Raw genomic sequence first — 72,089 nt, forward strand, 5'->3', positions numbered from 1 at the left:
AGTTTGAAGACCAACAATTACAAGCAATGGATGAAGATGCATGTCAAACTCAAAAACCATTTGCAGAAAGATTAAACGTTGCTCAGCAAACAATTTCCAATCGTTTACAAGCTATGGGAAAGATTTTCAAAGGAAGGAAAATGGGTGCCACATCAACTGAACGAAAGTCAAATGGAAAACCAAAGTCATCAGTGAAATGTTGCTTCAATGGCACAAAAGAAAGTCTTCTTGGCATCAAATTGTGACTGGTAATGGTTATTTTGAGAATCCCAAGCGCACAGTCATGGGTTGATCCAGGTCAACCATCAACATCGACTGCAAGGCCAAATCGCTTCAGAAAGAAGACAATGCTCTGCGTTTGGTGGGATCAGGAAGGTGTAGTGTATTATGAGCTTCTAAAACCAGGTGAAACTGTTAATACTGATCGCTACCAACAACAAATAATCCATTTGAACCAAGCTTTGACCGTAAAACGACCAGAATGGGCCAGAAGACACGGCAAAGTAATTTTGCTTCACGATGACGCACCATCACACACTTCAAAACCAGTAAAGACACGTTAAAAAATCTTGCCTGGGAAATATTAACCCACCCGCTGTATTCACCAGACCTTGCTCCTTCATATTACTTGTTCCCATCGATGGCACACGCATTTTCTGAGCAGCACTTCAAAACATACAGAGTGGAAAATTGGATCTCTGAATGGGTTGCCTCAAAACAAGTTCTATTGGGACGGTATCCACAAATTACCTGAAAGATGGGGGAAATGTGTGGCTAGCGATGGAAATTACTTTGAATAAAGCACTTTTGATGTTTCTCTTTAAATTATGTTTTCTTTGATTGCAAAATTCACATTATTAACTGGTACACCTAGAACTCAAAAATCTCCCTAACATGAACCGCAGTGTGGCTCAGTTAAATGTTCTTTCCTTTCTGCCACACTTCGAGATTTAAAATAAATCTTTAGGCTTTATTTTTCAAATAGGTAAATAAAACAACAGAATAGAAACAGACTCATAGAGAACATTCTGATGTTTGCTAGATGGGAGGGAGTGAAAAAGGTGAAGGGATTAAGCACAAATTGGTAGTTACAGAATAGTCATGGGGGTATAAAGTATTGCATAGGGAATATAGTCAATAATATTCTAATAACTATTTTATGGTGTCAGATGGATACGAGATATATTGGGATAATCAATACATTATATAATGTCTAATCACTGGGGTATATACCTAAAACTAAGATAACATTGTATGTCAACTGTAATTAAAAAACATGCAACGATTAAAAACAAAAACTATTTCAGGCTTCTGAAATGCAGAAAATATTTCCATCCATCTTGTATAAAATACCATTTTCTACAAAAATCACAATGCAGCTGATTAAAACCTCAAAAGAATAGTGAATGCAAGGGAAAATATTCTAAACTAGAGGCCTGATGCACGAAATTCATGCACAGGTAGGGTCCCTAGGCCTGGCTTGCGATCAGGCCCGATTGGAGCCTTCTGGCTGCTGGCAGGGGCCTTCCTTCGTTCCACACTGCCCCCTGGTGGTCAGCACATGTCATAGTGAGTGATCAAACTCCCAAGGGGACACTTTGCATATTAGCCTTTTATATATATAAAAGATTACAGTAAGAACATAAAAGCAAACTTTTAAATATCCTTCAAGAGTGAAGTTCCTGGGTTCCCCTGTTCGGACCAATAAGTACAGATGATCAAATTGAGCATAATTATAATACTATAAAAACAGGGGGGAAAAAAGTGGTCAAATACTTAAATATGCCAAGTGTTCAAATATTCAACCCAAGAAAGCCCAAAATTTCAGGTATAACCCAAGAAACTGAAATGCAAAAAAATCTTTCTTAAACTGTTTTATGTGGTTGTTTTTATATGGCTTGCTTCTATTGGGAGGAATTAATGGTTAACTTAAAATGTGTAAATATTAAGAGGGTTACATTTTAAAAGTACAAAAACATCCATAAATTAGCTCTCTTAAACAAATATTAAGAAAGAAAACCTGAAATAAGCAATCATGTGATCAGAGTAGATCCTAAAATGTTATCTATATCAACACTAATAAAAGAGAAAAATGGTAATTGGCGTACGAGCTACCCTTTTCATTGGCTAATCAGGGCTATATGCAAATTAACTGCCAACTAAGATTGACAGTTAACTGCCAACAAGATGGCAGTTAATTTGCATATGTAGGCACAATGCAGGGAGGCGAAAGGGAAAGCAGGAAGAAGCCCCCTGCCACTGACAGTGATCGGAAATCCAGGGGGAAGCTAAGAGCTGGGGGGCAGGGCAAAGGCGGCCTTGGGGCCGCCTTTGCCCTGCCCCCCAGCCATGATCGGAGAATCAGGCGCCTTTTCCGCCCTGGCCAGTGATAGCAGGAAGTAGGGGTGGAGCCAGCGATGGGAGCTGGGCTCGGTCGAAGCTGGCAGTCCTGGGAGCTAGGGGTCCCTTGCCTGGGCCTAAAGCGAAGCCCACGATCGTGGGGCCGCTGCAGCTGAGGGTCCCCGCTGCCCGGGCCGGACGCCTCAGCAAGGGGCCAATCCTGCGATTGGAGGGTGATGGGGGTCAACGCCTGAGGGCTCCCAGTATGTGAGAGGGGGCAGGCTGGGCTGAGGGACACTCCCCCCCACACACACACCCAGTGCACGAATTTCGTGCACCGGGCCCCTAGTATATATATATATAAAAAGCCAGCGACCCTAACGCTGTAATGACCATAAAGAACAGTCGCGAGGAACCAAGATGGCGGCGATATAGGCAGACGTGTCCCAGGTCGTGTCCCGGAGCAAATGGAGCGAGCAGCTGAAGCTAGTAACACTCACACCGAATTGGCGAAATTGCTCAGCTGGTGAGAGGCTTTGCAGCCGGGAAGAGCAGAACTCCCCTGGAAAGGTAAAAAAAACCAGGGATTTGGGCAGGAAAGTTTGCCAGACCTCTGAGCCCAGAGAGTCGGAGGGAGACCGCGTGGCAGACAGCCGCGTCCCCTGGGACAGGCACAGCCCCTGACGGGGGGAAAGGAGAACCGCGGGATTCCTGGCGCCGCCAGGGAAATTGAGAGCTGGGTTCTGTGATCACGGAGGACTGAGCCTAAAGGGGGCAGCCTGAAGAGCTGACCTGACCATGCAGTCCCGGTAAGAGAAGAAGCTTACAGAAACCAAGCCTTCCCCGTTTCCGCGGCCGGCATTTGTTTGTTTGTTTTCACTGAATCCTGTTCATGGGACATTTCGGATACAGACACTCACCTGTGCTGAAGAGAGGGAGAGTGTGCTGAGGAGTGGAATCTGGGGAGAGACTGGGGAGAGAGGGGGAGCCGGGAGAGGTGGTAGTGAATTGAGTGCTGAGACACCCGAGCCCAGGACTGGGGCAGCCACCCGCCCCTGAGAGTGAGTCTCCTCCCCCCAGCCCCCAGGCAAGGAGCACAGCCACACCCAGATTCCACCCTGTACGAGATCAAGGATTAAGATAACCTGATCAGTCCCTGGGAGTTAACAGGGTCTGGCCTATAGGGGGATTTTCAATCCCAGCAACAACACAGCGCCGGTAACTAACTATTACACAGTCAGCTCTGGGCAGTGAACTTCCACTGGACAGAGAGGCCCTATAGCCTCAGAGGCCAACCCCAGAACACTGCCACCCAGAGGCTGACCCACAAACTGACTCTTTGCTAAACACAAAATAAGGCAGTCTGGGAAATAAATGCGGCATGCTTTAAAATAAGGACTGTGGTTTACAACACAGAGGAACAGTATATCGCAGGGAAACTCAACACTCTCCTGAATACCTGGAAGGTCTAAGGCGAGCCACACTGAAGAATAGAAGAAACGAAGGACCTCCACTACTGCAATTTTTTTTCTTTTTTCACTTTTTAACTAAGAAACCAATTTTTTTTCATTCTTTTTTTTCTTTTTTTTTTTTTCTTTTCTTCTTTTTCCATCACCTGATTTTACCCTTTTGATTACTACCTTCTTATTTTTAACCAGTATTATTACTGCTACCATTTTATCATTTTTTAAAGTGCCATTTTATTTTTTCTTTATTTTATTTTGGGATTAGTGTTCACCATTCTATTTTCATCGTTATATTATTGGTTGTTTCTAGTTTGCATTCATATCCAGGGAGCTGTTGCTGGAATTTGTTGGGATTAATGGCTGTTCTATAGGAGTATTCTCCTCATATAAAAAGTCTCTTCCCTCTTCCACTTCATTCTCTCTTTTTGCTTTTTTTTCCTTCTTTTCTTTTCTCGCTTTTATTTTCCCCCTTCCTTTTTCCCAATTTCATTTTTGCACTCCCTTTTTTTGGTCCCTACTTTTCTTTTCCTTTTTCTCTTTTATCTTTTTCTCTTCCTTCTTCCTTATCCCCTAATTCTCTTAATTCAGGTGGTCACCTTTAATTGGGGTTATTAATATCGTGAATATATTTGTGTATAGTGCCTGGTACGTGGTGCCTTGTTGTGTTGTATTTTGTGCCTTTAAATCAACGCAGCAGATCCAAGCAACAGCAACCTCCTGAGCACCTCATCCTCTGCTGAGGAACAGCAGCTGTACGTGAAACCTCGCCCCGCCAGCCGGAAGAGCCACCACAGCTGTGAACAGCACCCACCAGAGGAGCTGCTGACAACTGAAGAGCAGCTGCTACCGCAACCGCCCGAAGAGCAACCACAGACCAAGGAGTCACTGCCACCAAGGGAGCAACCACTGAACAACTCAACGTCTAGATATGTGAGATCAAACATGGGTAGACAAAGAAACCCCCAAAGGAAAGAGAAGGAGGACTCTCCAGAAAAGCAGCTAAGTAATACAGAGGCATGCAACATGACAGATAAAGAATTCAGGATAAGGATCCTAGAGTGCATAAACCGGATGGAGGAAAAAATCGACAACCTCTGCAAGAAGCAAGAAGAAACAGATGAAAAAATAGATAACATATGGAAGAAGCTAGAAGAAACAGATGAAAAAATCAACAACCTAAGTAAGACCCAAGAAGAAATGAAGAGTGATATAGCTGCAATGAAAAACTCCATTGAAAGTATCAACAGTAGACTAGGAGAAGCGGAGGACCGAATAAGTGAATTAGAAGACAAGGAAGCAAAACACACCCAAAATGTACTGCAATTGGAGAAAAAAATTAAAAGACAGGAGGAGAGCCTAAGGGAGCTTTGGGACAACATGAAACGAAACAACATACGAATAATAGGAGTACCAGAACAACAGAAGTATGAACAAGGATTAGAAAACCTACTCGAAGAAATAATATCAGAAAACTTTCCTGAGGTGGGGAAGAAAAAAGTCACACATGCCCAGAGAGTCCCAAACAAGGTGAACCCGAAAAGACCCACACCAAGACACATCATAATCACCATGGCAAATGTTCAGGACAAAGAGAGAATCTTACAGGCTGCAAGAGAGAGACGGAAAGTTACATACAAGGGATCTCCCATTAGATTGTCAAATGACTTCTCAACAGAAACACATCAGGCCAGAAAAGAATGGACTGAAATTTACAAAGTGATGCAAAGCAAAGGACTGAATCCAAGAATACTCTATCCAGCAAGGCTATCATTCAAACTTGAAGGGGAAATAAGAAGCTTCACAGACAAAAAAAGGCTAAGGGAGTTTGTCACCACCAAGCCAGCATTGCAAGGAATGCTAAAGGGACTGGTATAAAAATAAGAAATAAAAAGCTCAGAAAGAAAACAGCCACACAAAAAAAGAAATGGCTACAAACAAGTACCTTTCAATAATAACTTTAAACGTAAACGGACTAAATGCTCCAACCAAAAGACATCGAGTGGCTGAATGGATAAAAAAACATGACCCATACATCTGCTGTCTACAAGAAACCCACCTCATTAGAAGGGACTTCACAGACTGAAAGTAAAAGGATGGAAAAATATCTTTCAGGCAAATGGAAAGGAAAAGAAAGCTGGGGTAGCAATACTTATATCGGACAAAATAGACCTCAAAGTGAAGGCCTTAACAAGAGATAAGGAAGGCCACTTCATAATACTAAAGGGATCAATACAACAAGAAGATATAACCCTGGTAAACATATATGCACCCAATGTAGGAGCACCCAAATTCATAAAAAAACTCCTGGAAGATATCAAAGGAGAGATCGACAACAATACAATCATAGTAGGGGACTTTAATACACCATTGACAGCACTGGATAAGTCCTATAGACAAACAACCAGCAAAGATACAGCAATCCTAAATGACTCACTAGATCAGATGGACTTAATAGACATCTTCAGAACACTTCACCCCAAAGCCAGAGAATATACGTTCTTCTCAGGTGCTCATGGGACATATTCAAAAATAGACCACATATTGGGTCACAAGCAAAGTATCCCCAAATTCAAGAAGATTGAAATCATAAAAAGCGTCTTCGCAGACCACGATGGCATAATATTAGAAATAAACTACAATAAAAACAACCCAAAATACTCAAACACCTGGAAGCTGAATAGCATGCTATTAAATATTGATTGGGTTACCAATGAGATCAAAGAAGAAATTAAAAACATCCTGGAAACTAATGACAATGAAAACACAACAATCCAAAACCTATGGGACACATTGAAAGCAGTCCTGAGAGGGAAGTTTATAGCTCTACAGGCCTATCTCAAAAAACAAGAAAAAATGGTAGTAAATCATCTAACTCTACAACTCAAAGAATTAGAAAGAGAGCAACAAGAAAACCCCAGAGTGAGCAGAAGGAAGGAGATAATAAAGATTAGAGCAGAAATAAATGACATAGAGACCAAAAAAACAATACAGAAAATCAATGAAACCAAGAGCTGGTTCTTTGAAAGGATAAACAAGATTGATAAACCTCTAGCCAGACTCACCAAGAAGCAGAGAGAGAGGACCCAAATAAATAAAATCAGAAACGATAGAGGCGAAATAACAACAGACCCCACAGAAATACAAATGATTGTTAAAAAATACTATGGACAGCTTTACTCCAACAAACTAGACAACCTGGAGGAAATGGACAAATTCCTAGAAAAATACAGCATTCCAAAACTCAATCAGGAAGAATCTAAAAATCTCAACAGGCCAATAACTATGGAAGAAATTGAAGCAGTCATCAAAAAGCTTCCATCAAACAAAAGCCCAGGACCAGACGGCTTCACAGGGGAGTTTTACCAAACATTCAAGGAAGAACTAAAACCTATCCTCCTCAGACTACTACAAAAAATTCAAGAGGAAGGAACACTTCCAAGCTCATTCTATGAAGCCAGCATCACCCTAATACCAAAACCAGGTAAAGACAACACAATGAAAGAGAATTACAGGCCAATATCCCTCATGAACATAGATGCCAAAATCCTCAACAAAATCTTAGCAAATCGGATCCAGCAGTACATCAGAAAGATCATACACCATGACCAAGTAGGATTTATCCCAGGGATGCAAGGATGGTACAATATCCCCAAATCAATAAACGTGATACATCACATAAACAAATTGAAAGAAAAAAACCACATGGTCATATCAATTGATGCAGAAAAAGCATTTGACAAAATTCAACACCCATTTTTGATAAAAACTCTCAGCAAGGTGGGAGTAGAAGGATCATACCTCAACATAATAAAAGCCATATATGACAGGCCCACAGCCAACATCATACTCAACGGACAAAAACTAACACCATTTCCCCTAAGAACAGGAACAAGACAGGGATGCCCCCTCTCACCACTCCTGTTCAACATAGTACTGGAAGTGTTAGCCATTGCAATTCGGCAAGAAGAAGAAATAAAAGGCATCCAAATTGGAAAAGAGGAAGTAAAACTGTCTTTATTTGCAGACGACATGATATTATACATACAAAACCCTAGAGATTCCATCAAAAAGCTATTAGACTTAATACATGAATTTGGCAATGTAGCAGGATACAAAATTAACCCCAAGAAATCTGAGGCATTTCTATACACCAATAGTGAACTTTCAAAAAGAGAGATTATAAAAACAATCCCGTTTACCATTGCACCGAAAAAACTAAGCTACCTAGGAATAAACTTAACTAAAGAGGTAAAAGACCTCTACTCAGAAAACTACAGGACGTTGAAAAAAGACATAGAGGAAGACATAAACAGATGGAAGAACATACCGTGTTCATGGATTGGTAGAATCAACATCATTAAAATGTCCATACTACCCAAAGCAATCTATAAATTCAACGCACTTCCCATTAAAGTACCAACAGCATACTTCAGAGATCTAGAACGAACTTTCCAAAAATTCATCTGGAATAAAAAAAGACCCCGAATAGCTGCAGCAATCCTGAAAAAGAACAAAGTAGGTGGGATCTCAATACCAGATATCAAGTTGTATTACAAAACCACTGTTCTCAAAACTGCCTGGTACTGGCACAAGAATAGGCATATAGATCAATGGAATAGAATAGAGACCCCAGAAATCGGCCCGAACCAATATGCTCAATTAATATTTGACAAAGGAGGCAAGAACATACAATGGAGCCAAGATAGTCTCTTCAATAAATGGTGTTGGGAAAATTGGACAGATATATGCAAGAAAATGAAACTAGACCACCAACTTACACCATACACAAAAATAAACTCAAAATGGATAAAGGACTTAAATGTACGACAGGATACCATAAAAATTCTAGAAGAATCCAAAGGCAAGAAAATCTCAGACATATGCCGAAGCAATTTCTTCACTGATACAGCTCCTAGGGCACTTGAAACTAAAGAAAAAATGAACAAATGGGACTACATCAAAATAAAAAGCTTCTGCACAGCAAAAGAAACCATCAACAAAACAATGAGAAAACCCACTGTGTGGGAAAACATATTTGCCAATGACATATCTGATAAGGGCCTAATCTCCAAAATTTATAGGGAACTCATACAACTTAACAAAAGGAAGATAAACAATCCAATCAAAAAATGGGCAAAGGACCTAAATAGACACCTTTCAAAAGAGGACATTCAGAAAGCCAAGAGACATATGAAAACATGCTCAAAGTCACTAATCATCCGAGAGATGCAAATCAAAACAGCAATGAGGTACCATCTCACACCTGTCAGACTGGCTATCATCAACAAATCAACAAACGACAAGTGCTGGAGAGGATGTGGAGAAAAAGGAACACTTGTGCACTGCTGGTGGGAATGCAGACTGGTGCAGCCACTATGGAAGACAGTATGGAGTTTCCTTAAAAAACTGAAAATGGAACTCCCATTTGACCCTGTGATCCCACTTCTAGGAATATATCCCAAGAAACCAGAAACACCAATCAGAAAGGATATATGCACCCCTATGTTCATAGCAGCACAATTCACCATAGCTAAGATCTGGAAACAGCCTAAGTGCCCATCAGTAGATGAATGGATTAGAAAACTGTGGTACATCTACACGATGGAATACTATGCTGCTGTAAAAAGGAAGGAACTCTTAACATTTGCAACGTCATGGATGGAACTGGAGAGCATTATGCTAAGTGAAATAAGCCAGTCAATAAAGGAAAAGTACCACATGATCTCACTCATTCGTGGACAATAGAGACCATTATAAACTTTTGAACAATAATAGATACAGAGGCAGAGCTGCCTCAAACAGATTGTCGAGCTGCAGTGGGAAGGCCGGGGAGGGTTGGGGGGCAGGAGGTAGGGGGGTAAGAGATCAACGAAAGGACTTGTATGCATGCATATAAGCATAACCAATGGACATAAGACACTGGGTGATAGGGGAGGCTAGGGGACTGTCTAGGGCGGGGGGATAAAATGGATACATATGTAATACCCTTTGTAATACTTTAAGCAATAAAAAAAAAAAAAAAAAAAAAGATTAAAAAAAAAAAAAGATTTAAAAAAAAAAAATAAAAAGAACAGTCGCTATGATGCCCACTGTGGCCAGCAAACTGGCCGAATCAGGGGGTGGGGACAGCCAGCCAACCTTGCGGCCCTCTCCCCCTGCAGCCCGCCCCTGATCCAACTCTCTCACCCCAATCATGGGCAGGCCAGCCTGCCAAATGCCTTCCCTCCTGCCAGGCCTGCCCCAAATCAGCCCACCCCAGCATGATAGGCCCACAGCCCCCCAGCCAGCCCCACCCCAATAGGGGGTGGGGCCAGCTGGCCAACCACCTGCAGCTGGCCCCACCCCTGATGGGTTCACACCACCCTGATCAGCCCACAGCCCCTTCCCCCAACCTGCCCTATCCCTGATCGCTCCCTCACCCCAATAAGGGGCCGGGCCCGCCAACCTCCTGCAGCCCCTCCCCCTGCCTGGCCCCACCCCAGATCAGCCCCTCTCCCCAATCAGGGGCAGGGCCAGCCGGCCAACCACCCATGGCCCCTCCCCATGGCTGACCCCACTCCCAATTGGTCCCCCAACACCAATTGAGGGCAGGGCCTGCTGGACACTCGCCCGCAGCCCCTTCCCCAAGCTGGCCCAGATCTGATCGGGCTCCAATTGGGGCGGGCTGGCCGGCCAACCTCCCACCATCTCCTCCCGACAGGCCCAGCCCCGATCTGCCGGCCGGCCGGACCTCACCCATGCATAAATTTGTGCACTGGGCCTCTAGTCAGATAAATGCTTAAACAAAACATCAACATAATTCCACTGTGTATCATTAGTTCTTACACTAGAAATAGAAGTAAACTTTTAATGTAATTTGCTCAGGTCAATCATTTCTGGCAAAATATGCAAAAACAGGCAAACAACTTCCTACAATTACTAAACACAAAACATTATTTTATGTCTACCAATGCATAAGAAAACAAACTTTCATCAAGACAAGAAAGAAATACAACAGGTAATTGTCAATCTTTACCAATTTATTTTATACAAAACAGTAGCAATGTAGAATGTGGGAATTATCTTCTGCTGCCACACAAGCAAGTTGTGAACATTCCAAGCCAATGTTTAGTTTGGAGGGGAAGGCTAAACAATAGCATCAACCATGCTACTGAACATAGGAATTTTTTTATTGAAAAAGATTAAAAATTAGATCGAAATGTCTTCATAATATTGCTCTCATCATTGAAGACTGAAGAAAAATAAAAAGTCACTTAAGATTTAAAAAAGGAGGGGAAGGGAGAAACCAAGAGGCTGCTACAACACTGCCATACAGTCAAACCATCATACTTCAATAATTGCATACTTGATAGCAGCATTTTTACTGAACCGTGTGCAACTACATGTAGAAACACATCAAAGCAAAATATCATGGCAGTCATCAAAATCCAAAGGAAAGAAAGCAAACAAAAAAATAACGCTAGGATGAACACAGTATAAGTAGATGAACATTTATGGAGAATAAATCAGTATCTACATTTGTGGACTGTTCCATTTTGCCCCCAATAAAAGTGTCAACTCAAATTGTCAACTGTGCATTTTTTGGAGGATTTGAGTTTTTCCAGTTCTTATTATACTGCATGCTTGGAACAAATAGAGTCATAATAAATCCTTCTACACAATGAACTTTAAGTAGACAGCTGAAAATAAATTTACTACTTGTAAACACACACAAAAAAAAATACAAGATTTTTTTTATCTTTAAACAATCAGTGCTTCCAAAAGCTCATTATCTTCTGTATCGACCTCTCTCCCCTCGGTCTCTGTCCCGATCACATAATCGTTCTCTTTCTCTTTCTCTATCACGTCCTCTATCTCGCTCTCTGTCTCTTCTATTATCTCTGGGGCGGTCTCGCTCTCGTTCCCGATCTCTTTCACGGGGTCTACTTCTCCGGCCACTGACAACAGCTTGTGTGCGACGAAGGAAATCATCCACCCTCATATCATAATCATGCTAGAAAAGGTAAAAGAAATTGCTTAGGTATGTCAAAAATTGAATGGAATATCTGAGTCACTATTTTGTAATTATCGTCTTGTAGAAAGAATCTAGAGAAATGCACTAATGCATTAATTCACAGAATGTAATTCACAGAATGTAATTCCGACATTTAAAAACAGGACTCTGAGGTTTTAACTAATTAGATACCTACAACAGAGGTTTATACCTATCTCATTAAAAATCATTTCATGCAGTTTCCAAATGTAACTTTAATGTCTTTTCCATCCAATCCTTTTAAATGAGATTTAGGCAAAAGTAATCACCTACTAATGACCATCAACCACATCATGCATACATGCTGACAATAATGCTAAATGTCATCAATGTTTTCCTGTAACAGGTAAACCCTACTGATAATTTCCTCCTCTGATTCTATTCTACAAGCTAACTTGAACCAAACTCTAACCTCTTAAAGTGAAATTAGGAATTCTCACAATCCAGATTTCCAACTAAACCACTGTTGATGACAATTTATGAAATTTGATAGAATTTTAAGAAAATATGTACTTCAGATAAGATTCTGGAATCTATTCCACACAAAGCTAGTTAATATACGAAAGGCTGAGGAGGACAAGATTAACAACCATCTAAGTGAGATGCAAGTGGTCACTGTTAGTAATTCTAAGCTTGACCCCTGCTCTAGCTTTCTACTCTTACTTCTCACCTTTACTTAGTGACTTTTCCAAAGTCAGCATAAATATCCAGCAAATTAAAAAACACATTTCCACCTTACTTTTCATATATGTGAGTATTATATAAACATTAGTCAGCTAGGATTCTTAAACTTATTATTAAAGATCCTAATAAGAAGTGATTTATAACTGGTATGCCTTAAAACTTGCAATACCTGACTATTTAGTCAGGGGTAATGACCTCTTCTCCCTTAGACTGTCAAATAAAAAAAATGTCAACAACAGCCATCCAGCATAAGTGCCCTGTCTTGAACCATAAAAATATAGGTCATATAATAGACTTGCATCTTGCCCAGTGGTTGTGCCTCAGTTTGATTCCCAGTCAGGGCACATGCCTAGGTTTCAGGCTTGATCCCCAGTGGGGCCATGCAGGAGGTAGCCCATCAATGTTTCTCCCTCCTTGATGTTTCTATCCCTCTATCCCTCTCCCTTCCTATCTCCTAAAATCAATAAAAACACATTTTTAAAAAATATATAAAGTTGCATCTTATTGGTCACATAATAAGGTTTTATCTGATGGGTTAATTCTTGGTACCAGAAATCCTTATACACAAGTATAGGCACCTCATTTTTTAAAAAGTCACCTTGGAACAAAAAGGTAATTATTATTATTATTACTACTATTTTTTTTTTGTAAAGCAATAAAAATTATACCTACTAATATTTTTTTGTCAGGTCAGCAAAAAATATATTTTTCGTTATGCCGCATAATTTTAGTTTATGTGTGCCATGAGATAAAAAAGGTTGAAAAATCTATGGGATAAGGAAATAAATGACAACAGCTGAAAGCATCTCAAAGCCAGGGTAGGGTGGAAACAACTGGGCATATTGACCCTCTCAAATATACATACTCTTCACCCAAGTGGGAAGAAAAAGGATATTTATTTGGGGAGGTAGGTATTGGTGGGTGAAATTTCAAACTGTATATCCTATTTTAACAAAACACCCTTATAAGGCTACCAAACTTACATACAGAGAAATTGTGTTAACAAGTGCCAGGAAACAACTTCACTTTTAAAAATAAAAGTGCTATTAGGGAAAAAATTGAATACCATTCAATAAACAAAATCAGTCTGATTATGATTAGTATACTAAAAACCCAATAAACTCAAACTAGAGATTGTTTTTCACTTATCCCTTTTTGAAGTGATAAAAAAAGCTTTCATATCAATCATATGAAATTATTAGAACCAGTAACTACTAAAGTACAATTTACTCCTTCTGTTGCATTTATTAATATGTTTGTTATTTGCTAGCATCAGTCTAAGAATCAAAGATAGAAATGAAACAATTCACTTGGTACTAGTTTTAACAAAATTTGATAGGAACAAATGACTAAATGAGATTGGAGATTTATCTATTAACTAAATATACACCATCTGTCCTATGAAAATTAATTTAGTCAGAATATACGAAAATCTTAGAAATGTCTATTTGCGCCCTAGCTGGTTTGGCTCAGTGGATAAAGCGTTGGCCTGCGAACTGAAGGGTCCCAGGTTCTATTCTGGTCAAGGGTACATGCTCAGTTTGCGGACTCCATCCCCAGGAGGGGGCATGCAGGAAGCAACCAATCGATGATTCTCTCTCATCATTGATGTTTCTCTCTTCATCTCCCTTCCTCTTTGAAATCAATAATATATTTTTTAAAAATGTCTTATTTGCAATAATATTAATTACACATCTATAATTAAAGGCAGTGGTATAGGAAGAAAATATCCTGGTATACTATATACCCCTAGGAAATTACCTAAGAGTTGTATGTATGTAGGAGTTGCCTTAACTTAAGGAATTTGTGTTTGATCAGAAGAAATAGTCTATTTAAATAATCCAAAGGGCTTGGCCACTTTAAAAACAAGTTGTGAATTACTCTAAAACAGTCTGCAGTAAGAATATGAAACACCACTCAACATAATATCGTAGCCTCCATATTTAAATTATTTACAGAATTCTAAGTAGTTCCTTCACTTTTGCTTTCTCATGCACTTACTACTCGTTTATCTCTGTATCTTGCTTCATGTGGTACTGGATGATGTCCTGAGTAAGGGGGATGAGCCTGAGGAGGTGGAGCATGATGCTGATAGTAAGGATGATGTGGAGGTTGTTCCATTCCAGGATAAGGAGCCTAAAAAAAAAAAAGCCCACTTCCATAAGCATGTACCAAATATCCTTATAAAAAAACCACCCACCCCAAACAAATAATTTGATCTACTTTGATGGCATAAAGGTTCTTCAAAATACGCTTTATTTGCTTGTTGAAATTATGTCCGTAATAAACTCTAAAATCTAGTTACACCTTTTAAGATTTAATGTTTATACTTTTATACAATATCCTTTAAATACTAATAAAAATAGTGATCCCTTACATACTATGAGTTGGCACTATCCTAAGCACTTTACACGTCTCATTTAATTCTCATAGCAACCCTATGGGATAGGTACTATTATTCCTATTTTACAAAAGAGGACACTGAGGTACCAACTAATTAGGTAACTTGATTTAGATCACACTGCTAAGGGTGAAGCTGGGGCACAACATGAGGCATTCTGGCTCTAGAATCAGTCATCGTAACCACAATGTAAAAATCTAGTCTTAAAAACAAACAGACAAAAAAAACAACCTTCAGGAGGTAATGAACTTTTAATAAATTAAGGGCAAATCAAAGGTCACTTTCGTTGTTAGTGCCAAGATGTTATTAAATATTTTTATTTTTTAAAATTTTCATAGAATCTAAAAGAAAGAACCTCGTAATTCATCTGTATGTAGTATCGTTAAATGTTAATTTTTTTTCTTTTAAAAGGTAAGAAATAAAAAATACTTAAACTTTCAAATTTTTTATATCTTGGGAATTAATACTTCAGCTATCCTCAATACCTTAAAATATACTCTAAGAATAATATTCAGCTTTCTTTAAGGAAAAAAATTAAAAATTAGAAACAGGGTTTAATTAATCTTATTTTGTATGAAAAGCTTACTGAACATGTATTCTGTAAGTTTAGCTTCTCCACAATCCTATGAAACTGACAGTACTCCATTAAATTTTAAGCCATACAAGGATAGTTATAATGTCCATTTCATTCACCAATGTATACCCAGAGCAAGCACAATGCCTTACAGAGAGGGGGTAATAAATATTAGTTTGATGAGCCAAAGAATGAAGGAATATCTGAGTTTTACACTCAAGAAAAACTAAAAAATAAATAAAACTTGCCCAAGGTCAGAATTTAGAATTTAAGATATATGAACCCAGGGAGAGTTTACACCATTAGCCACTACAATAACAAACCATAATCCTTATCAATTAAGTCTGCTATTAACACAAATCAAATCATTTGTTAGTCTTTAGTTTTAAAAACAGCATGCAATTACTTACTACCAAAGATATATATTTTAAGTCTCTTAATTGGTAACTGTTAACAATCATATTCCACATAAGCACTCAAAATATATGAAACTGCAAATAAAGTTAAATAACTTGCAAAAATAGAATACAAACCATTCCTTGCCAGGGAGGTGGTGGTCCCATGTTATGAAATTCCCTCACATAATCATTGTAGGACTAAAATAAAAGATGATAATGTCAATAACAAATAGAAATCAAACCCAGAACTACAAAATAAATCAGATCCTGATTTTATGTACATTTAATACATGAAGTGAAATGCTTACCCCATTTAAAAACACATCTCGGCGAACTCCTGAAAATCGTCTGTTGGGAATAAGATTTGTGAAACTAAATTCAGGTAATTCATAAACTAGTTCCAAGAATGTAATTCAAAACTAAGCAAGAGTGAACCCAACTTACCTGTCTACTTCCTGGTATCGTGGGTCCTTTAAATACCCTGTTCAAACATCAAGCATTTTAGTAAATCAAATTTATATTTATTATGGCATCATAATTAAACCTTCCTTACCACTCATCTCAATTCTTCCCATGAATACAGTGATGCTACTAAGTGATACTATAATTATATTATTCCATTTTTTGGATTTTCTTCTTAGATTGCATGATAATCTAGGAAGTAATAATTTACTGATACCATAGAATTATAAACTGCTAGAAATGTTTTCATTTGGATCTTCTAAATCCACACCCCAATTTCACTAGATAGAAAATTTCTTCATTCTGCACCATAAGAAAGGGCAGAGAAAGTATCTTGAGAACACTGTAATAGAATTTCTTTAAAACAAATGTTTACCTTCTACCTGAGTATACAGCGTCTTGCTAGAGCAACCACAGGATACTTTTAAAAAATGTAAACTTAAAGGGAAGAATAACAAAATTGCAAAAATAAAGATGTATACATTTTAAATGAAAGAACCATGGTGATAATATTCTTTCCCATCTTCTTTTTGTATGGACTCAGCAAATTAAAACACAAACATTTTGCGTGGCCATGTTAATGGAGAAAAATTAATTTCACTCTCTGTAATATCCCATTTTGGAGAATAAGGTTTATCAAAAGCCACTAATAATGCTCACTAACAGCAATTCCCAAACTGCTAATCTTTATAAATGTAACACTGTTTAAGATAATATCTTCTCATAAATACAGTTTTTACTTGTTTAAATTCCATTAAGGAAAAGACTAACTTAAAAGCTGGCTTTCAGATTATAAATAAAATATTTCCCATTCCTCTCTAATTACATGAAGTTAAAGATTTTTACTTAGAAAAATGAAGCATAATTTCAGTTTCTAATCAAAGCTATGTCACATGAAATACTAAATATCACAGGGACTAAAAAGCATAAGGAGTATAAGATTGTTTTCCCTAACTACACCTAATCTTGTGCAATAATTATAAATTAACAATTTCAGGTAATTAACAGATTTATGATCATGAGTCACACTAGAATAGCTTATTCAACCTTAATAAAGGAGAGGATGTTTTACTAGGTAAGGACTATTATTAATTTCCTAAAGTTTAAGTAGTCATGTCCTAGTTTTCTCACTTTTAAAACTACACATTACATCAGAAGTTTTTGTGGTGGTGGTGGTGGTGGTGGTTAGAAATTTAAGTCAAGTATCTGCAGGATTATAAAATATTAACCTGGTCTCTGGTGAAACTCAGGGGCATAGTCAATCCTTGGTTTCTTTCTGCTGTTATGAATATCATAATCTTCTGGTCGACGCCTACACAAATTAGACATATTAGAAATTAAACCAAAAACTGCTGGGAGAAGAAATAGCAAAGTAAGAGTTTCTGACAGAAGTACAGAGGATTGCCCATTTTTTACTTTAAAATAACACCCAAATTTGTGATAAACAAATAATTTTAAAATGTCTAAATTTTAATTCCTCATATTACTATAAATCAATCTTTAAATGTATTGCTGAAAGCAGATATTCTCTGCAATCCTCACGCTATGATGAGGCAGTTGGAAAGAGTACCCTGCTCAAAATACATAAATCACATTTTAGTACTCTAAACAAAAGTGAATAAACCAACCTCAAACTAAAATAAATATCCAGTTTAACAATCCATACACTTTCCCAAATAAAGTCTCCATTCAGGTGAAAAAGGGGGGGAAAAAAAAAAAAAAACCTCTATCATCATTACACAATTGGTAACTTTAAAATCTATATATTTAAACTTACTAACGTCATTTTAGGATAAATCTCAACAAAATTAAGAATTTCTTAAATATTTTTCTTCTGCTTTGCACAAAATTATACTTTTTACATCATCATACAGAAAATTTGATACTTATAAAAAGTGACTTTACAGGAAATCTTTGATAATCTTAATTCTATAAAAAAAAGTCTGTATTTAATAACATTTTAAAATTAAAGGAATTTCTTCCAGAGACAATGTCTTAAAATAGAACTGGCAAGTAATGGGGCCGAGTTTTAACAGAGTTCATAAAAGAAGTTCAAAGTGTATGCTTTAGAAGGGGAAATTTTACTCTGCAGTGTTGCTCTTTACTAAGTCTTTCATAAATCTAAATGGTTAATGTAATACACTTCAACACTTTGTTTTACTTAGCATTTACAAAAGAGCTACACAAAATTTTTAAAAATCCAAGTTTTTTAGGTAATAAATATCTTTTTATCCTTAATGTCTAATAAACTCTATCAAAAACTGTCAAATAACCTGGCATCACTAGTTTTCCAGCTATTTCTGCTTTCATTAACTTTTGCAACATAAGTTCACGTAAACTGTAATTGCAATAACCCCAAGCCCCACCCCCAACAGAATAACACAGTTGTATCTACAATAAATAAGACTAAGAAAATTAAAAGCTGGTTTAAAAAATAAACATACCGCTTTCTTGTAGTTTGGGAAGTGCATTTACGACCGGTATAAAACATGATAGTAACAGTTCATATAGTAGTCCAACTACTGACTTTAAGTTGTAAGCCACATACATATATGGAGGCCCTGGCAGGCTTGAGAGAAGGTGTAGTGGTGTAATAAGTATAGTTTGCAGTCCATTGCAAAACTGAGGTAAAAACTTCAGTTGTATGTACTGTATTGCACTGGAAACCTCTTAGTTTAAAACTTCAAAAGACATCTTGGTGTTCAGTCCTTTTAGGCCAAAAATAAGGGGGCTCTGCCAGGTTTCCTCCTACCTACTTGACAGTGTCCTTTTTAAGCTCAAAGAAATGGGGACTCTTGTTGGATTATCTGTACCTACCACAGGATGTTTCCATCAAAAGGAAACTTAACCAAAGATTTCATCTCATCAACCATACATCCAACAGTCTTTAGCAGAATATTTTAGATTAGCTGTATGCAAATCTATACAGGGGAAGGTGTTGGGTGGAAGGGCTTAAATCAGTCCTTTGCAAAGACTTCTCCAATTCTGTAACAAGTTAAACCCCCTTTTCCTGGAAAATGATGTTTAGTTCATAAAGTAGTGATCAATAACCATGGCGATCCTCTAAAAAACACTTTAAGTCCACAGGTACTGCCAGCATCTGGAAAAGTTGTAAACAGACACAGCAACAGCCCTTCTTTTTGGTTTGTTGCCGGGTCTCCCAGGGCCACTTGATCCCCTTTGGAAAGGACCTATTGTTTTCAGAAGCTCAGCAAGATGTATGAATTCACTGGGTACATGTTAGAGAATATTTGGCAATGGGGATAACACATCACGGTGATAAAATTTGAGACAGTCCCAGTAATGCTCCTCTTGAATATCAAAATAACTTAAAATATTTTATCCTCTAAAATGAGGCGTCATCTTCTGAAAAAATATTAGTGATCCTTTATAAAAGTCCCATATCTCATAAGGCTTATCCAGAGACACACCTGCAAGAAAAGGCTTTTTACAAAATATTAACATTTTTTGCAAATAAAGACTTCCTCCTTTCTAGCCTGTTCTGAGCAACAAAGGCCTACCTCATTTCAATTTTATACATTGTATTATCAGAATGGTAACTAATCTAAACTGGTCATTACTCTTTAGCAAATAATTTTTTCTGTATAAGGAAAGATCCCCATTTTCCTCTTGAAAAATGACTGAGACCAAGGTGACCATGTGAAATCCTCAATGAAGCCACAAACTAGTCCATGCAGCTTGATTTGAGGATTTTCTCTTTCTTCTTTATCGCAGGACAAACTTGACGAATCACATTCCTCCATCATGTTATTCTGACACATGTGCCTACTATCAGTCCAAAGAACGTTTCTAACCTTCCCACATCCCGGACTGGTTCTCGACGGGATGGACGTCCTCTTGATCGGGGCTGAGAATGCATTCTTCTCTTGTGACGCATTTTATGAATGACCTGATACAAGTCAATACTTTCATCGGGGGGAAATAGAAGACAAAGCTGGGTTCCACATTCGAGTTCAATTTCCTAGAATAGGAAAGTAGTAAGTTACAAGATGAAAATAAAAGAAACTTCAATAAATTTGTATTTTAATGATGTACAAGAACAAAAACAGACTGTTTTGGAGGTTTCCTTCCCAAAGTTGATGATCACATGGGATTCCAATAAACTTGAGAGGTTTAAATCTTTCAACAGTGTTTCATGTATTTAATAAAGGTAGAAGAAAAAGTGTAACATACCAAGTTAAACATACAAATGCAGTTGTGTAAAACTTTGAGACACTAGACTTCTGCAAATCATTTCTTTGTATTAATACAGAAATATTAGGACAAACCCAACCATACAACTCAATACAGTGGAGGAAAAACATGTATGTTAGTGTGTGCTAACAACTTTGATAGTTATAAAGTACTAAGTGCCCTTAAATGTATTAGATTAACTATGAAGGCATACTAACCAATGGGCTTTTAAAAGTTAAGTTTTATTTTCCAATGATCAACATTTTCACTTATAAGCAATGAAAACTACTTTTGATTCAAAATTACCTACAGAAACTATGAGGGTCGAAGGTTTGGGTTTATTTTAAATAACAGTACTTTTAATTTCATTAGCAGATTTGAAAATCTCAGTACATGTACTGATCTTTTTATAAAGCTTCCTTCCATTCACAGAACATAAGCAAAGATGTTAACTGGTATTTCTAAAATGTATACTAGTACAAAGTTCAGAATATCAATAATAACATAATGATAAGCCATTTAAAATCAGGCTAATTCTCTCCAAAAACATTTCCTTGAATTGTATTATGAAAGTACCAAATAAGGCTTCTAACGTTATGGAGGTCTTATTAACAAGTCATAACCATAATAATCATAAACCCAAATAATAACATTATCTCTTAATCCTGCTCCCAAATTGTTACAGAAATGGCTTAGAATGTCCTTCAATCTCAAAGAGGGTTGATTAAATGTATTTTTTAAAGAATCAATTCAAACAAACCTGTCCATCACGTCCAATCTTTACTGGTTTATGTTCATTCCAAGGATTGGTGAGATGAGCTGACTTAGTGAAGGGTAATTCACGCCTAAATACAAAGTAATAGTAATTATATTCTTTTGCAGAATCCTTTAAAGACCTTACACTACGTTCAGTAGTATATGTTACTCATGACTTAAATGTACTAAAAATTAGAGTCACTGCGACTGGCAGAGCTGATTTCCCCAGCAGGAAGAGTCCCTATTTAGAGATGCACTCTCTCCACTTTGAGTGTACTCAAAAACAGCTAAAAAATACTCTTCCAGGGAGAGGTCAATGGGGGGGAAATGGAGACATATGTAATGCTTTAAACAATAAAGAAATTAAAAAAAAAAAAGAATATAGTGCTTAAGAACATGGGCTTGGAAACCAAGACAATTTGGTGTTTGCGTTCCAGCTCTCTCAACTTCTCTAAGCCCAGGTTTTATCATCTTATAAAGAATAATATTACCATCTACTTCATATTTAAGTAGTTTGCAAATGAAAGCACATATAAAATGTTTAGTATATTTCTTGATTCTGTGTCCTCAAAAAAACGGTATTTTTTATTAAATGATTAACAAAGAGCTGAATCTTAATCAGGTAGTTAATACAGAATCAAAATATGCCCTATCCTTGGTTCAGGGCTGCTTTCCCAGATTCAAGTAACCTCCCCCTTTAAATATGGCGATTATTACCCATCATCCATAGAATGACTCTTCATATAAATAAATGTTTACTTACAAATCTATAATTTGCATATATTAATTATGCCACTTATACTATAGTGCAGTATTCTATATAATTTTAAATTCTAACTCTTCTCTGAGTCATAGGGCAAAATGGTCTCACTAACTTAAAAAAGGTATGCTTTATTTTTGTAGTTCTTTATCAATATAGCACGTTGCTGAAAGCAAATACAATATCTAATGAATGCCTGTTAGTTGTCAAGGAGTAATAAAAAAAATTAATAGCATTTGATACGGTTTTATTTATTCGTGCATAAAATAAGTAATTAAGTAAGTGCTTTAATTAAAAAACTAGTATATCTACAATGCAAATGAAACTGCTCAGCCAAAGAATATACATAGATAAATAAGGTCAAGAGCTGTTTTCATTCTTACTCTTTTTTGCAATCGCTATCAAAGAATAAATAAATAAGCACACACCATTATTCTATAAAAAAGCTGGTACAATAAATAGAATACAAAAGTTTTATTTTGTTTTTAATGTGATGGTCATATCTCTTCTGGAGAGAAAAATAATCAGAAAACTTCCAGGAAAAAGTAGCACAGGTATAAGCCTAAAAGGCAAATAAGTCAGAAAATGCCTTATGTAGAATGGTAAGGCAGGAAGGATTACGACATTTAAAGCAATGAAAAGGGCTTGGAGCAAAAACAAAATGGAGAAGAAAAAGCATAAACAAATAAGCTGGTTCACTGGACAAGCTATATAACCATTTATTTTAATCTTACATGAATATTCTTAAAGATAAATATTGAATGCTCAAATTTTATATACATTTTGAAACCTTAGAAAAAAACTAACATTTACAGGGAAATAGAAGTATATATAAAGTTATAGTGGCAAGGTAGCTTGCTCTGTGGTGTGGTGATGTGAATGTATAAGGGAAGTGGGTGGTGAGGGATGAATATGCTCACTAGGTAGCACTAACAGATTAGGATTCTTAGCCTAATATACATCTTACATTACACATCAAGAGTGGTACAACTCATAGAAGTCAGCCTTGGACAATATTACACAAATAAATTTCAGAACCTGGAAGAAATAGATTATGTTCTAGAAAAATCAAGTTTACTAAACTTGATCTCAGTAAAAATACAATAATTAAACAGACCAATATTCTTACACAGAAAAATAAAAATTACCCAAGAAGTACCTAACACCCCACCCCCCGCAAAAGTGGTACAAGAGTGCACAAAATCTTAGTAAGTGGAATAATTTGGGTTTGTACCTCTTCTTTTGCTAAATACATTTCAAACAAGTTGGTAAAATAGCCAATAAGTCAATGAAGAGGAATATGAAAATGAGGAATATGAGAATAATCTACAAATAAATTAAGCCTACTTTCTAAAATTTAGAAACAAATTTGTTTATCAATAATCTGAAAATAAGGTCAACAGAACAAGTCACATTCAAAACAAAATTTGTTGAAGCCAATCTAAAACTGGAAGATTATTTTGCTCCTACTCCTTAAGAAAGCATCATCTCCAACTATTTCCAGTAACACCACTAATGTTTCTAATAATAAAAACATAGATTAAAAAGCTTGTCTTTAGGCTTTTACAATTTTGTCCATCCAAAAAATAACTGTCTATCTCTGTAAGAAATAACTGGAACCTTGTTTTCCCTAGAAACTTTTTTTAAATATTTTATTGATTATAATTATAACTTAATTTCACTTTAATTCTAAAAATTATGAATTTATATTTAAAAACCCTGAATTTATATCATCTACACTCTTACCACCATGACATTATGGTCCAACATTATTTTTTTTTTCATGTGTTGTATTCTTTTCCATTTTGTATCATGGATAATTATCTCTGCATATTACATTTAAGTAACAAATCGTAATTTACTTAACCAATTTCCTATATGGGAGAATTTAGATTGCCTCTAATTTTTGCCTCTAGAAAGTAATGAAGAGTAAAGATGATATATTTTTATGCATACAGCTTTTTGCTACTCTATTAACAATCAACCTAATACACTATTTTCACTATATAATTGCCCTTGTATCTTCAAAGTTCCTCACTGTCCCACAGTAAAGGTTTAAATCCTTAAGCTGGCCACTTTACTCTTTATCTTTGCCTTTTGTTCTCTTTACTATCTGCTTCATAAAAAAGGCAGCTCTCAATCCCACCCACATACCCTCCCACCCCCACAGTTTCTGTTTTCATGTTCTTCCTTTTCTTCTTATTCTTATCCAATTCCACCATCCGCATCAAAATCCGTCACCTAAGGCAACATATAACTTATAAAAACATTAGCAGGGTCTTTTTCAGGTAACTTTTATTTAACTAAAATTAATTTTATAGATAATAGAGTTCACTTAAATAATTAGCTCTATATGTGTTTAAATAACTTTCTAGGTCCAACATGGAGGTGCCACATCACAAACTGAAACTTAGATTCACTTAGACAGTGTTTCTTGGTCCAAACAAGGCTGATCGTGTAGAAACAGCCAACCAGGTATTTCCTATTTGTCTCTTCCTTGTTCTTTATTCTTTATTCTATAAAATATTTCTGCCTTCTCCATTTTGCAGTTCTCCAAAGGAGACTGTCCATTTCATGTAGTGTTAAAGTTTTGTTTGTACTAACTAAATTTACTTCTTTAACCATTTTTTAAACAATGTATGATCATTAAGTAAGGATATAATAGTGGCAATAACTCAGTGTTCAAAATAAATATTTTTGTTATAAACATATTTAGATCTTAATTATTCCAGTTTCCAAAAGATCACAACGCCAACTTAGCATGGTTTGCTAAATTCCTTAAAAAACACAATCTATTTACAACTAAATTAGCCACCTCTAAAACATCAGCAAAGTCAAGGTGAATTTTCCCATTCCACAGTAAATAAATAACATGTTAAATTAACATTACATAGATATATGCCAGATAACATCCCAACCAATTGTCTAATTCATGATAAATTTACTGCTATATCACTAATAGAGAACAAAGTACATAAAACTCGACTAAACAAACCTTTGCACTTTGCATCCTATAATAGGTTATAAAGGTAGTAAACAAGACAAGCTAATCATAGTGATGTTGTTCAATTTTATGATCCAAATCAATCTAGAAATAAGACCTCCCCCAAACAAAAAACAAGAGAGAAAAATAAATTAAAACTAAACAACCATGGAGTTTAACATTCCCAACTGGTAACCCATTCATTCAAAACAAAGGCAACTCTAATTACTACTTACCTGCAAATCCAGTCAATTTTAAAGACACCTCCCAACATCTTAGCATTCATTCCTGCTGGAAGCACCCAATGTATAGGAGATCCTCCATGATGTGATTCTGAAGAAAGTCTTGCAAATCCTAAGGGAATTAAATCACAACATAATATGAAAATGCTAATACAGGATAATCGATGTTTTTGTATGTCCAAATTATTTTTATTCTTTACCTTGAAATTTTCCACTCTCTCTGACAGAAAATATTAAAATAACACTCCTTGAAGATCTGAATGCAGCATTTAATTTCTTCTCATTTACTGGCAGCGTGGACCATACACCCTATATGAATGATGTAACAAAATCATATAGATTGTAATTAATGTAAATCTTTCATACTTCCAGTTATATTTATAAAAAATGAAACTACTAATATTATTGTACTTTAATTCATGTAAGCTATAATGAAGAAAGGTCTTATTTATCAGTTGTCAAAATAATGTAATATTTTTTTAATTCAGGAAAAATACAGAGAAAATTACCAACCTTTGCAAAATCATTAAAACAATTAGAGAAACACATGTGGGAGGGGGTATTCAAATCTTATGGACTAGAATTCTATGTAATAAAAATAATTCCCTACAAATATTTTAATATAGCCATTTACTATAGTAAAAACATGTTGTTTAAAGGTGAATCACAACACATACATTTTTTTGTCTTGAAAAACTGACAAAATAATTAAAAATTATTGTGAATCCGTAAGTGAAGAATTTCTGTCAAGTTTCTAGCATTTATAAGTTTTTCTACCTAAGTTCAAAGTTTTATGCATCAATAGTTTTACTGAAGAGGCCTGTGTTCTTTACATAGAGCCAGAACATAATTAATTTTCAAAGCATTTGCAGCAATTCTGTTATGAATGATTAAAAGAGAGAGAATGATAAGGTCAGGCAACAGCTCTAATTCAGTTTAATCTGCTCAGACAAACTAAAACTCATTCACACTAAATGCTTAATTCTGCCTAAATTCCACTCCTCCACTCCTTGGGTGGATCTTTAAACTAATTCTTCCCTTTTCTTCTAAATCCAGTGACCTTACTTCAAAAAACAAAAGAAGCTCTTCATATAGAAATGAATTTTTTTAAAGATCTTAAGATTTAAAACAAGCATCAATATAAATCAAAAACTAGTTAATTAAAGAAACCTTTAAAAAAGTGTTAGTACAAATAAATTAGCAATTGACTATAGAAACACAAAAATCAACAGAAACACATCTTTTACAGTATAAAGTATAATACATATACATACATATTGTTTAATATGAATATCTGGCTTCTAAAATCCTAAGATTTATTTTAAGTCTAAAAGATTAAAAGGAAACTCAGATTATTATTATTCTGCCTAACCAAGTACAAAGCAGACCCTAAGTGGCATTGCTCTGGACCTTTAAAGCTTTTATGAAAAATGACAGTATCTTATGCTAATAATTGGACCTTCCCATTTAAAATTTTCAAGATTAGGATAATTTCAACAGAACTGACGCTAATACCTTAGCTTTGGCAAGAGATACATTCTCATGGTTGTTACTCTTTATGAGAAAAAATCTTGCATCTTGTAGGACATATTTGAGTTTACTTGTTTGATCTAGGGGGAAAAAAAAAGAAATCCAAATTGATTAATGAGAGGTCATTATCACACAAAGGGGTGTAACTAACTGAAATTAGCCCCCCACAACCCAGATAAAATTTAAAAATTCATAGTCACCCATTCAGCCTATAAAGCTAAGCCACAAGGCATAATAAAGCAAAGCTAAGAAAAGAACCAGCATTTGGCAAAAAGGTAAACCTAATCCAGTGATGTTCCGATATATCAGATCCATATTTAAGTATGATAATGGCTACAAATTTTATAGATTTCTTTCATCAGATTATTCTTTTAAAGATTAGTAGTAGACTATTATGCTATTAAAAAATATATACCATCCATTGTGCCCCCAAAACTGTAACATATCCTAATATGTTTACTATTGTTCTAAAAGACATAGAGTAAATGAACATGGAGCTCTATGTAAGACATTATTTTTTCATTAATATATCAGAACATTACTACATTAAAACCAACTATCAATGAAGAACCAATAAGGCAAAATAATGGCTTTATGCAGCATGCAATGAAAACAATTTCAAATTTAAATGATACCTTTTCGGACAGCACGAACGGAAGATGATAATTTCTCATGCTTCTTTTCTGAACCTGTATTTAGCCAAAGTACATTTGTTCAGATTGAGCTTTAATAGAGATAAGACAAAATTTCTACAGTCTTGTCACATAAAGTTCCCATTTAAGACAAATTATTCTTTCTGGAGCACCCACATACACACAAAAAAATACTTCTCAATGTGTACGAGTGTTTTGCTTTTTTGGGTTGTTTCGATTTTTTAAAAAATATGTATATTTGAACAGTTTCCCACTCAGAAAACTAGTCACTGAATCATCATCTTCCAAGAAAAAAAAAAAGTGAAATTCCACTTAAGCAGTAACAGAACAGGATTAAAATAATAAAAGCTTAGTTTTCTCTAGAATTATTACATTGAACATGCCACCAACAAGTTCACACTGAACTACAGCCTCCACACACTTTCTACAGCAGATTACATTAGAATCAATCAGATATGATTGCAAAAAAGGGTAAAATGAGAATACCTGCATATGACTCTGATGCAGAGCTTCCACTTCTATCAAAAACAATTGGAGAGATACCTCGAGCTCTCTTTCTTTCTTTCTTTTTCTCATCTAAAAAGAATTCAAACAAGACTTTTTAAAACATTACAACACAGGGATTGGTAGTATCATTGTGTTTTTGTGTAATGCCTAAATATTAATCATTGCTAATCTCTCTCCTGACAACCCTATTACCTCAGAATGAGGCGTTTCATTTCAAAGACACTATTCAAAAACTAAGGACACTTTGTTGTTTCTCCCACCAATTCCAATTTAAAAAAAATCCTATATAATAAAAGCCTAATATGCAAATCAACCAAAAGGTGGAATGACCAGTGGAATGATCAGTCACTATGATGCCCACTGACCACCAGGGGGCAGACGTTCAATGCAGAAGCTTCCCCCAGCCCACAGACCTTAGGCCAGCTAAGGAAAGTGCCAAAGGGGGCCCCGGGTTATCCCACCAGTCGCCCTGCAGAGGGAGGCAACCAGTGGTGGTGGCTGGGGGTGGGGACTGCAGTGAGCAGGTGGCGGGGGAGGGGTGGGGCCAGCTGGCAAGTAGGCCAGCGCCACCCCCGATCACCCCGCCAGTCGCCTCCTGCAGAGGGAGGCAACTGGCGGTGGCAGCAGCGACAGTGAGGTGACTGGGAGGCAGGGCCGGTGAGCAGGCAGTGCCATGCTGCCCAAGGTGGGTTCCAGCAGGGGCCCCCCGATCGCCCTACTGGTGGCCCCACAGATCAGCCCTGATCACCAGCCAGGCCTAGGGACCCTACCCGTGCATTAATTTCATGCACTGGGCCTCTAGTATGCCCATAATTGTGAACCACTTAGCCTATATATAAAGGTAGTCTCAAAGTTTTTCAACAAGGGGTGGAAAATCTGCAAAGCAAACCCAACTTTTCTTTCAATAAAATTTACTGTGTTCTGTTCTATGTATCAAGTTCCACTGTTCTAGGTCCTCTTTTTTTAAAGTATACTATCAGGCTTCATCACAATTCCAACTCATTCTATCTTAGATGACTAACGAACTCCAGACCCAAAGCGATAAAACAAAACAAATACAATCATCAGTGATCTTGTATACAATCTCCTATTATATGACTATTTGGGGCCCAGATTCATGCACTGGGAGTGGGTCCCTCAGCCTGGCCTGCACCCTCTCCAATCTGGGAGTTTCTGTCTTTGCAATCATGTGAGCAAAGTGTCTGAGACTCCCAACCCAGTTTGGTTTGTTGCTTACAGAATAATAGAGGCATTTTTTTTTTCCTTTGCTTCACTGATGGGGATTTCCTGGAAGTTTTAGGATATCTTCCCTTTAGTTTTTCCTAGACACTCTGATTTTACTTATGTCTCTCACCTTTGCTTTCCCTCCATCCCCCAAAGCAACAGTAACTTGATCCAGGCTCATTTTGCTCTAGTGTCTAGGACAGTGGTTGTCAAACTGTGGCTCACGAGCCACATGCGGCTCTTTGGCCCCTTGAGTGTGGCTCTTCCACAAAATACCATGTGCGGGCGCACATGTACAGTGCAACTGAAACTTCATGGCCCATGCATAGCAGTATTTTGTGGAAGAGCCACACTCAAGGGGCCAAAGAGCCGCATATGGCTTGCGAGCCACAGTTTGCCGACCACTGGTCTAGGAGATCCGTCTGCCGCCAGAACTACGATTCCCAGCATTCCTGGTGCTCCCCGCACTCTAAGCTTCCACTTCAGGTCCTGGGACTGCCACCTGAACTACTATTCCCAGAATTCCTGGTGCCCCCCGCACTCTTGGTTTTCCCTTCCTACTCTGTCTCCATCCCACAGCCTCCCACTCTGCCAAGTCCTCCAAGCCGCCAGCTCTCCCTCTCTGCTCTCCGTCCGGCGCTTGGGGAAGTGACCAAGGGAGACACATCCCCCCAAGCTGCTGGCTCTCCTGCTCTGCTCTCTGCCTGGCGCCTGTGTATGCAAATTAACCCACCATGTTTGTTGGGTTAATTTGAATACTTACTCCTGATTGGCTGGTGAGCGTAACGGAAGGACGGTCAATTTACATGTTTCTCTTTTATTATATAGAGTATTTTAAAGCTTTAAATAAATTACCTCCCTTAATCCTCCCAACAAGCTCCTGCAATACACAATGCCATTATTCTCATTAACAGAAAAGGAAACTTCAATTTAGAGGGGTGGTTAAGATAACCTGGCCAGTGTCCCACAGTTACTGGGCGGTAGAAACTAGTTTCAAATGTATGTCCTGTAACTTAGAAGTACAAACCCTAAACTCTATTCTTATTGAGCCAATTTTCAATTTTTCGGAAAGAAATTTTACTACTATTTTTTAAAGGGGATTCTAGGTTTAGTATGGAAAACTACCAAGACATCCTAAGTTCCTTTTAGTTTAAGCATCTTTCCCTTTGTAATTTACTAATAACTACTTCTCCAAATAGATGTAACAAGAAGCTTGAAAATGACACTGATTTTCCTAATTTAGAGCTGAAAGGGAGAGCAAAGCAGCACATAATCGAACAATTACAAAGCCAAGCCAAGACTATTTATAGCTAGCAAGCATGGGGACAAAATGATTATTGCAAATTAACAAGCTATAGAGAAATGAATTTATTTCCAGGCTTGCTGGCTTTGAATAATACCTAACTTTGTGAATAGATTGAATCTTTTAGTATACAATGACCGAGAATGTGTGTGCACATGCAAAATTATCTTTCTAAAGCATTTGTTTCATTACCGACTACACATTCCTATATAGTGCCTTGCATATAGTAGGCAACTATTCACTGAATGAATAAATAAGACACCCACATGAAACTAAAAAACTAAAACCTCCTTAAAATATTTTTACATCATTTCTTTCAAAAATCCTAGCATGTTTCTTTTCATTTTTCCTGAGTAGTATTGTAGGCATCTAACCATTATGAACTGCTCACTAAGGATGATATATATGGTTATTTAAAAGCAATATTTTATAGAGGTCAAATATACGGTGATGGAAGGGGACTTAGTCTTCGGGTGGTGAATATACTGATGCTGTATTATAAAGTTGTACACCTGAAATGTCTACAATGTAATTAACGTTACCCCGTAAATTTAACTAAAAAACTCTTTATGGTTCAAAGTACTAAAAGAATCTCTCACAAAGATAATGCAGAAAAAAAAAAAATAGGAGCACAAATAAAATCCTGTCCAACTGTTTTTATGTAATGTTAAATCTACCATTACCATGAGAAATCTCTAAGCGTTCTTCATCATTTTTTGTATAAATAACTCCACTGCTCTTTTAAGTTTATGATCTCCTCTCCCATCTATTATTCTCAGGTCATAAGAACAATAAGTCATCTAAAAAACAAAACAACAACTTTTAGCCCTAGCCGGTTTGGCTAAGTGGATAAACCATCAATCAGCCTGTGGACTTAAGGGTCCCGGGTTTGATTCCAGTCAAGGGCACATGCCTGGGTTGCAGACTTGATCCCTAGTAGGGGGCATGCAGGAGGCAGCCGATCAATGATTTTCATCATTGATGTTTCTCTCTTTCTCTCTCTCTCTCCCCCTTCCTTTCTGAAATCAATATAAAAAAAAACCAAAAAACTTTTAGCGCCCTAGCAGGTTTGGCTCACTCAATAGAGCGTCAGCCTGCGACTGAAGGGTGCCAGGTTCCAATTCTGGTCAAGGGCACATGCCCAGGGTGCAGGCTCAATCCCCAGTAGGGTGTGTGCAGAAGGCAGCTGATCAAATGATTCTCTCTCATCACTGATTCTCTCTCTCCCCCCCTTCCTCTCTGAAATAAAAAAAATATTTTAAAAAAACTTTTAACAACTATCAAAGTGTGTCAGTTTTACAAAAAAGTTACAAAAAATAAGGTAAAATAAATTGAAATCTAAAAGCTCATGGAACAAAAACAAACAAAAAACCTCATGGCACAGAAACTAAACTGCAATCCCTTGTATTTAAAAAATGACATCTTCTAATCAAAAAGCCCTAATCATTAATCCTTTCGCACATTATAAAGAGAAACTACTCCATGATAAATACTAAATATATTCTAAATACAGTCCTTAAAACATGTTCCACATAAGGGATCTTTGAAGGAAAATTTGCAAATTTTCCTTCAATAGTGAAAGTAAATAGTTCCAGGTATCTCTCATATATAGATAGACAGAAAAATATATCTTCTAGTAAGTTTGAAATCAAGGTTTTATAAAACTACTGGATATCATTCTATTTGAAATACCTTCTCTACAAAAATATAAAGTATTATTAAGTACCTTGCTACAGTATCAGCATCATTTAGAATAGTGGTTCTCAACCTGGGGGTCGAACGACCCTTTCACAGGGGTCACCCAAGACCATCGGAAAACACATATATAATTACATATTGTTTTTGTGATTAATTGTTGGAGACCGGGTGTAAGCTGACATGGTCCTTGCACCTGAAGGGGCTAGCAAGGCTGGAACCCGTACCCAGTTTTCACAGACTTGTTTGGATGGCGGTTATCAGTAGAATGAGAGCAACCTTTGTAGAATGAGAACAGCCTTTCATGGCTTACCAAGAAGTCTGTAACTATTTACTGAGATTTGCTGTACCGAGAATTTGTCCTTCTGCTCTGTCCCTCCCTTAGAGATTAAAAGGAACAAAGAATACATTCCTCTTAACAGACCTATTCAGTGTCTTGTGTATAAAAAGCATTGTGTGGTTAATAAACTTGCTGCAGTTCCTCGATTGAGCTGCAGTCCTCCCGATCCTGCTCTCCTGTCTTTCTTTCTTTTCTCAATTCCCATCTCCCTACCTCAGCCCAGCTCAACCTGTCAGGCTGGCCCTGACAATTAATCACTATGCTTTAATTATGTTCAATTTGATACAATGAAAATTCATCCTGCATATCAGATATTTACATTACGATTCATAACCGTAGCAAAATTACAGTTATGAAGTAGCAACAAAAATAATTTTATGGTTGGGGGTCACAACATGAGGAACTGTATTAAAGGGTCACGGCATTAGGAAGGTTGAGAACCACTGCCCCAAGGGCTCCCGGACTGTGAGAGGACGCAGGCCAGGCTGAGGGATCCTCAATTCCCCGTCCCCCCACCCACCCCCCATGCACAAATTTCATGCACCAGGCCTCTAGTAAATTATAAAAGGTATATTGCATCAGTTTTCAAAAACTTTTTTATATCAAACCTACCTACTCATCTATTCAATTTAACTAACTCCTTTCAAAAACCTATTTAAACTCACAAACTTAAAACTCTACTGAGCAAAAGGTTGAAAGCACTGGAATAGGTGGATACAGGGTGGAAGGAGTCAATGGGGAGAAAAAAAAGGTTGAAAGTACTTCAGTTTTCAATCACTGGAAAGTAGCTGGCCATTTGCTCTATCACCTATTCTAACAAAAATATGATTTACTAACAATATACCACTAAGGTAGTAGAATTCTGTAACAATAAATATGTAACTGTCCTATATATCAAAAGAATAAAATTATTCTTGTATTTCAATGTTTAGTACATTTTGTTTATGTAGCAGTGCTGGCAGCATCTTTAAATAAGACAGATGTGAAAGTATAATCTTCGTATAGTGGCCAAAGCTCTTTAAGTACCATGACCTCTCTTTGCTGAACTCTCTGAATATCTCCCCCAAAGCACTTAACACTGTTACATTTACATTGCATGGATCAAATAAGGATACAGTAGTAGGACTTGCAGTAATAAAGGAATGACCCAAGATGGCTCTTACCCAATCTCTCCACAAGAATTTTACACCCAGCCCTTTGGAGATCTTGCACCAGTCAGCCAACACAGATACAGAATTGAAAGAAAAGCTTGTGCTCCCAAAAGAAAGAGAATTGTTTCCATTTCTATTGCCACATGATGAAAATCTAAAGGCATTTAACATGGAAACATTATAATACCTAGTGCACAGGTGCCATATGAAAACACTCAAGTACATCAATGTTTAAATAAGCTGTTGGTAATATGAAAATCTAAGAATTTATAACATTAAGACCTAAAATACATTTCTGAGAAACAATCACACTTATGATCATCATTTATAATATAATACAATCAAGCTGGGAAATGCCTTTACAAAGGTATGTACAACTTATGCAAATGTATTTATAATACTCAAAAAGTTTATAATTAACTATAAAAAAATCACAAGATAGTCTTGTTAACATCCTCCATCTCCTCAAATATTATACAGTTCAACTGAAACATGTTCAAGAATAAAACCAATCAGGTCAAAATTTTTTTTTTTTTTATAAAAAGGAGGACAAGCCCTGACCAGTTTGGCTCAGTGGATAGAGCATCGGCCTGCAGACTGAAGGGTCCCAGGTTAGATTCCGATCAAGGGCATGTGCCTTGGTTGCAGGCACATCCCCCAGTAGGAGGTGTGCAGGAGGCAGCTGATTGATGTTTCTCTCTCATCGATGTTTCTAACTCTCTATCCCTCTCCCTTCCTCTCTGTAAAAAATCAATAAAATATATTTTTTTAAAAAAAGGGACAAACTTTTGTATACAAATAGTACCTGATCCATCTGTGCCTGAACCAGATCTGACAGACCCATCTGTGAAGGAAACGGATTCAGAATCAGAGTCGCTAGCTTCACTTCGAGTGTCATAATCATTTCCCTCTTCCTTCTGATCTCTCTCATCCTGTTCATATTCTTCTTCCTCTTCCTCCTCCTCTTCTTCTTCTTCTTCCTCCTCCTCCTCCTCTCCATCTTCATCCACCTCTTCATCTTCCTCTGCATCTTCTTCTACCTCTTCATCCTCCTCCACATCTTCCACTCCTTCCTCCTCATTCTCAGTGTTGTTGCCTTGCTCATCAGAAGAACCACTGCTGCCAGTCTCATGATCAGAGCCATATTCTTCAGAGTTCACCTCTTCCTTAGAAGACTGGCTGGATCTGCTTGCACGCCTATCCACTTCAAGCCCAATTCTCTGATGTTTAAAGAAAAAGGAAATCAGCAGTCATATCACAGACAAGGTCAGAATGAATAAATAGTTCTAAAGCCTCAAAAAGAATTTGTTTTATATCTAAAATAATATTTACTACCTCAGAACCATCTGGTGTAGGGGACTTGGTCCTCCTTTCAGGATCCCTTTTCCGGAGACCAGGTTTTTCTGGTTGACTCTTATAAGGTTCTCTGGAGGCACTGCTTGATAAACGAATCTTCCGATCAGCTTCTAGACGTTTGTTTCTTTCAGACCTTTGATATTCCTCATTTTTATAATCCGTAACTGACTTTCCCTTTGTACTAACTATTCTTTTGTTATTGCTAACTGATGAGCTCAGTGGCTTAGAAATCAATTGTCTTGAATGAACAGAGGGCTTTTGTCGTTTTACGTCAGTAGATTCCATTCTGTCACTTTTTCTTTTTGATCCTTAAAAACACAATTTAAAAGGATATACAGAGAAGTGTTTAAGTATTCCATTTATTTCACCAAAGATTAGCAAATACTAAATATCAGAGAGGAAAAAAGCCTCACTTAAAACTTCTTTTGAAATAATTTCATTCCAAAGTTAATCATAAAGAAAATACAGCTTTCAAACCTTGGAATAAATTCATTTATTTGGGATATTTCACACATTTGAAGGGGAGAAAAACACATTACTCCTATTCATGTGGAATTAGGTACCTCAGTTTATGATTTTGCTTTAGGTATTAATGCCTCAAATAAGTACAAAAGCAAAGTCACTTTCTTAAGAAATTAAATCTCTATATACACTTATTTTAACAAAAATAATAGAAATCTTACCCTTTTTCTCGTTTTTATCTTGTTCACTCTCTGGATTATACAGTTCATCATCCTGTTCTGGTACTTCTGTCAAAATATCATCTAAAACATTAAGTTCTCCATCTGAAAACAAGAAAATCAAAATAAGGAAAATCATTATCACTAAAGCATTTATTTTCAAGTACTTACTATGTTGAGGCTACGGAAGTATAGGAACATAACCTCAAGAACTTATTTCAGGATGAAGACATAAGAATAATTCCTATAAAATCATACGAAGTAAAAGATATGACAGAACCTTATTCTACAAAGCCAGGAGTATATACTCCATAAAGTATAAAACAGCCATGGGCAAACTACGGCCCGCGGGCCGGATCCGGCCTGTTTGAAATGAACTAAAAAAAAAAAAAAAAAAAAGACCGTACCCTTTTATGTAATGATGTTTACTTTGAATTTATATTAGTTCACACAAACACTGCATCCATGCTTTTGTTCCGGCCCTCCGGTCCAGTTTAAGAACCCATTGTGGCCCTCGAGTCAAAAAGTTTGCCCACCCCTGGTATAAAAGCATACACTGGAGTATAAAAAACAAATGTCAGAACTTTTATATTTGTATTTCATCCTTTAATTTATAAATTGTGTAACTGCTTAAAATGCGCACAAATTAGCATGGAAATACATGTGTATAACTTATAAACATGCATTTATCAAGGATTGGGTACTCCCCGCTAGGTACTTATTGACTACCAAGAGAAAAGCTGGCCAAGTCCAGCATAATCAAGTAATCAAAATTAGTATCATCAATAATGGGTGGTCAAAGCAACATCATAGACCTCCTGGTATGGGGCACTGAGAATAGAACAATTCTGTGACAGTCCTATGAAAAATGCAAAATTTAAACCCATGCATGAGGAAACATCAAACAAACCCAAATTAAGAGACATCCAAAAAATGTTAATGTCATGAAAACAAAGTACTCCAGATTAGAGGAGACTGAAGTGACAATACAGCACTTGATTTAAAACGTAAGTGGGAAAACTAATAAATTCTAAATAAGGTCTGTAAATTATAGCATCAATGTTAATTTCCTGATTTTGACAGTACACATCCTACAGTTCAGTAAAAGTCCTAATTTTTAGGAAATACATACTTAAGATTTTAGGGACAAAGCAGCATCACATTTTCAATTGACAATTTAGAAAAAAGGTGTGTCTGTATAGAAAGAGAATGTGTAAGAGCAAGAGGGAATATGAATTAGAAAGGTAAATGTGGTAAAATGTTAGCATTTGTGGAATATGGCTGAAAAGTACAAGAAAATTATCTGTACTATTCTTATAGCTATTGTTTATCTGAAATAATGTTAAAGTTGCAAGAACAAAATTACTGATGTGCTACACAATCAAAAACGTTTGAGGCTACTGGTATAGACTATAAAAAGTGTAGCTCAGACCAAGTGGCATGGCTCAGTGGTTGAGCACTGACCTATGAACCAAGAGATCATGGTCCGATTCCTGGTCAGGGCACACATATTTGGGATACAGGTTCGATCCCCTGTAGGGGGGCTTGCAGTAGGCAACAATTCAAAGATTCTCTCTCATCACTGATGTTTCTGTCTCCCTCTCCCTTCCTCTCTGAAATCAATAAAAATATATATATTTTTAAAGTGTACCTTGTTCAGAAAAGGAAACTGCTGCTATAACTGACATACTATTCAGTGATCATGAAAACATATAATTTGGTTTTGTCACCCCATTCCCACACTCACTCTGTCCAGTAGGACAAAGTAAATCTTAGAAATACATGCTAATATTTACTGCTTTAAACTAATTTTTTATAATGGACTTATTCCAGTATCAAAAATACTTTTCAGATTTAAGATCTCGCAAAGAGAAGTAAAAAGTCATGCAAACTAATGAGATAGAACGATGATATTTGTGGCTACAGTCAAAAAGCGAAGTCCCTCATATAGCAAGGGTTAACTTGATTGAGGCTATAAGCAGGTTAGATAGGATTCAAATTTCCCCAAAGGGTGACAGAAATGAGTGACTGAAGAGAAATAAAACAGTAATGTAAACGTGAAAAAGGAAAAAAGCAAGGCTAGGTAGGATACAGAATAACACTGGAGTTAGACTTAGTTCCTATTTAAAAACATCTGAAAATTACATATGCCTGAAATGGTACAGCAACTGTTTTTTTTGGTGATAAAATGTTTATCTGTACTTTATCATTTTTCTAAAATGAATATATACTACATGGATTTTTAAATGTTTAACTTATCCTTTTAAATCAAAATATGCTAACCAAAAAGGTTCCTCTCACTTTCTGGATTCATTGTTTTCACTAGAAGAAAATTAATTCCCTCAAGACCTAAATGGTAGCAAACATAACTTTAGACTTTATACTATAAATAAAAAACATGTAATTTGATAGAAAAAGTCCACGTTTGGCAGATATTTAATAATTCTTGGGTAAAAACTCTCTAGTCAGTATAACAATAAAAAGGTGGGTCCCAACAAATCTTGACATAATATATTTGTAGAAACAAATTTAAAACTACCACAACAAAATAAGCAAGTAAATAGTTCTACTTCTTTTCATGAAATCACTAGTTCTTAATTAGAAATATCAACCCAAAAGCTTGAACCTTCAAATAAAATCATACACTTTATATATGTCAAATCTAGTATAATGAAAAAACTATGTAGTTTCATTTAAATCAACTTAAATTTCAGACATGACTAACTCATGGCTTCTGTATTATCAAAGTGAATTTTTTTTAAAAAAAGATATAACAAATAACAAGTAAAATTCTGAGATTAGTTTCAGTTTTAGAAAGCACCTACACATTCTTAAGACAACAAATATTAACCAATCCTTGCTTTTTTTAACACTTTATAACCTTCATGTATTATATTTACATATCATATGAAACACATAAGGTATGTTTTTTATCTTCTATTCTTTTGCAGATAAATAGAAGTTCAAGTTGACCAAATTTAGTTGTCTAGAAAAGAATTCTGAGATTAGTTTCAGTTTTAGAAAGCACCTACACATTCTTAAGACAACAAATATTAACCAATCCTTGCTTTTTTTAACACTTTATAACCTTCATGTATTTATTTACATATCATATGAAACACATAGGGTATGTTTTATCTTCTATTCTTTTGCAGATAAATAGAAGTTCAAGTTGACCAAATTTATTTGTCTAGAAAAGACAGATATGAGTCTAGAGTTCAGGCTTTCTAAATCCAGGATTAAATTAGATGGGGAACATTAAAAAGACCTTTAAACAAAGTATAAGGACAACAAAAATACAAATTATAAAAAGGTAGCACGCACTAGATTAGTTTCAAATTAGTGTACCAGAAAGCTCTGTATTACCAACATTATAGCATCTAAAATTTACTTTAACATCAACTATAGCATCTTCACATAATGGTCCACACATTTTTATCTGTATTACAGTCCACTGTAATAAGCTAACGTTTTATTACAATATTGGCAAACTAAAACCTGTAGAACAAGTTCAGCCCATGGCTACTATCTGGCTCTGATATAAATGACCACATTTTTAAAAAAGTGTTTTAAAATTGATTTTTAAGGAGGGAGCGAAACATCAATGTTGAGAGCAGAACATGGATCCACTGCCTGCACACTCCTCCCGGAGATAGAGCCTGCAACCCCAGCATGTGCAGTGACTAGGGAACCAGCAACCTTTCAGTGCACAGGGCAACGCCCCACCAACTGAGACCCACCAGCCAGGGCTAAATGACCATGTATTTTTTAAATATATGTTTTTACTGACTTTTAGAGAGAAAAGGGAGAAGGATACAGAGGCAGAAACCTCGATGAGAAACATCTTCGATCGGCTGCCTTCTGAATGCCCCTTACGGGGGGGGGGGGGGGGGGGGGGGGGGCGGGGAATCAAGAATGAAACCCAGGCATGTGCCCTGACTGGGAATCGAACCAGTGACCTGTCGGTTCATGGGTTGACACTTAACCATTATCCACACAGGCAGGGTTAAATGGCCATATTTAAGTTGCTTTTCTCTATCACTGAAGCGATTTATTTACTGAAATATGACACACAGGGGAAAGAGACTTGGAATTAAGAAAATCCAGGTTATCATGTAAGAGCTAGATCTCCTTGGGAAAATCCCAGGCTGTGCTCCAGTTTCTTCACCTCTGATAAGAGGCATTCAGGATAAAAATATCAGTTTGGGGAACGAACAGGAGGGCAATTTATTTGAATCTCCTGATGAATTTTTCAACCTGTAAGCCCTTTCCTATTGCTACCAGATTCTAATAAAGCTTACCTGCTACAAACTGTTAATAACAAGGGTAATATAGGATATACAAAACCTAGTCCAAAACACAAAACCAATTTTTTCCAATAAAGCAAATATATACATGTTCTGGTTATCTACTGATGTATATATAACATGCCACCACAAAACTTGGTGTTTTAAAACAATACAATAATTTATTATTGCTATAGTTCTGGAGTTCAACCGAGGTAGGTCTCCCTCCCATATGCCTGCAGGTAGTGTCCAGGGCTAGAATCATCCCAAGACTTGCTCATTCACATGTCTGGCTGGCACCTAGGCTGGGAAGACTCAAAATAGCTGGGGTTTCTAGGGCGTTTTTTTCTGTGGTCACTCTCCCCCATGACAGCTTCAGGGAATATACATGTGTGTGTACACATAACTGCCTGTCGATATTTATATGTACTTGGCTGAATGAGTGTGTGTGTACATATATAATTCAAACCATGAAACTTAGCTTTGGACATCAATAGCAAATTTCACATAACTATTCAGTTTTTAATGAATTCCAACCTGCAATGATTTACAACCACACAATTACTGTACACCAGGAACTTGGTGAACAAGACATACTCGTGGCCCTCATGGAGCTTCCAGTTTGATAATGTAAGAAAACATGTTACTTGTGCAAGTGGTAATTCATTATCCATTATCTCTATTCTTTAGAGAGAGCGTTATAAGACCTTAAGAAATAAAATGTATACAAGATGTTTATAGTATAAAAGATGTGTACTTCCTCATATAGAAAAACATCATTTAACGTTCGTTAACACTACCAACATTCCACCTTCTTTTAAATATACTTTTTGGACAAATAATCACAAGAATCAGAAGGAACTGGCAACTTGTCCAGTTATATAGGCTTCAGCTTCTAAGTATGGGTATTTATACATAGAAGCATTATAGACTTAATATCTATTACACAGCCGATGTGCAAAGCCTAATAATCAAAGGACTCTATGACCAAAAATCTTTAACTGTTCTGTGATTAATAGCAAATTTCTGCAATTTAAACCTGTTTCTTATCAAAATCTTACACCATTTATGAAATCATTTAGAAGGGACCTAAGGTTTGTGACATGTCTAAGATTATCACAAGGCTTATCTCTATTATTTCCCAACATTTCATATAAGATAACAGACAATAGGTACTCAGTTTCCCACTTTTTCTTGTTCAAGTATGAGAAGGAAAAGTCAAGTATTGATTCTAATTCTGGCTATTATACTAGCTGTGTAACAATGATCAAGTAATTGAGACACCCTGTGCCTCAGTTTCCTTATTTACAAAATGGGTTATTCCAGAAATCTTCCCATTCCAAAATATGCAATTCCAGTAGATTTGTATTTGCTAGCTTTTCCAGTAAACTCTAGATACTCATCTTCGACGTAAACTATAATGATGAGCACTTATAGCAGAAGTTTTAAAACAGGCAAATTCAATTATGGACATTAAGTTTTACAAAAACTTCACAAATGTGAGTCCTTTCAAAAGTTGGACAATTTATCCTAAGTGCTGCTAACAGGTAGCACAGCTACTTCCCAATTACAGTTACAAAGTTTATGTGTTTAGACTCCATTTTCATCAATAAATGCATCTCCAAAACAAAAATATTTAAAACATCACCCACTTTTCTTCCTCAATGTACATTACTGTATCAACTCTATTACTGATTTACAACTATGTTTCAACAGATAATTAATTCTTGACAGTACTGACTTTTACTCATTTTGTATTTGGTTCATCTCACCCACCACAACCCCCCTGCGCTCCCAAACAGCTCACAGATTACACTGACACAAATGTTGACTGAATTATTGATTAAAATCCTTTAATAACTGACTTGACTGCTAATTAAAAGCAGTTTCCTTTATTCACTAACACCATGCAATCCTATATTCACAAACTTTCCAGGTGTCTCAAAAAAGTAGGGATGGGGATTTTTTTTTTGCCAGGATTCAATTAAGGAAGGAAAATTAAATTACTATGTCCTAATCACTCAACTGCTTTAGGAAAGAAACAATGCCTTAAACACACTCCCACCCACACCACTTCCCAAGCATGTCCCTATCCTAGAGCAGTTTACTGCAGCATGAACTCTTCTTTCTCTGTAGAACATTCTTAAAAAAAGGAGGACAGGCCTAATGCAACTGGACTCTAGAGCCCATTTAACAAGTCCCCACCCACCCCAAGTTAATGAGGCACAGAGAAGGGCAGATCCGTGAAATACAGGACGGCAGCTGCGTCATATTTTTATCAACTATAACCTTTCCGAAACTACCATGGAATCTTAGGGTAGGAAAAAGAACTTAAGGCAGCATCTCATCCAGACCACTCTCCAGACATGGATTCATCCAGGATCTATATTCCACAGCAACAGCTCTAGGGCCTGGGAGGTCGGTATTTCAAAAGACATGACATTCCATTCTGACGCCATCCGTTCTTCCTGTGTTTTACTGTAAATTCATCCTCCAACTCTGTAAGTCACACCCATCTGTCCCTGGTTGTACCCTCTGGGAGCTACGCACAACGTGTTTCTCTAAGAATAGTGGCCAGGAATCTTTGAAGTCATATAACTATCTTCTCAAACATCATTATTTTCCAAAGTATTGGAGGAGCCAAGTTGGCAATTCTTACCACTTCGCCCAGTTAACGGTAACAGCCAGGCGTTACTTGCACTTACTCCTCGAGTGTAATCACCCGCCTCCCTACACGGCTTGTTAAACATACTTACTTACCAGACTACCTGCTTTGATCGTGGCATTACATGCGTTTTCAAAATTTCGCCTAACAGAGAAGGTAGCTCTGCAAGTGCGCATTACATCCGCATACTCCTAGTAGGAAATAAGCCGAAGGGCCTGCAACTCGGAGCACGGCCTCCTTTCGGCCGCGCCCAGGACAGCCGAACGGAAAGTGACGCGGGGCATCGGGACCAAAGAAAAGCCCGAGGCCCGATGCGGGGTGAGGGCGCCTGGAGACCCGGAACCGAAGGGCAGGCCCGGCCTCTGCCGCGGCGTCGGGCGCCTCGGTGGGGGCGCCGGCTCCGCGCGGGGCAGGCTACCCTTCCCCACCCCCACCCCGCCACGGAGAACCACCGCGGCGCGACCCGCTCCCCGCCCCGCCTCCGCCCGTCACCTCTCTCCGCACTAACCTTTCTCCTCCCGGCTGTCGGCCGCCATTGCTCCTCGCCCGTCTCCGCTGCTGCTGCCGCCGCCGCCGCCGTCGCCTCGACGCGACTCGCGCGTGGGCCGCAGCCGCGGCAGCAGTGGCACCGGAACGTCCGTCAGTCCGTCCGCGTGGCTGCGTGCTTCACACCTTGGCCTCTACCACTCACCTTTCTCGTCTCACTCTTTTTCTCCTCGCTTTTTTCCCGTTCTCCCTTCTCCCCTTCCCTCCTGGTACTCCAGCCTCGCCTAGGCCCGGCCTCCCCGTAGGGGCTTGGGGACGGGAGGGGCAGCAGGGGGGGAGGGCTGGGAAACAGATGGCGACGGCGGGCGGCGCTAAAATGGAGCCTGCTTCCTGCGTGAAACAATCCCGCTCCCGAAATGCCCTGCGCTGTTTACGCTTCGTTCCTCCCTGGCAACGTCACAGTGCGGAGAGGGGCGGGGCAGCGAAACGAGCGCGGGAACGTGACGTGACGTCGCATGGAGCTCCGCCCCCTGCAAGTCGGCGATTCCTTAGAATTAGCCTCCGCAGCGATTAGATCGCCGGGATTATTGGCCGGCGTTAGCCGCGCTGACTACAAGGGGGTGGCTCGGGTTTCTCACGTGAAACGCCTACTGGCGGACCTTTCCAGCTCCGGGGCAAAGATGCTTCCTGTCGCTCCGCGGGGCTCCTGATTTGGGCCGGTCCCTTTCCTGTACTTTGGTGTCCTAGGTTTACCCAAAGGCAGTGCAGGATGCAATCATGCAATCATCTATCTCATTTGTCATAAAAGCCTACTGGTTTTGCACTTAATTGGGGAAAGGAATTATAATGACTTTTAAAATTGCATTCTAATTCACATAATAAATTTGATTTAAACATATATCCAGGCTTCGGGGTACACAGTTGATTGAAACAGACTATTGAGAAATTGAAACTATCGAAGTGACCAAAAATTACTTAACTACATAATATGGTAAAATATGCAAGGAATCTTTTTAAGTTCATTGCCCAAAGGAATGATAATGGAATTTTGTTTCACTGCGCCATAACCAAGTTTACAGGGGAAAGAAAATGGGAAGAAAAAAAAGAGTAACATTGTTGTATGAAAAGAAACAGTTATGTTCAGAGAATGAGAGTGTCTTGTTCCTTGATGGCCATTGTAACAAATTGAGACCAAATGGAAGAAAGTGGGAAATTTTTATGCAGTGGAAACACATGAATGGAGAATTGTTTGAAGCTGTATGGAGGGTTTTTAGGGAAAAGAGAGGGAAAAACAATTCAGTGACTATGAAACCCATCTATGTATCAGATACTTAGGAATAAAGTTTTAACAAGACAGCATTTCTGCCACTAAGGAATTTTAAAAATAATATATAGAAGAGACAAGTTAACAGGAAATTACTGTGTAAGAGTAATAGCGAAAAACTGCATGTTCTTACCCTGTGCAAGTACTGTTCTGAGCACTTGACCTACACAATGTGATTTGATTTTCCAAAAACCTAGTTAAATTATATTACTAGCTCTATTGTACATAAAGGGAAAGTGAAATAATAAGAAATTAAGTGCATAAGTTCAGGAGTGTAAGTAACATGGTTCAGAGCCAGGTCATTTAGCTCCAGTAAGCCCACCCACTAGATAATACACATCGCCTCACACGGAGGAAGCTCAGGTTAGTATTGGAACCCTTAGGTGCATGTCACTTAGAATTGGGAGGGAATACAGAATAGAGTCAAGAAAAGAGAAGAGCAAAAACAAAGTCTAGTTGAGAAATAAAAACTATTGGTTTAGGTGAAGAGAAGAGGACAAGGGTGATGAGCAGGACTGTTTTTTTTTATGTTAAAAAAAAAAAAATTAAGGCCGGGGGAGTCCTAGCCAGTTTGGCTCAGTGGATAGAGTGTCTGCCTGTGCACTGAAGGGTCCTGAGTTCATTCAGATCAAAGGTAGGTACCTCAGTTGCAGGCTCCTCCCCCACCCGGGCCCTGGCTCATACAGGAAGCAACCAACCAATGTGTTTCTCTCACATTGATATTTGTCTCTGTCTTTCCCTCTCTCTTCCACTCTCTCTAAAAATCAATGGAAAAATATGCTCGGGCGAAGATTAAAAATAATAATAATAAATGAACTTTAAAAAAAGGGGGGGAGTCCTACATGGCAGATCTGCCCATGGTTCAATTCAGATTGATAGTCAATGGTTGGGTAAGAAGAGACTGAATCAATAAAATTGTTCTATAGTGTTCTATTCATTTGTTAATTCAGTTCATTAGTATTCATCAAATTCTTATTCGGTCCCAAATATTGATATTCATTTTTTTAAAATATATTTTATTGATTTTTTTACAGAGAGGAAGGGAGAGAAATAGAGAGTTAGAAACATCGATGAGAGAGAAACATCGATCAGCTGCCTCCTGCACACCTCCTACTGGGGATGTGCCTGCAACCAAGGTACATGCCCTTGACCAGAATCGAACCTGGGACCTCTTGGTCCACAGGCCGACGCTCTATCCACTGAGCCAAACCAGTTAGGGCTTGATATTCTTATTTGGTTCCAAATACTAACATATATATATGTACTAGTATATATACTAGAGGCCCAATGCATGAAATTTATGCAAGAATAGGCCTTCCTTCCCCTGGCTGCCGGCACCGGCTTCCCTCTGGCACCCAGGACCCTGGCTTCCCTCACAGCCCCAGCTTAGGTCGTCCAGAAGGATGTCTGGAAGGATGTATGGTCTAATTAGCATATTATGCTTTTATTATTATAGAAGATGATGTAGGAACTTATTTATCTCTAGTTAAGGAAACAAAGTATAACTAAATACATAAAAAATCATGATGAATTCTATGAAAAAAACAAGATGCTAATATGGCAAGGCGGGGAGGAGAGAGTACTTTTTATGTAGAAAAACTAGTAAAGGCTCTCTAAAGAAAGGAGGTTGAGACTGATACCTAGAAAAAGGTGGAGGTAAGAGTCTTCCAGGCAGAGAATAGCATATACAAAGGCTCTGGGGGAGAAAGAGGCCTTGGTGTGGTCAAGGATCCACGGAGAATGCCAATGAGCTAGAGCCCAGATCATGAGTGAGAGGGCGAGTGCCTGAGATAATATCTGGGGACAGGCCACATCGTAGAAGTAAGGGTTTAACTAGACCCAGCCTAAAACAAAAGCAGTTCAAGATCTGCAGAGAGACAAGATTTTGAGGTTAAGCCCACTGGAGGGTGGGAATGTAAAATATCTTAGACTTTTCACAGATCCACTTCTGTAAAATTAAAACCAAGCCTATGCAAGTTTAAAGTGGTCAGTATTCCTCATAGGAAGAAAACAAAATCTAGAGTCTCTGAAACATATTTTCATAATACTCAATATGAATCAAGCCAGGGCCAGGTCACATAGCACGGGTTGCAAACTGGTTCCCACTGACCTAAGACTTTTCTTGAACTAGCAGTATTGTGTACTTTTAATGCCATTAAGGTCAGGTGCTCTTTAATGCCTTTAATAGGCTCATGCCCTTTTCAGTAAGTCTTGGCCTTCACCATCCCTCTCAATTGCCTTATCCCTGGTAAATACTACTGATTGAAGTATATATCTATCAAGTGTGTGGATTAAAAATATATATTGGTAAATGGATTTTGTTGCCCTGGAAAGATTATTTAGAGTAAGGCAGAAAGGAAACAGTCCAGAGTCTTAGAGAACATCATTGTAGGGAAGGCAAATTTACAATATCAACCTAGAACATCTTGTCATACCAGAAAGAAGTAATCGAAAAATGCTTGGGTCCTATCAAAATTACTCAGAAGAGTTGCTATCTAAACCATCTCCCACTGGACAAATTTGAGATATTACCTTTACCTATATAAAGGTAAAATTGCATTGGATTGAAACATATCAAGTATGTTTTATTCCATAAATTGATAATAGTTCAAAAATTTTTTCATCCTCCTTTGAATGATGCTAGGGAACAGTTTATTACCGTGAAAACTGGTAAGCAAAAAGAATTCATTATTTACCTTGTCTTTTCTATTAGAATTGCATCTCAGGGTTACCAAACAAGTAGTTGATGAAGGGAAGTTTCTCTTTATGAAAGTATTGCAGCTAATACGTGGCCAGGGGGAAGTAATGATGGAACTAGGACATCATCATTATATATCCAGGAATGAAGTGAACAGATCAAAGCAATGGTTGTTAATGGCTGCTAATTAATATAACAAAAGATAACCAGATGTTACATGCCTCCTGATGGGAGTACATAACACTGTCTCTGAAGAAATCTTGCCCCAAAATTAAACCTGGATCTCATCAAGACTATTATCAGGCAAGGGTGATTCTGTTCCCAGGGCACATTTAAAAATGCTTGGAGAAGTTTATGGTTGCCATGAGTGAGGGAGTGTGCTACTAGAATGTATTGGGTAGAAGACAGGAATGCTGTTAAACATCTCACAAAAAAAGCTCCTGACCCACTCACAAGGAATTATCCCACCCGAATGCCAGTAGTGCTCCAGTAGCTGAGAAATCATGCTCTGAGGCACAGGCAAAGCACAGGTGAATATGTTGAGCATGCCACACAAATATTACCAAAATGCCCACAATAGGAAACGATGGAACAAACAAGCAGGTGTCTTTAAAAATAAATTGAAAGAAGGGAGGAAAGAGAAGAACCAAGATGGCGGCATAGGTTAACGCCGGAGTTTGCTGCTTTGAACAACTACTTCAAAAGTGAAACTAAAACACGGAACGGACATCACCCAGAACCACAGGAACGCTGGCTGAGTGGAAGTCCTACAACTAGGAGGAAAGAGAAATGCACACGGACACTCAGAGGAGGCGCAGTGGTGAAGTCAAAATCTGAGGTGCGGAGTGCGCGGAGCGGGCTGGCGGCGGAGGGCGCGGTTGTTGTTTTCAATCGGGAGGGAGTCGCAGACTCTGAGCACCAGATCCGGGCGAGTCTTTAGGGACCCAGACTCAAACGGGAGAAGCGGGACTGTCTGGCTTCGGTCAGAGCGAGTGCAGCTTTCTCTCTGAGCTTTGCAGCGGGTGCTGGGACTCAGAGAGGCAGAGCCCCTGGGGACAGGACTGAGAGCCGCCATAACTGCTCTCTCCGGCCCACCCTGTTGATCCTGTGCGACCCGCCCTACCCCGCCCAAGCCCTGCACAGAGGCATTTGCCGGATAGCCTCAGGCAAAGGCTAGATTAGCACCTCCCTAGAGGACAGAAGTTCTCTCACTGCTGACACAGCTGATTCTCATAGCCACTTGGCCTGGAGGTCAAACCCTCCCTGGAATTAGCTACAACAATCAAGATTTAACTATAAGACTTCGAACAAAGACCACTAGGGGGTACACCAAGGAAGCATAACAAAATGCGGAGACAAAGAAACAGGACAAAATTGTCAATGGAAGATATAGAGTTCAGAACCACACTTTTAAGGTCTCTCAAGAACTGTTTAGAAGCTGTCGATAAACTTAATGAGATCTACACGAAAACTAATAAGACCCTCGATCTTATATTGGGGAACCAACTAGAAATTAAGCATACACGGACTGAAATAACGAATATTATACAGACGCCCGACAGCAGACCAGAGGAGCGCAAGAATCAAGTCAATGATTTGAAATGCGAGGAAGCAAAAAACATCCAACCGGAAAAGCAAAATGAAAAAAGAATCCAAAAATGCGAGGATAGTGTAAGGAGCCTCTGGGACAGCTTCAAGCGTACTAACATCAGAATTATAGGGGTGCCAGAAGATGAGAGAGAGCAAGATATTGAAAACCTATTTGAAGAAATAATGACAGAAAACTTCCCCCACCTGGTGAAAGAAATGGACTTACAGGTCCAAGAAGCACGGAGAACCCCAAACAAAAGGAATCCAAAGAGGACCACACCAAGACACATCATAATTAAAATGCCAAGAGCAAAAGATAAAGAGAGAATCTTAAAAACAGCAAGAGAAAGAAACTCAGTTACCTACAAGGGAATACCCATACGACTGTCAGCTGATTTCTCAACAGAAACTTTGCAGGCCAGAAGGGAGTGGCAAGAAATATTCAAAGTGATGAATACCAAGAACCTACAACCAAGATTACTTTATCCAGCAAAGCTATCATTCAGAATTGAAGGTCAGATAAAGAGCTTCACAGATAAGGAAAAGCTAAAGGAGTTCATCACCACCAAACCAGGATTATATGAAATGCTGAAAGGTATCCTTTAAGAAGAGGAAGAGGAAGAAAAAGGTAAAGATACACATTATGAACAATAAACATGCATCTATCAACAAGTGAATCTAAGAATCAAGTGAATTAATAATCTGATGAACAGAATGAACTGTTGATTATAATAGAATCAGGGACATAGAAAGGGAATGGACTGACTATTCTTGGGGGGGAAAGGGGTGTGGGAGATGTGGGAAGAGACTGGACAAAAATCGTGCACCTATGGATGAGGACAGTGGGTGGGGAGTGAGGGCGGAGGGTGGGGCAGGAACTGGGAGGAGGGGAGTTATGGGGGGGGGAAAAAAGAGGAACAAATGTAATAATCTGAACAATAAAGATTTAATTAAAAAAAAAAAAGAAAGAAGGGAGGAAAGAAAGTTGGAGTAAGTAATCTATACGTTAAAACAAATTTATGAGAAATATAAAAATTATAAACCAATAGCAGTACATGAATGTTATGGGTTGAATTGTGTCTCACAATATAATGTGTTGAAGACCTAACCTGCAGTACTTCGGAATGTAACCTTGTTTATTGCATGTAGAATTGTTTCAGATGTAACTAAGATAAAGTCATGGTGGAGTACATTGGACTCCTAATCCAATGTGATTAGTGTTCTCATAAGAGAGAAGGGAGACAAAGAGGCATACAAGGAAAGCACAGCCAGGTGACCAGAGGCAGACATTAGAGTGACATAGCTAAGGAATGCAAAGGATTGCCAGCAAAAACCAGAAGCTAAACAAGACAAGGAGGATTCTTCCCTACAGTTTCCACCAATTATCACTGGTGAACTTAACCAGAAGGTATAGTACTAAAAACTCTAGATATTTGATTTAGTTATGGATGCAGATGATTTCCTGAGTAAATATGGATAAACCGAAAACCTACTGCCAAAAATTCTCTTCAGACCTAGGGATCATCATAGTTTTAAAATACAACACAGCTTCTGAAAGGGGAAGTTTCTTTTAAATTGATGGCAATGAATTGTAATTAAAAGAATTTATGTGGCAATGAAAAGTGCCAAGAGGTATCCATGTACAGAGTAGAACAATGAAATGATTACCAGATTTCAGCTATTATTGGGCTGGTATCAGAACAGAGGCACTAGAAGACAAACAAAGCTAGGGAAAGAGCAATGGTAAGGAATTCTGGAGATCCTGCCCTTCCAGGGAGAGGCCACATCAATATCTCATAATACCCCTTATATCCAAAAAGGCCACACCATAAGTGTTAAGCCCAGATTTCAAGACCCCCCAAAGATCCACCAGGGAGCACCAAATCCGATGCAAAAGCAGAGAGTCTCTTATACAAGCTTGCTTGGTCCCCCCCCCCCCCTTGCCTCCATTACTGGATGCAAGAGAGAGCCCTGAGTCCCAAGAGGACAAAGAATTTATAGGGCTTGGGGTCAGGGGAGGGGGGGTGGGGGCAGGGTGCAGCTAGGGTCTGGTTACACAAAGACAGGGGGGGTGGCTAGCATACTTTTGGCCTTGGGCTAGTTTCCCCCGCTTTCCCATTGGCCGAGATAAGGGCAGGCTGAGTAACTGATACATTCTGTGGCTTTTTCTTGGAAGAGGGGTTAAGGACACAGCTATCAGTCCTGCTCTGTTCTTTCATTCCCCCCTTGTCTTGGAACTTCTGGCTCAATCATGAGATGGACTGCATTTCTATTCCACCGTTGCTAGAGGCCCGTACTGGGCGGGCACACAGAACTATCAACTGAATTATCCCTATAAGCTTAACAAATGGTCCGGTGGAAGGGAAAGAAACCATTTTAGATTTAATAACTTCTATTGAAATAGGATTTTTCTTCTTAAAATTCCTTCATGGCTATCAAAAAGCCAAATCAAGATTAATTTATCTACTGTCCTGATGTTTGCATAAACACAACAAGAATGGTAATTGACTACCTTTGCTGGAATTTCATGGTTGAACCTTAATGTGCCCCGTAGGGCCAGGAAGCCAAGCCATCCAGATACCATCAGGCCTGCCTGCAGTATCTGCTGAGTTAGGTGAATCCCTCACCTGTAGCAACTCCACCTGAGCCCACTCTCCAGGCTTTAAGGCCCATCTCAGTAGCCCTCCTACTCGTTGCAGCCCAGAGTGAGTGGGGGCTCCGCAGAGACGCAGAAGCGTCCTTATTGCTCCTCTTCTACTCTTACCAACCGCCAGTGATGGTAGGGCATGGGCCTGACACTCGAGCGCCAGCCATCTTCAGGGCTCCCAAGCAGGATACCAGGCTTTCTTCATGGCATTTTTACTGGCTTCAAGTCTTTAGAGCTCAGACAGGGCTCTTTAAAACATGATACTCCAGTCAAAGTTTTCCGTTAATAAAACCACTATTAGAAACCAGTCTTATTGTATCTATGCAAAGCCTGATGTTTTCCATGACTTATTTAGCATTGCCAGATTTCGGAGGAATTACATAAGGAGAAAAACATACTGATCTGCTCTAAGATTTTCTGATTTTCCTTGCCAATTATTTTTTCAGAGTTATAACAAAACAGTAATTGTTGGCATTAAACTTTCTTTCTATGCATTCTAAACAGGCCTTTTCCAGCTTACTACCCCTGACATGGGCATGGTCACACAGGCCTGCAAGAAAGTATTACAGGCTGCCAACTGTTAGCTGTCTCTCAACAGAGACCAAAACCTGATGGGCACCCTTCCCTGCCCAGTTGGGCACCTGCCCTCTTGGCAGCTAGACACCCTTTACTTTTGGGGGTCACCCCACACAGTCCCCTTCCAGGACAGCCAACATACATTCAAACCTGCATAAGAATCAAAGGTCAATATAACATATCAATACTATGAAACATAATATTGGCATCATGGCGGCTTCAGGCAGCCAAATCTTCTGCTACTATTTAGGGAGGTGACTAAAGTCCACTCTTTGACCTTTCTATATAAGGTAAAATTGTCCTTGTCTTTCTGAAGCCATGTCTATGAAGATGCAGGCATCATCTGAGTCTATTATACAATTTTCTGCAGGTATAGTCCTTTTCAAGTTGGGGTGAGTCCTGGGGTTGTGAACTTCTTTACCCACACCGAGTCCCCAGGCTGGAAAGGATGTACAGAGTCCGAGGTGGCACTGGCAGGGCATCTTGAACAAGCTTATGGGTGGCTTGTAATTTCTGTAAGAGATCACGTCCAAGTAAGGGGTACAGGCATTCTGGCATGACTAGAAACGAATGAGTTACCGTGTTCTTTCTGAGGTCCACAGTTCTTTTTGATGTCCGAGGAAAAAGGCAGTTTGTCCGGTGGCTCTTAGAACTGGTGTCTTCTTAGATGTTACTGGTCCCATTGGCTCTGTCAAGATTGAATGGGCTGCTCCAGAATACACCAGGAAACTAACCGGGGGTTTTATTTATTTTACAAATATTTATACCTAAGTAGATATATAAATATCAAATAAACATTTACATTTATACCTTTTCAGTGAACAAGTACTTTTACAGTCTTGGGAATTTTGGCAGATAACAGGAACACTGCCCAAGTCCCCTGATGGGGGCCTGACAAGAACAGATGTGGGGGCCTTTGGCTGGGGGGTATAAAGTCTCCATTCTTCCTCTCTCGGCACTGCTAAGGACAGGATCATTGGAGAGGTCTTTTCACCTAGGCAAGGCTGTGCTGAGCCATCTGGGGCAAAAGTGGTTTCTGCTTTCATTTTGGCTAAAAGGTCTCTGCCCATTAGAGGGACCAGGTCAACTGGTAAATATAGGAATTCATGACCCACCTGATGGCCGCCTAACTGACATCGGCGGGGGTGGCAGAACAATCTGCAGCTGTGGTACCGTACCAGTAGCTCCAATAATGGTGACTTTCTGTCCTGAGAGGGGAGTTACCTTCTGAGTAACTCCTGAGTGCTCTGCTGCTGTATCAATCATAAAGTTCCCAGTCTGGCCCCCGATCTTCATTTTGACCATCGGCTCATGGGGGCCCAGTTGGAAAAAGCCCAGTCTGTCCTAGTCAGAGTCAGCTGTTGCCAGTCCGAGGAGGTCTGCCTCAGGTGGCTCTGGCCAATAGCGGCTGGGTGGTTTGGATGGCCTTGCCAGCTTCTTCTGGCCTGCTTCTGCCCTGCCTATCTTTTCACTCCTGCTATTAAACCTTACTCTGTCCCTTCTTACACACGCAGAACTGGACCCAAGGCAGTGAGGTTTGAGCAATTTTAAAATTTCTTAATATACATTTTCAAAATAAGGCTTATTTTATAAGTTTATTTGTCCCTGGGTGTGGACAACAAATGACACTAATCAGATTGACATAAACGATTTAACCTTTGTTTAGGGAGGCAAATGCAAAGCATTTACTCCCAAGTGTCATTGGTTTAGGGAAGATAGGATTTCTGCTCAGTTTCTCCTATTCTACTTGTCCCAGCTTACTGGTCTATCATGCATTCAATTTTCTTAAAATGTATTCTGGCACAGGAGAAAGTTGTTTTGCTGTACACAGGTAGCTTCACCCCTATACAACTGGGCTTGGACCTCTGCCCAGCAAACTGCAGTCTATAAGTTCAATATGCAGCCTCTGGTTTTTCTAACCCAACGAGGTTTTGGCCAGTCTCTGAGTCAGACTCCTCTCTTGGAGAATTTCAAAGTGCTGATGGCTCCCAGGTCCAGGGAGAGTGCCCTTTTGTTAACCCTTAGGGCCTTGCTTTTTTTTGCCTTTCTACCAGTTCCCTTTGTGGCAGAGCAGCAATCAGGCCTCTTCCAAGGGAGTGCACTGGAAGGGGATATTAGCCCCTCCTCTTCCAGTAGCAACAGGTACTAAACCCTTTCAGTACATTTGCAAACAGGGAGCTTTTGCTAGCTCTATCCGCAGCTTTTTCTACTTTGCTTGCTGCTGCTTCTTCTCTTAGGGTCGTAGCAGCTCAGCTCAGGCATCCAGCCCCTCTTCTTTGACCTGGCTCTCAGAGGCTGAGTCTGCCTGGCAAACAGTTCTAAATCACCAGGGTGGCTGCAGACTTCGGCCTTGTTCCTCCCCCACCCCCCTTGTCTCAGCCCAAGCTGATTGCTTTTCTTCACAGAGTCGGCCTTGAAAGGTAACGGGTGTATAGGGAGGTTTCTTGCAGACAAAAAACCTGGAGACTATCTGAAATCCAGTTACAGATGCTTTCAGAATCAGGATGAGAGAGGAAGGGAAAGACCAGGTTACGTTTTCTATAAGGATTCTAATAAATAATTGAAAACAGCAAGTTAAATAAAACACAATCACAGGCAGTAAATTTCTCCGCCCTGCAGAGCTGTAAAACCATAAATAACAAGTTCTTTGAAATTTACTACCTTGTTAATTTGCTAAGCAAACAGTTAACTTGAAAAGACTTTTCTCTTGCTCTTTTATAGGCAATCTCAGAACTAAGCAATCTTGCAATCTAGCCGGCCTTTGTTAAACTTCTTTGGGTTGCAATTTTATACCTTTAAATTAATTCTAGATTTTTAAAATTTTAACCTGATACAGCAAAATTATACCTCAGAGTAAAGCAATTAAAAGTTCTTTACTGTCTTTTCCTTAAAGCAGGGTGTTTTTTTGTGTGTTTTTTTTTTATGTGCACAGCCAGACAGCATAAAGTAGCTTTCGCTTTACACAGACCAGTTCCAGTCCCCCTTCTCTGTAGTAAATTGGCTAGTCCCACACAAACAAACTTTGTCCTGAGCTCATGATGATCGGTGACGAGAGACAGACAAGGGAGGGGGTGACCTGTTTTCATAGATTTTCATTCAGACGGCTGCCTGACTGCCACACAAAGGAGGGGGGAAGGCAGTCCCGCTCCCACCACACTCACACACTTTCACCAGACATTCATTCAGGGTTTAAACAATCCATTCAATTCCTAACAACTTCCCAACCCCTGAGGGAGCTCTAAAGCCTCCCCCAATCCCCTTGAAATGATCAATCACAATACCCAAAGGAGCAGTCTGAGTCCATCCCATAACGTCCGTCTAGTTAAGTCCACAAAAAAACATACAAACACAGAAAACTAAAAGGGCCCAAAAATACAGCCTTCCAACTCCATGGAAGCAACTAGACGATGGCTTTATGCCAAACTGGCGGGAGCAACCCACCTCATCTCATATTGAGGGGTTTCTGCACCCCTCCAGATGGAGTATCGGGGTGTCCCCCGACTCCTCCCACCCGTGGCCCCCCCAGTGCATCCACCTTAGGCCATTTACGGGCATTACAGATTTCAGAAGTGAGCTCACACAGGACAGAACACACAGAACAGAATAGACAACACACAGACACTTACTGCGGTCAGTCAGACTCTCAGAATCGGGGTCCCTCGTGAGTCTTGGGGGTCCCGCACGAGCCCCCAAATATTAAGCCCAGATTTCAAGACCCCCCAAAGATCCACCAGGGAGCACCAAATCCGATGCAAAAGCAGAGAGTCTCTTATACAAGCTCGCTTGGTCCCCCCCCTTGCCTCCATTACTGGATGCAAGAGAGAGCCCTGAGTCCCAAGAGAACAAAGAATTTATAGGGCTTAGGGTCGGGGGGGGGGGTGGGGGCAGGGTGCAGCTAGGGTCTGGTTACACAAAGACAGGGGGGGTGGCTAGCATACTTTTGGCCTTGGGCTAGTTTCCCCCGCTTTCCCATTGGCTGAGATAAGGGCAGGCTGAGTAACTGATACATTCTGCGGCTTTTTCTTGAAGAGGGGTTAAGGACACAGCTATCAGTCCTGCTCTGTTCTTTCAATAAGAATAAGAACCTCGGCCTAAGGTAAACTTTAATCATGACTATGTTCACAGGGAAAAGAAAATTTGAAGGTTGAGTCCCATATAACGTTAATAAATGACTTGGGTTTACCATAGATCTTCACCCATTAAGCATAAAGGTGAAGCATAAATATCCAGTCTACACAAACGCAAAGTGATCAGCATTCACCTGACTGCAGCCCTAATTAACATCTGACTGCAATTTCATGAGCCAGAACTGCCTAGATAAGTGGTTCTGAAATTTCTGACAGGTGAAAACCGTGAGACATAATAAATACTTAAGTTATTTTTAAGCCACTAAACCTTGGGGGGGGGGGGGGGCGTGTTTTGTTACACAGCAATAGATAACTAGTACAGAAGATCATATGTAAAAATCACTTGTATGTCTAACTACAGCAACAAAGAGTTGGAGAATGAAATTTTAAAACATTTATAATGGTATTAAAAACAAATACTTAGGAATACTGAAAACTACAAAACAATGTTGAGAGAGATCAAAGAAGACCTAAATAAAGGAATACTCATCATGTATCAATATAAATGTCAATTCTTCTTAAACCTATTTATAGATTCAAAGCAATTCCAATTAAAATCACAATAGCCTTTCTTACAGAAATTGACAAGATAAATTTAAATTTGTAGAGAAATGAAAAGGACATGGGATAGCCAAATCAATTTTGGAAAACAAGAACAATTTTGGAGGACTAACACTATCTGATCACAAGAAAAGCTATAGCAAAAATGACAGTGTAGTACTTAGTAAAGTAAGACAAATAAATAAATCAATAAAGTGTTTCATACCTAGGCATGAAATACAACATTAATTACATGGATAATTTGTGTTATATTTATAGATGTGCAATATAGCATTAAGAATGAATTAGAGCCCTAGCTGGTTTGGCTCAGTGGATAAGCATTGGCCTGCAGACTGAAGGGTCCCGGGTTTGATTCTGGTCAAGGGCACATGTCCGGGTTGTGTGCTTGGTCTCCAGTAGGGGGCATTCAGGAGGCAGCCGATCAATGATTCTCTCTCACCATTGATGTTTCTCTCTCTCCCTCTCTGAAATCAATAAAAATATATTTTAAAAAGGTGAATTAGAAGTATATGCACCAACATGGTTAGATTTAGAAAATATAACTGCCAGCAACCAATTCCAGCATGTCATAATTTCAAGAGTTTCATCAAAAGGTTGCGAGACTTGGGGACTCAACAGGGTTGAGTCACACATGTAGTCACCTGTTGGAAATGGCTAAAGGCATTTCCCCAAACCTGAATAGGAAACTGATTGTGGCTGCCAGACAGCTAAAGGGCATCTTAATCTACATGTTATTGCCTCCTACTGGCCAAACACCTGAACAGCCGTAGGCTAATTCCCCCAAACTGACAATGCATCTGTACCCTTTGAAACCTTACCCTTTGAAGTGTATTATCTCCACCTTGCTTTAGGACAAATTGTGTTAATAAAAGCAAGGGTCCAAGACAAGGAGCAAGTCTTCAGTTCCTTTAGCTAAAGGTCCTCTGACCCCCAATGTCTTTCAAAATTATATCTCGTCTCTGGACTCTTTATTAGTCTCTGGATTCCTATGTCATCTACGGGCAGCCTTCTTCAGATTCCTGAACCCTTCTTGATGCTGGGACAAGAACCCCGGCATATAACATTAAGTGAAGAAAGGAATAGAATGGAGAAGGAATACAAAGAAGACTTCACCTTTCATCAGATATGCTTCATTTATTTAAAGACAAAAAAAAGACCTGAAACACATGGCAAAGTAATAAGACTAGTGAGTACATAAAGATTACAGTACTATCTTTAATGTTTTGGGAATATTTTATTATTTAAATTGCACATGAAAAATGTTAGTCTACATTTAAAATAAAACTCATTATTGCATAATGCACCTGTGTCTAAAATAGTTGGTCAAACCAATAAAAAAAACTGACCCTCCCGCAGTCTTTGTCTCTTGGCCTTCTCCACTTCTGGCTGAGTTTCTGCTCATTCTGAACAGCTTGATGCCGACTTTTAAGAGAACATTCTAATGGAGTGTGTGCAGGTGAGAGAAAAGCACAAGTAGGACTGGGTGTCCTTTATTAAAATGCTTATCTGGACCTCCAGATGCATAAAGCCCAGCTTGAGGTCAAGGAGAGTCTGTTCCATGACAAGACCACTGTATGTCCTGCAAGCTGGACCTGGGCCAGAATAGAGACCGTTTCCCGAAAACTTCCTTCAGACACTGTCTGATCCTAATCAGTGTTCATTCCGACATAAGTCAACACTCTGACCCTGCCTCTAGCTAAGTGCTAGTTCCTGGAACAGGCCATTCTCCTGATCTGGTCAAGCATGTAATTTCCCTAACCTGGTAGCATACTAGCACTCATGACTATCCCCTCCACATGCCCCCACCTTTTACCCAATATTTGGCTTGGAGGGTATCCACTTTGTCTTACAGCCATCCAGGACCCACCTTGTATGTAAATTTGCCTTAATAAACTCTGCTAATTGCCAAACTGGAGTGGCCTGCCTCTTTCTTCAGTCTTTCCCTGCCACCCACCTACAGAGGCAGATTTTCAGTCGAGGTTTCTCCCTAGGTCTACGTGTGCTAACACTCGCCTTCACATCCCAGACTCTCTTCTGTCTACTGCCTGTCTGTGAACCACCTTAGGCTGGTGTGTGAGTTAACATAGCTGGACCTGATTTGCCATTCGCCCATGCCTGGTAAGAATGAGGTCTTTTTGTAAAATATTGCACCAAGTTGTCTAGCATAGTAACAGAAAGCAATAATAGCAGGAGAGGTACAAGCTTTCAGTTATACAATGAATTCGTTCTAGAAACCTAATTTACATCATGGTAACTATAGCTCATAGTACTCTACTATATACTTGAAATTTGCTAAGAGTAAATCTAACTGTTCTCATTACATCCAAAAAGCGGCAACTGTGTGAGGTGATGGATGTGTGTATTAACTTGCTCATGGTAATCATTTCACAATATATATATATATATATATATATATATATATATATATATGTAACATTTTTCACTTTGTGTTTACATTTTTTATTTGTCAATAGAGCTGGAAAAAAGTTTAAAAAATAGTTTGGCTCAGTGGATAGAGTGTTGGCCCGTGGACTGAAAAGTCTCGGGTTCCATTCCAGTCAAGTGCACATGCCTGGATTGCGGGTTTGATCCCCAGTAGGGGGCGTGCAGGAGGCGGCCAATCAATGATTCTCTCTCATCATTGATGTTTCTATTTCTCTCTCCATCTCCCTTCCTCTCTGAAATCAATAAAAATATATTTAAAAATAGAGAGGGATTTTTTGTCCTGTAGCTGTTAATCTCTGAAGAACATCTGTCAAGGACCTACATTTCTCAAGGGCAAGGGCCTTCCTGGCTTGACCAGAGAAGGAGAGGCCACATGATGGGAAACCCAGAGGTGGAGGACAGAGGCTAGAAGGGAGAGTCTAAGGAAGGCTCTAGAGAAGGGAACCTCCAGAACCCACCTGAAGTAGATTGATAAAGTCTTACAGATAACTTGTTGCGAATCATTGATCCTTGAGCAACACGGCTTTGAACTGTTTGGGACACTTATATGTGAATTTTTTTCAATTAATACCTGTACTGTTTTCGATCCACAGTTGGTGCCCCAACCCCTGCATGATGCAAGGATCAACTAGATACCACAGTAATCATTGCGTGATGCCACAGAGTCCTTGGTGTCTTAAAAAAATAATATTTGACTAACACATTTTCTGGCCCTTTTATTATCCCAATGAATCAGAGAATTACAATGGCCTGTCACTCAGGAAAGCAGTTTCTGCCCCATCCTAGGAAGAAGGAACTAAGAAATTCCCACTTCTGAGAAGTATTTGCTGAAGTTGCTATTAATTCAGCAAAAGTCTGTGAAACAATCAGAGCTACTTATAAATCCTAAATTGCCTTCCAGTGGCACTTGCCTACAAGGCTGTGAATTGGGCACCTCACTGCTCCCTAAACTATAAGGAATCTAGCATGCTATTCAATTGTGAAGAAAAGCCTTCTACTTTTCTTTAATTGACTTTAATTTTAATCCATTTTCTATAAAAATGTATACCTTGTATAAAAAGAAAACTACATATTTATTTGATGTTTCTTTTTTTTTTTTTAAGGTATCACCCAGCCTGCTTCAGTGACTGCTGCCTGCTCCGCAGTCCCTTGACTCTTCTCCTTTGGCTACCTGTTTATATGGCTGTCCATTCCGATATCTACCCAAACTCACAGTCATCTCCAGGTGAAAAATTACTTATTTTTAAAATTACCTCCTGGCCCCGGCCAGGTAGTTCAGTTGGTTAGAGCATCATCCTGATATCCCAAGGTTCTGCATTCTATTTCCCATAGGGCATATACAAGAAGCAACCAATAAATGCATAAATAAATGGAACAACAAATCAATGTCTCCCTCATCTCAAATAAAAAAAATAAAGAACAAAAACCCTGCCCATTTTTAAAATCAGAATTGGAATGCATATAATTTGAGTTTCCAAATGGTATAATTATATAAAGCATTTATGAGAAAAAATGCTAAAATTTTTAAAAAATCCTTTGAAATGTTAGAAATGTATGATACTTATAGTACCTATTGTTTTATTCCCCTTTAATGCTAAACAAGGTGATAGCTGTTCTACAAATATTTGTTAATGCAAACATGAAAACTAAATTTTAAAAAAAAATTTTTGGTAAATGTTTGAGATTCTGACTTCAAAATTGAAATTGAGTACAGGGCCATTATACTGAGGCTATAGGTAATACATGGGTGAAGGTTTCATATATGCATGTATATTGGGAGAATTAGGAAGACTGGAGGTAAAGGAAACAGATACATAAACAATAAGGTCTTAAGGTGACTAGTCAATATTTACTAATTATTAAATGTCAAGCACTGTGAAAAGTGCTTCATACACACTCGCATTTCACCCTCATTTTACAGATTTCTAGATGGAAACTCATGGGTAGTATATTGTAGAACCAGAGTTTGAACTTGCCTTTTCTGATTCCAGGGTCTGTGCACTTAACCTCCATCCTTTACTTCAACTGATGATAAGATTAGAAAAAATATTATAAATCACTAATTTGAAGAACAAATTCTTCCATAAGTAATACATTTGTATGTGTTTGTCTTTGAAGTTTCCTGAACAATTAACTGTTGAGTGTGTAACCCAGGCACACAGTCAGCTTTTCTATAACTTTATTAGAAAGTCAAAAGTGATAGAAGGAACAATTGTTATAGTTAGTTTGAAAAACCTTATCCTCTGTTACAGTAGAAGTAGTGGATGGTAGACTGAAGGGCATTTTGACTCCTTTAGCTCTCCAGAAGAAAAAAACCTTCTTTGTCGTGTTTGCCAATTTCTGTGGTATAAATACTCCCACCATGACCTATATTAAGTTACCAATGTGATGTCACATCACTGAGCAGAGTTAAGAAGTAAGTATACAATAACACACAATAATGTAGTGTTCTCATCATGCATAGGCAATAGATGTATATGTATATAACCTCAAGTGAAAGGGTGAGGGCTACGCCCTCCATCTTACCCCAGATCCTCCATTTTTGGGCAGCAGCCTTAGCCATGTGCTCGGCAAGGAGCTTCTTCCCAGAAGCCCAAGCCTCTGCTAGCCACACCCAGGATTTCTTTAAACTAACCAATGATAATCAAGGGAAGTGCGTGCCATAGATACGACCACATCCTGTGTAACAAGACACCGACTTGCGCCTGGCCAGTCGGCAGGGCCCACAGTCCTCTCTCCTCCCCTTACTCCAACCCCCCTATAAAACCCCTCTCCCCACAGAGCTGTCTCTCTCTGCTGCTTGCCGCTGCGTCGGTGAGTGTGGTCGGGGAGCCGAGCTAGCTCGAATAAAGACTCTATCTGCTTTTGCACCGGACTCGGCTGGCTCCCTAGTGGTCTATTGGGGATCTTGAAATCTGGGCATAACACAAGAACATAGGTAATAATAATTTTTAGTTCAAAGGATTGGGACGAGTAAATTTTGAAATTTATTACTTTTGTTTCAATATAATTTACTTAACTATAATTTTATATAATCTAACTTTTTATAATCCCTGTGTTTAACAACCAGCTTGCAAAGTTTCTGAAAATCTAACAATTGGCTCTTGTAAGTCATTATGAGCGAGCTCCAGCACACCATTGCCCTTAACTGTCTCCCAGATATACAGCTTCCAGTAGCTATAGTTGTACAATATTAGAATATTTCCTGGACACAGCTGATCAGAATCAGTCCCAACTCATTCATCCCAGAATTTATAAATGCAATCAGACCAGGTATCATTTTCTCTGTCTGTGTGGCTGAAGCTATAACTAACATGTGAATATTTGAAGCTAACCACTTTCTGACCATAATGTGGACTGAATAGCAGATAAGATTGATCTCCCAGTAAAGAAGGAAGAAGAAATGCCAAAGGAAAAGCAGAAATAGGAAAACACATCTCGGATGTCTTACAGCATTCTGGCTTTCAACTGTAGTTCTTCTTGAAGACTGGCTGCATTTTTACCGTTGGACTTCACAGATAACCTGGCCTCCTGTTTAGTTAAGTACCGAGGCCATTAAACTGAGGATGCTCTAATGCCATGGTGACCTATGTAAACAAACTAAAACCTAAGGCTGTACATTTCTTAAGGTTATCAAATCAAAACCCCTAAGACAACCACTCACAAACAGCCATCTAGGAATTAAGCTATAGCCAATCTAATAATTCCCTTTCTTTGCTCCTACACTTTCCCTATACTGTGCAAGCCCTGGCTTCTGTCAGTCTAGGGCTTCTAATCACTTCTGGTTTGATGCTGCCCTTTTGAATCCATTTTTGCTCTTAACATTTTTAATATGCCTAAGTTTATCTTTTAACACTGGTGACGATGTAAAATGGTTTAGTCACTTTGGAGGACAGATTGGCCATGTCTTACAAAACATAATCTTACTATATGATCCAGCAATCCACACGTCTTGATATTACCCAAAGTTGCTGAGAACTTAGGTCTACACAAAAACTTGCACATGAATGTTTACAGTAGCTTTAATCATAATTGCCAAAATTTGGAAGCAATCAAGATATCCCTCAGTAGATGCATAGATAAATAAGCTGTGGTACATCCTGACAGTAGAATATTAATCAGTGCTACCAAGACATGAGCTATATTAAGCCATGAGAAGACACAGAGAAAACAAATGCATATTATTAAGTGAAAGAAGCCAATCTGAAAAGAACACATACTACTAGTATATGTTTCAAAATATACAATATTTTGTAAAAAGGTAAAACTATGAAGACAGTGAAAAAAATCAGGGGTTGGAGGTAGGGTAAGAATGAATAGGTAGAGCACAAAGGATTTTTAAGGCAGTGAAACTACTCTATTTGATACTATAATGATGGAAATGTATCATTATAAATTCGTCCAAACCTATATAATGTACAACACCAAGAGTGAACCCAAATGTAGACTATGAACTTTGAATGATTATGCTGGTCAATGCAGGTTCAATTGTAACAAATGTACCACTCTTGTGGGGGTGTTGATGATGAGGAAGGCTGTGTGTGTGTGTGGGTAGAGGAGGATACAGACTGCAGAATCTCAGAGGGAAGGTGGGGGTGGGTGGATGGGATGGGAGGAAGAGATCAACCAGAGAACTTATATGCATATATGCATAACCCATGGACACAGACAATAAGGTGTTGAAGGCCTGGGACAGGGGGCGGGGCAGACTAGAAGGAGTCAATGGGAGAAGAAAGGGGACATATGTAATCCTTTCAATAATAAAGTTTTTTTTTTTTATTGAGAAGTCTCTGTACTCTCCTCTCAATTTGGCTGTGAGCCTAAAACTGCTCTAAAAAGAAAATCTTAAAAGAAAAAAGAAACAATTAGGAGACTTTTTACTTGGGCAAGTTTGGATATACATTGTGCCTGACTCTGAAGAAGTTTCTAGGACAAATTTCCAGGAATATTGTAGAAACGTTGTGGGCTAACGGGAACACAAATGTGCAGCCACCACGGGGTGCAGGTGTGACTATGTACACCTCAGATGGGCCTCAACACAAGTTGTGCTCCTAGAAATCAGTGTTTCCATTCAAACTGCTTTATTTGACAAAAACAACCAGCTCAGGTGCCACTGCTGTTGTATTGCAAATCAGCGAGCTGGACAAGACGCCTTAATGAGCCAATTAATTAGGAGTCATCTTTATTGCGCACGGGTTCAGAGCAGATTACCTCTGTCAAATTCTGAACACCCAAAGGAGGAAGCATTCTCTTTTTATATCTTTTTAAGGTCCTTGTGTAAGGTTATTTTTACAGACAATTTGTAACCTTGAGTACATATCATATCTAACAAACACCTGTAACCTTGAGTATCATATCTATACAGGCACCCGGCATCAATATCAGCGTATCAGTTAGAAGGCTAGCTTGCAAGGTCAGACTATTAAGTTTATCTTTACTATTCAAGCAAAAAACAAAGTTATTTTACAGCCTAAAAATAACAGAGCTGACCTATAGAATAAGAGACTGTATAAGAATAACAGAGTAGTTCAACAGCAGTTTTCCAAAGGGGGGATTACTATGCTTCACTGCAAGTAGAGGAAGGGGAAATAAAAAGAAGGAGAGAATGAAAGGCATTTAAAAGCCGAGTAGTTAACTTTATGCTTAGTTAATCATTGCATTTGTTTTTTCAAAGGCTACCCAACGTTTTGGAGAAAGAAAAACAAAGTGGAAAGCAGATAGCAGGTTGCCATTAGAATGTGCAGGATATCTGTAGGATATTTCATCTAGATGCCTTATCTCTCCAACTTGAGCCTTACTTTTATCCAAAACTTAAGTAGCCTGATCTACATCTCTCCCTTTCCTCCCACAAATATTTTTTGAACATCGATTACAGGGCAAGACATTGTGTTTTTTTTGTGCCAAAATAACAAGTTTAAAATTGATCCACTTCATCCGGAGTTCTCAAACCTACATCTTATACTGTGCATAGGATTCACAAGGAATGTGGTAGGCAGTCAAACAGAAGGACCATGGGCCATGTATAGAAGGTCACCAGGGCAGAAAGCCCTGGGAAAACAAGCCCCTGGCCTGAGGGTACCCTTTCCTCCCTCAGCATATCTCTAGTCAAGTGGTTTAGATCCCCTGACCTTTCATATCACTGGTCTTGCACTTTGGACCCGCCCCTGACCTTTCCTCCCTTGGCATGTTGCTGGTCACGCAGGTTAGATCTCCTTAGAAGGGGAATGTATAAGGGAGCTGGAGAAGAACCTTTAAGCATGAAGCCCCAAGGACAATGAAGTTCTGACCCTCATCAGTTGTGTTTGATCCAGGCCCTGAAAAGTAGCAAAGCCAGATAAGTGATGCCATGGCTGACTTCATCACCAGCTGCATTGACTAAGGTCCCCCTGCCCTGGCACCAACCAATCAACAGAAACCACAACTCCAAAAGGAAACACCTGGAAAGCTGATGAATATTCTATTGGGCTCCTCCCCTGAGACCTCCAAGTAAATACCCTCAAGACTAGAGCTCAGCACACTCCTCTCTCCAGCATACCTACACTTTTCCCCACCCCCTTCTCCCAGGTGCATTTTTCTTGCCTCTCTCTTTCTCTTTAGCTCCCTTCTTTTGCTGTAACTTGTTTCCTGATTCCATTTCTTCTACAGATCACTTCTTCGGCCTCTATGATTTTCTAAATAACCTTTCTCTTATAGTTTGAGTCTTACATCTGAATTCTTTCTTAGCCAGAACTCAAGAATTGAGGTTGCCAAACCAAGGTCTGGTCTTACTCCACTGGTCTAACACCTGTTGCTGTTGTGCTGCCAATAGGAACATTTATTGAAAATGCAGATTCCTGATCTTAAACCAAAGCCAGGTTTAGGAGTTTATTATATGCCAGGGAATCTGCTGTTTTAGCCAGCATCTCAACTGATTCAAAAGAATAACATGATTGGATTTACATTTTAACAAGATAACTATCAATCTCTATACATCTAGTAATTGGGTTTGTGGGCACTCTGACTGCCGATTTTTATGTCTCTTTAAGAACTCTGGAATTAGCCTCTCTGTCCTTATTTAGGCTCTGCTGCTTACCTATTGGTCAAGTCAACCTCTTTCTTCTCTAGGGTATGTGGGAATCAGAATTTTATCTCAGAGAGTTATATGCAGACTTAACAAGTAAAGCATGTTTGGTATTTGGCACGTAGAAATAAGTACTCAAAATATATATATATTGTTTTGTTGTTATTGGTAGGAGTTTTACCACAGTGTCTTTTAGAGGAAAGAGAAATAGGACATAATGTTTTACCCACAACATATGATCAGGCTCTTGGTGCCCGACTAGATCGATGACTGCTTCAAAAGAGTTTTAACTACTTTTATTATGTAGAAGCCAGGCAGAAATCATTGTGTTAGTACTGTTAAAAAGAAAGCCACAGGTCCAAAATGGCATCATTTATGCTAAAAGTCCATGATGCCAAACCTAGATTTAATGCCTAATCTAATTGCAGTTTCAACTTCTCCCAGAAATGTAGTCTTGATTAACCAGTCTGGATTTTTCTGGTCAAGCACCAGTAAGGTAACCTGTCACATTGGCTCTCTTTATCCCCAACAGAAAGAAGAGGCAATTTGCCTGATAAATATCTTTCTTTCCCTCAAAAAAAAAAAAAAAAGTTAATAGTTGCATTGCCACATTCTGCTACCTATAAAAACCTTATATTTTGTAGATCCCTTCTGAGTGCCTTCCTAGTTGTTACATGGGATGCTGCCTGAATCATGAATTACTTAAGCCAAAAAGATCTTTAAATGTACTCGGTTAAATTTTTAAAAAAATATATTTTATTTATTTTTTTTACAGAGAGGAAGGGAACGGGTTAGAGAGTTAGAAACACTGATGAGAGAGAAACATCGATCAGCTGCCTCCTGCACACCCCCTACTGGGGATGTGTCTGCAACCAAGGTACATGCCCTTGACTGGAATCAAACCATGGACCCTTCAGTCCGCAGGCCAACGCTCTATCCACTGAGCCAAACTGATTAGGGCTAAAAAATTTTTTTTATAATATTAAATGTTTTATTTTACAGTTTCCATGTGTTGTCATTAAATCCCTGGGTACTGGGTGTTACCATCATTGCTGCTCTGGAATTTCCTTCTCATTGTTTATTTTAAAAGATTTATTTAAAACCAAATGAAAAGAAAGGATTACTCAGGACTTATTTTCTTTGGTGGGGAAGGGATTTTAATTATACAGATGGACTCTTCTATGGGGGATCGGGCCTAAACCGGCAGTCGGACATCCCCCGAGGGGTCCCAGATTGGAGAGGGTGCAGGCTGGGTGAGGGACACCCCCCCCCCCCAGTGCATGAATTTCATGCACTGGGCCTCTAGTAGTCTTTATAAACCTTAGAAAAAGGGGCTTGGTTGGTTACCCCCTTGGGAACCCCTTCCTATGTGGAAGTTTGTATTTGCTTGCAATACATTTGCACCCTTTTACTAACAAGTCCTTTTTGTCTGTGAATTTTATTCTTCAAACTTTGTGAGGCAAGAACCTGCAAGGGGGAGATATGCTCCACTCACCTCACGTTTCAAAAAGAAAGAAAATTATTTGATTAGCTATAGCTTAAAGTGTGCTTGGCAGTTTGTGATTGGTTGTCCTTAGGTTTTGATTTGCTAACCTTGAGGCATTTACAGGCTTAGGTTTTGGTTTGCTTACATAGACTGATGGGACATAGAGCCACCTCAGTCTAATGGCCTCCTTGCTTAATTAATTTAACACAGCTAAGGGAAGTGGTATAATTATATCAGAGGGGAAAGAAATGTCTGTACTGTTTCCTTTCTCTCTTGTAAAGAATGGAGACAACAAGCAGAAAGCTACTAGATTAACTGTTCAGAAAAAAAAAAAAATTAAAACCATGCTCCCAATTTTCCTCTCTTCCCTAAGAATTACCTGAGCAATTGAAACCCTAATATGCAAATCAACTGAACAGCAGAATAATCAGCTATGATGCGCACTGACCACCAGCCCTGGTGGCAGGGGGTGGGACCAGTGAGAAGGCGGTGCAAGGCCAGCCAAGGCAGGTGTGAGTGGGGGCCCCGATTGTGCCGCCTGTCACCCCACAGATCAGCCCTAATTGCAGGCCAGGCCTAGGGACCCTACCCGTGCACGAATTTCATGCACTGGGCCTCTAGTAATTTTATAAGCTCTGTGGGCTACTTGTGCACCCATCCAGACTCTGAATGTCTAGCCACCCACAATAAGAGCCTCTGTAAGGAAGAGCACTATGGCTCAACGAGGTTTGAAGGGCCCCAAAATACAGCTGTCATTGTCTTCTGGAATCTGCTGAAGGAATCACTGACCTTCCCTGATTTAATGTGCCCGGATGAATTCTCAGAGAACCTTTGGGCCGTTAGAACAACATTTCCCACATCGTTTTTTTCTAGAGGGTAGTATGTATGGCATCCAGACTAAATTGTTAAGAGTTTGTTTGATGGATTGATTTACTATTCCTGGGCTAAAGATTCTCTATTTTCTTCCCAAATAAGTTATAGATTTAGAGGTGGCATTAAGAGAAGGCTGTTTTATTTATATTTAATAACTCAGAGGGGAAAACCTTATTCTAAAATCACCTTTGAAACTAAAATAGTTATTTTTCATCAGGTTAAAACAAGAATCCATACAATATACATTATACTTAAACAGCTATCTTTAAAGGCTGTTTACAAGACCATTAAACTGTCATCACTCTCCATCTAGCGGCAAGATAGGTTAATTAAAAGGAGCTCCTAAGAAGAAATATTCTGACACTTTAGAGTTTTAGAGCCAAATATTTAAAAAGAGAACAGTAAAGGCTGTTGTATCAAATAAACCCCACCACTGTTCGACCGTTAGCTATGATGCACACTGACCACCGGGAGTAGACACTCAATGCACAGGCATGGAAACATGGAACAGACTGATGAATCTCAGAGGGAAGCGGGGAGGGGAGTGGGTGGGAAGAGATTAACCAACGATCTTACATGCACACTAGAGGCCCCGTGCACGGATTCATGGACTGGTGGGGTTCCTCGGCCTGGCTTTTGGCTGAAACCGGCAGCCCGACATCCCCCAAGGGGTCCTGGATTGCAGAGGGTGCAGGCAAGGCTGAGGGACCCCACTGGTGCATGAATCTGCGTACCAGGCCTCTAGTGTAAAATAACCCATGATTGTAATTTGATATTGTGGCAGGTCATTTAATTTAGAAATTAAAAGAGTACCCTTGGTGAATGTTAAATAAGAATATTCATGGGCTTTTTCTCTGTTTTAAACATATTTTTATTGATTTTTAGAAAGAGAGAAACATTGCAACATTGATTGGCTGCCTTCTGAATGTCCCCTATGGGGGATCAAGCCTGTAACCCCAGGCATGTGCCCGACCAGGAATTGAACCATCACCTTTTGGTGCATGGGGCAATACCCAACTAACTGAGCCACACCACTCAGGGCTACAGGTCTTTTCTTGAAAGCATTTATTCTTAACATTGTAAACATTTTATGATTATAAAAACCTTATTGTTTTTAAGAAAATTCTGAATTATTTTAAATTATTGCAAGGAGAAGATTTATTTATTTATTTAAAATGCCATTTTATTTTATTTTATTTTCCATTTGCAGGAAGAGGATTTAGAGAGTATGTTGGCAATAAATTTAGAGCAAATCAACATCGGAATTTGGTCACTGTGTTACCTGAAAGGGGGCCTGGTCCTGACTGGGTTTCTCTAGGGCCAGATGGTAGTGTGTGGGTTCTTGACTTTGTGCAGAAAAAATTTCACAGCAGGAGTCCAGGTGAATTTAAGAGGATGTTTATTAAAGCTGGGGGCAATGAAACAAGGAACGGTTGGAGAAATGAGCCTAGGCTGGGCTCTTTGGTTCACTAAGAAGTCAGAGAAAAGGGGATCTTGGGGACAGGTTCAGGGGGTTTGTCCAGGATGAATTGCCACTGGCCACTGCTGTCCTGGTTGCAAGCCATAAAGATGAATAAATTGCAACCCCTCCTCTCAAGGAGTGAACATTCAATTCTTAAGGAGGACTATTATTTCTGTTGCTGAACTAAAGGGATTTGTTTGCCTGTGTGTATCAAAGCCCCATAAAACTTGAACAGGAGTTTACAGCAAAGAAAGTAAAGGTTTATTAAGAAAATGGTGTTAAGTCCAGAAACACAGGTGAGCTGACACTGTAAAACTGGGCTCCCTGATGACTCCCTTAGGGACAGATTCTATATGGGGGAAATTGTTAATCATGGTGACTATGGGAGTTTGGTTCATGGGTTTTATCGATTGGTTGGGGCCCGGGTAGGGAGTAGTAGATTATTGTATCAGGCCATATATATATACTAGAGGCCCGGTGCACAAAAATTTGTGCACTCGGGGGGAATGGGGGGTCCCTCAGCCCGGCCTGTGCCCTCTCGCAGTCTGGGATCCCTCGGGAGATAACGACCTGCTGGCTTAGGCCTGCTCCTGGGTGGCAGAGGGCAGGCCCAATTCCTAGGTGCAGCCCCTGGTCAGGCTCAGAGCAGGGCCAATTGGGGAGTTGGGGCACCGCCCCTGTCATGCACAGAGCAGGGCGGATCGGGAGGCTGAGATGCCACTCTCAGTCACACTCAGGGTAGGGTTGATTGGGGGGTTGGGGCACCACCCCCTGTCCCACTCAAAGCAGAGTCGATGGGGAGGTTGCGGCACCACCCCCTGTCACTCACAGAGTAGGGCCGATAGGGGAGTTGGGGCTCCGTACCCTGTCACGCACAGAGCAGGGTTGATCACGGGGTTGGGGAGCTCCCCCCTGTCACTCACAGAGTAGGGCCGATAGGGGAGTTGGGGCACCGCCCACTGTCACACACAGAGCAGGGCCCATCAGGGGGTTGGGGCACCGCACCCTGTCACACTCAGGGCAGGGCCGATGGGGAGGTTATGGCTCTACCCTGTCACACACAGAGCAGGGCCTGTGGGGGGTGGGGGGGTTGGGGCACCGCACCCTGTCACACACAGAGCCGCAGGGCAATCAGGGGGTTGGGGAGCTCCCCCCTATCAGGCACAGAGCAGGGCTGATCAGGGGGTTGGGGTGCCTTCCCCTGTCACAAACAGAGCAAGGCTGATAGAGAGGTTGTGGCCCCGCCCCCTGTCACACACAGAGCCGCAGGGTGATCAGGGGGTTTGGGCACTGCCCCCTGTCACGCTGATCCCGGTGCTGGGAGGCCTCGCGGCTCCACTGATCCCGGTGCTGGGAGGCATATTACCCTTTTACTATATAGGATAGAGGCCTGGTGCACGGGTGGGGGCCGGCTGGTTTGCCCTGAAGGGTGTCCTGGATCTGGGTGGGGGTCCCCACTGGGGTGCCTGGCCAGCCTGGATGAGGGTATGATGGCTGTTTGCAGCTGGTCACACACCCTTCAGAGTGGGGGTCCCCACTGGGGTGCCTGGCCAGCGTGGGTGAGGGGATGATGGCTGTTTGCAGCTGGTCACACACCCTTTAGGGTGGGGGTCCCCACAGGGGTGCCTGGCCAATCTGGGTGAGGGGCTAAGGGCTGTTTTCAGGCTGGCGGGTGACTGAAGCTCCCAACCGCTCCTTTTTTTCTTTTTTCTTTTTTTTAATTCTGGGCCAGCTTTAGCTCTGAGGCTCCAGCTCTTAGGCCTCCGCTGCTGGAAGCAGGTTTCTGGCCTTTGTTTACCTTCTGTATTTGAAACAATGTTGCGATCCTGCTGGCTGAAGCCCGGTGACTAAAGCAGGTTTCTGGGGTTTTGTTTAGCTTCTATATTTGTAACATAGTTGCTTAGAGTTGCAGCTCAGAGGCTGGCAGCGGCAGGCGGGGAACATTGGAGTCCTCCGTCACTGAAGCAAGCAAGCCTCATGTTCACTTCCAGCTGCCTGGCTGCCGGCTGCCATCTTGGCTGGCAGTTAATTTGCATATCGCCCTGATTAGCCAATGGGAAGGGTAGCGGTCG

The 72,089-nt window shown here is 39.4% G+C and overlaps 1 protein-coding gene across 6 annotated transcripts; it reads right to left on the minus strand.

Annotated features, from left to right (window-relative positions):
* Window positions 1–10,804: 10,804 nt before the first annotated feature.
* On the minus strand, window positions 10,805–43,578 carry YTHDC1 (YTH N6-methyladenosine RNA binding protein C1). Of its 6 annotated transcripts, none has more exons than XM_059669612.1 (17): window positions 43,191–43,577; window positions 35,735–35,836; window positions 35,031–35,359; window positions 34,501–34,915; window positions 27,962–28,051; window positions 27,458–27,511; window positions 26,808–26,902; window positions 25,493–25,601; window positions 25,287–25,404; window positions 21,312–21,396; window positions 20,173–20,339; window positions 17,587–17,669; window positions 16,340–16,376; window positions 16,204–16,243; window positions 16,031–16,093; window positions 14,524–14,658; window positions 10,805–11,799 (listed from the first exon to the last, which is right to left on the minus strand). In XM_059669612.1, the coding sequence occupies exons 1-17, from the start codon at window positions 43,216–43,218 to the stop codon at window positions 11,575–11,577; spliced, it is 2,175 nt and encodes a 724-aa protein (XP_059525595.1). In that variant the 5' UTR covers window positions 43,219–43,577; the 3' UTR covers window positions 10,805–11,574. The 6 variants fall into 6 exon arrangements, with proteins under 6 accessions (XP_059525595.1, XP_059525586.1, XP_059525632.1 ...); XM_059669603.1 differs by having other exon boundaries at window positions 16,204–16,267; XM_059669649.1 differs by lacking the exon at window positions 43,191–43,577 and adding an exon at window positions 42,778–43,046 and having other exon boundaries at window positions 16,204–16,267.
* Window positions 43,579–72,089: the final 28,511 nt, after the last annotated feature.

Source organism: Myotis daubentonii, chromosome 1, assembly GCF_963259705.1.
Source record: "Myotis daubentonii chromosome 1, mMyoDau2.1, whole genome shotgun sequence".
Lineage (NCBI taxonomy): Eukaryota > Metazoa > Chordata > Mammalia > Chiroptera > Vespertilionidae > Myotis > Myotis daubentonii.

Coding starts and splice junctions, on each gene's coding strand:
- YTHDC1 (XM_059669603.1), bottom strand. CDS start 43,218: ATGGCGGCCGACAGCCGGGAGGAGAAAG. Junction 25,602..26,807: donor TATCTCTTGCCAAAGCTAAG/GTATTAGCGTCA, acceptor TCATTCATATAG/GGTGTATGGTCCACGCTGCC. Junction 16,377..17,586: donor TGAGTTTCACCAGAGACCAG/GTTAATATTTTA, acceptor ATGTTTGAACAG/GGTATTTAAAGGACCCACGA.